The sequence below is a fragment of the Melozone crissalis genome, unplaced genomic scaffold (genome assembly GCF_028551555.1).
Source record: "Melozone crissalis strain CALT ecotype California unplaced genomic scaffold, PUWL_Pcris_2 ptg000017l_1, whole genome shotgun sequence".
Taxonomy (NCBI): Eukaryota; Metazoa; Chordata; class Aves; order Passeriformes; family Passerellidae; genus Melozone; species Melozone crissalis.
In genome coordinates this window covers 1,909,289-1,980,859 of record NW_026535795.1, presented here as the reverse complement: position 1 = coordinate 1,980,859, position 71,571 = coordinate 1,909,289, and the positions used below count along the sequence as shown (strand labels likewise).

The following is a 71,571-nucleotide window of genomic DNA, read 5'->3' as shown; positions in this document are numbered from 1 at the left end:
TGGATGGATGGGTGGATGGATGGGATGGGCTGACCCAGTGGGGCTGATCCACATCCATCCCTCGCCCCAACCCAACATCAGATCCTTGCTCCGAGCCCGGGCCCAGCTTTGGTTTTGCTCCTGAGCTGTGTCCAGGAGGAAACTGAGGCAGCACAAACGTTGTAAAAGCACCTTGGCAGTGCTGAAAGAAATGGGGAGCTGGTGTGGGAAAGGCTGGAATGCACTCTGTGTGCATGGACCTTGCTTGACATTCTTTCCCATCTTCCCAGTGGAAGAATATAAGAAAATAGACAATTAGCAGGGAACCAGTGCCCACCCAGTCAAGCTCTGGAGCAGAGCTATTCAAGCAAAGGTTTTTGGTATTTGAGTGAAATATGGTTCTGTTTTGGCTCTTAATGCTCACCCACCATCAGATTTTTCTCTCCTGCTCCTGAGCAGGATCAGGTGAGAGGAACAGGAATCTGTCTTTATTTAGGGTCCTTACACAGGGTTTTCTCTCTCTCTAAAGCACTGAGCAATGATTTTCAGTGGCGAGGCACCAGAACAATCCAAGGCTGGGTGGTTTGGAGGCTCCAGTGTGGGTTCCTCAGGGATGGGCAGGGCCCAGGGGCAGCAGGGGCTGCACCCACCTGTGCAGTCACTGCTGGGAGGTTGGTGCAGAGTGGGAGCTCCCAGTGGCAGGAGCCATTTCATGTCCCATTTCCTCCTGAAAACCAGGAGCCAGAACAGGAGGGATAATCAAGACCCCCTCTTTGTAATTCAGCATCAAAATCAGAAGGGAGACCAGGAATTCTCACTGTTAGCTTAGAGCAGAAATCCCAATGTTAATGGAGATTAGGAAGTATTGATTTGTCACAGGCCATAAGGTTTCCTGTGTGCCTGACTTTCCTTAATTCCCCTGGGTTTGGCAACATTGACTTAGACCTGTGACGAAGGATAAAACATCACCATCTGCTCAGGCAAACATTTATCACTTAAAAAGACCTATCAAGAGAGTGGGATAGAGAATAAAATCTTCATCATGTTTAAGATGGTGAAAAAAAAAAAATCAGAGTTTTTAAATTCAGGGTTCTTTTAAAGGAAATGCAAGAGTAGCTGAGGAAGAAGATGAATGGGTTACAAACAGATGTTTGTTCCTGGTGAAATGATAGAGGTTGGTAGGCAGCAGTGGATTGAACTTCTGTGTTTTGGCTGTGATGCCTCTGTTGGGGAGTGTTGCTGGAGTCGTGTCCCCATTCAGTCACAGACAGACAGACAGACAGACATGAGCTGTCCCCACCTTTCCCCACAGACACTGTGACTCACAGCTGGTGCCTTCCTCCTGCTAGCACCACCAGCAGCAGTGTGGGGAAAGACCCACAGAGTGACTCACTGCCCAGCCTGGCTCCATCCCAGATATATGGGATATACACCCATATATCACCCCGTGCCTTGGGGTTTGGTGTGGTGTGTGTGAAAATGCACATTTCTGATGGGCTTTGTGACAGCTGCCAGAACAATTATTGCAGATCCAAATGAATGAAGGAACCCTCGGTGTGTGCTGCTGCTGGTGCAGGTGCAGGGCAGTCCCTGACAGCACCCCAATATGCAGCCAGTGCAGTGCAATTTAGGCTGCACCTAATCCAGCCTAATGGCCAAGAGGCGTGAGAAAGGATGGGCTGAGGCTGCTCTGATTGCTGCACCCTTAAATAGCCCGATTTTGTGAGCCCAGCAGAGTTTACCCTTGTGAATCCTGCTTTCACAGGATGTGCAAACATCACTGCTCTGCTCACCTGTGGCTAAACCACAGAATGGCCAAATGCTGTGGGCTGGAAGGGACCTTAAAATCATCTCCTTCCAGCTCCCCTGGGCAGGGACACCTTCCTCTAGACCAGGTCCTGACAATGCTGAATAAAAGCAGTAACTGCTCTGAAACTGCTCAGCTTGCTCAGGAAGCAGTTTGTGTGTAACTCGTGAGTGAGAGGCAGGAATTGTTTGCAGTGATAACCACAATGGACATCACACATCACACTCTTCCTTCTGAGCAAATCTGTGAGGGCTGAGCCAGGCTGGGTTTATTTGTCAGTGAAAGAGCTCAGGTCCTGCTAAACATCTGCTTTCTGAGGCTGTTGCTTTTAATTAAACGAGCATTTCAATCAGAAGATGTATTGCAGTACATTCCTGCAATGGTGATTCCATCCTTTCCCTGCCTCTCACGGGGCACAGCCCCAAAACCTCCAGGCCAATGGGATTTTTATTGGGATCCCTGAGGCTCAGGCATGGGGAAAGCTGCAGGGAGATCCTGGGAAAGGGCAGGACACCCAAAGGAGAGGCTGGTTAATGAAATGTGGCCAAAAAGCCCCGATCTGAGCAGTTCTCAGGAGCCTGGGGTGCAGCTGCAGGGATTCCTGCTACCTCCACTTCCTGTGCCTCCAGAGCACACGGAGGGAAATCCTTGTGAAAATGAGCTGGTTCAAATGAGAGTGAAGAAATCCAATATCATCAGGGCTCGGCAGTGCTGGGTACTGCACAGACCTCATGCTGATTCCATGTGAATAAATGAATTTCAGCTGCAGAAAGAACCATCCCCAGGCCAGGAGGGATGGGCTCCTCCTCAGGGTGGGCTCCTGGCAGCACTGGGGATGCACAGCTCCATCCCAGGGCAAAATTGGCTTGAAAGGGTTAATTTGGATGATCTGGGTACAACACAGCCTCATGGATCTCATGGACATTTGGATCTATGGAAATTCCAGTGGAGCCTGGCAGAGGGGAGGGGGTGGAAAAGGTCTGGGAATGTCTTGTGACTGCTCCAGCTGAAGAAATTTTAATTATTAAAATTAAATGGTATATATTAAATATACTGATAAGAAAGCACCATTTAACCTGGGCAAGTCGTTGGTGTTTGGTTTATTTGGGATAAATAATTATTATTTCATTTATTTTGACAGAAGGAGAATAATATATATTATTTTATATTATAAATATAATATTATAATAATATAATATTATAATTATATTATAAATATAACATATTATCAATTTAATATATTATAAATTTATTTTATTTTTTTATAAATATTATATTATATTATTAATCTATATAATTATAAATATATAATTAAACATATATCTATATTAAAATATCATATAATATTCTAAATATAATATAATAAATATATAATATTTATAATGTTATATTATATTTAATATAATATATTATTATGTTATCTTATATAATATGAATATTAGCGTATCATAGCCTAAGAACAGGGGCAACCCTTCCTCTGCACTTTGGAAGAAAAATAACTTCATTCATAATTTGGGGATTCCAAATGTCCAAAGCTGAAGATTTGGTAAGAGGCAAGTCCAGGGAAAGAAGGAAAAAGAAAAGTGGGAGTGAACACGTGGGAATGCTTCCTTTCAGTAATTTTAGGGAAAATGCTCAGAAAAAAAATGGGAAAATATTGAAATAGAGTTCAAAAATTAAAAAATAAAGGCCCATTTCAGGCTGGGGAGGGATGCTCGGCTGGTGGGGCTCAGCTCAGGGCAGTTTCTCTCCCAGCCTGCATAGGATGCTTCCTTCCCCCGAATGTTTTTTTAATCAGTCGCGTTTCAAACACTGTGAGCTGACAGCAGCCCTTGAACACGCGTGGCCGAGGCTCTGGGAACGGCGAGGGGAAAGGACCCGGAGATTTCCCTGGATTTGGGAATTTTCATAGGTGCACAGAGAAAAGGCTGCCCGCCTTTGGAGCGTGCTGCTGTTTGATTTACTGCCATCCCGCATCCAGGGGTGGGCAAAGAGCAAAGCCACGAGTTCTTGTGGAGTGCGATGGGGAATCATTGACAGACAGGGACACGGGTTCCACTCGCTCGCAAATTCGCTTTCAAACCCAACGAGTTCACGCGAGCCAGGGATTGCAGCAGGGCAGTGCCACATCTGGTGGAGCCCCGCCACATCTGGAGCTGCCGACATCACCTGGCTCTCCACAGCAAAGAGAAAGGCAGCCCTCGCAGGCAGCACCAATATATTTGTTATTTTTCCATGAATTAGTGCAGCCCACTCTTTCGTGGTGATAGGAAAGCTCTTTTAGCCTCCCAGTGAGTGTTTAGGATTCCTGGAATATTTTGTCTCCAGCAGAAGATTTAACCAGCCTGATTATGCATTGGTGGCAGGGACCCATCCTCAGCAATAAATTCATATTCATGGAGGGAAATGAACTGTGGAGCATCTGTGGAGTTCCGAGACCAAAAAACCTTCGGAACAAAGAAATTCCTGCCAAGGAGCGACCCAGTGAATTGTGCTCTGAACACTTGGGTTAGGAAGGATCTCTTCCCATGATTCAGGAACAAATGCCAGGCTGGCTGTGGAAATACTGGAGCCTGTTGTGCAGTCTGGTGTCAGAATGTGCAGTTTTCAGCGTGGTTAAAATTAAAAAGGAAAATTTAAAAAAAGCAATGATATGAAGCAGTGAGCAGGAATTGAATAGAGGTTTTGTTTTAGGGCCTCTGAAAGGAAGCTGTCTCCTCTAGGAGAACACTTCTTCCTCGATAGCATATCATTAGTTGCTTCTTTACATGCTCTGGAAAGATGTTTCTTTGAATCTTTATGTGTGGCAAGAGGCAGAAAAGGGTGGAGGATAAAAGAGAGCTAAAAATAGCGGCAGCATCTGAATGCACAAATGCAGAACTTGTCTGCAAAACGGGTAACAAAGGCAAACATGCCTTAGCACATCAAAATATTGCTTTTTGTTAGTGAGTATTTGTGTTCCCTAACGACATTTCTGTTCGGAAGGAAATTCTGCCTCCTCCTTCTCCTCTGGCAATAACCAGCAGGACAAATTTCATTCACTCCATTCCCCAAAGCGGAATTTGCTCCCTCACAGTCCCACTTAACCCAGCCCTTCTGTGCCGTGGTTTCCTGCCTGTCAATTGAATTCTCAGGATTATTATTAAGTCATTTCTGTGTTTTTAAAGCACTTGGGTATCTCATAAAACTGATTGCAGGAAAGTGCACTTACACTGGTACACCTTAATAAACCCAGATCATGCCAGGCACAATTAAACTCTTTTTTATGTCCCACCATGCAAATCTTCCTGTAGAGCTTGAAGTTTAACTTTCAAAGCTCAGCTGAGTTTATTCAACTGATTACTATCTAATCCACCCACCCATCAACCCACACTCCCTCAAAAAAATGCTCAAATCCTGCCCAGAGTGATGGTTTTATTTTTAAACTTGAATGTCTAAGCATTCCTCACAGATGTGAGAAAACTCGAGGCTTAATCATTACAGCAGCCCCGTGCTGGCATTAGCCAGGACACAGGACACACATTTTCTGCAAAAATTGGAGTTTTCAGCAATAAATGCTGCCCTGGCCCAGCCCAGAGCCACCTGTGGGCACCACGAGGGTGATTTACCTGTGGTGGCACTGGGACAAGGTGCCACCATCCCTCCCGTGCCAGCTCCAGCTGTGGCACACTGGGGACATTCCCAGGCTTGAGGGGAGCTGCAAGCACAGCTGGGACAGCTGTGGATGGACAGACAGACAGACACAGGAGCTCTCTGTGCTGGTGAAGGCTGGGGCAGTTTGGGGGCGCGCTGGGGACAGTTTTGGGGGCAGTTTTTGGGGGTACAAGGTGCCTGGGGCAGCTCAGGGCTCCCGGACACCCCAACAGCTCTGGTGGGGATTTGAGCTCTGGGAGAGCCAAAGATGTGGCGGGGTTTTGGTGTGAGCTCAGAGTGGTTCCCAAGATGAGCTCAGTTCCTTTATGACGAAGGTCAAGATGAGCCCAATTCTTTAGGGCAGCTCAGTGGAAAACCCTCCTGAGGAGGCTCCTTAGACAAAACTGTATTTTCGTGCGTCAGTGCAGCTGTTGGGCCGGCCCATCCATCTCTGGGTCCATAAAAATCTGATCCATTTGGTCTAAAAAGGGCTGATTTTTACAGGCTGGAGGGAGGGCAGCCTCTCCCTGCTGATCAATAAATATCCATTATTTGTACTAGCACTGCTGGGTGCTCAGCAGCTCAGACAGACACTGCTCACAGGGGGTTTTGGGGGGATTAATCCCATCTGCCTACAAACAATTCCCAGACCAGGCCCAACACACCCAATTACAGTGGTGCAGAGCTCACAAAGCCCCTCGAGCTCAGGGTGCCCCTGTCAGGGTGCAGAGCTGGGCTGGGCACCTCTGGGGAGCCAGGGAGAGCCCCTGGTGAACCCTGAAACCGTCGGGGCTGCAGGGGTTAATTAGGGGGGATTAAACCCGATTTATGGAAAATAACAGATGTGAGCCAGCAGCAAGTTTGCAAGCAGCACTATGACCAATCAATATAAAGCTGTGTTTAGCAGCAGATTATGCACCAAACACGGCAGGCAGATTAAAAAAAGCAAAACTCTTCCTACTTGGAATCAGATTTGAAATGCTGGCAGTATGCAAAGCACCCAATTATGAAAGCAGCGTGCTTCCACTGCTGGGGGAACTCCTCCTCCCTGCTCCTACACAAGGTGATTTTTAAAAGCTTGGCTTCTTTTCCTGGTTTTGTTTTCACTCGGAACAAAGTGAGGCACAGGTAACAGAAGTGCCTGAAATAGTTGGTTTGTTGGCAGAGCATCGTTTCAAGTCCCTTTTGCATTTCCATACCAGAGTGATTAATCTAAGCTCGAAAGGATGGGAAAAAATAAACATTAGGATAAGTGGATATGATATCAGGAGCTGGCTGTGCTTGAAATTTCTCTTGATTATTGCTGCTAATGCTCAAGACAGACAGGAACTGCAAATAAATAAATACGTTCTGTTAATATTTGCTGAAATTTTTGAACACATTCCCTTTGGCTCTGCTTGGATCCCGGCTCCCTTTTGCTTTCTGGGAACATATGTGTGATTGAGTTGGAGAACAAATGTTTGGAGAAGAAGTTCAAAGTCTCTCAAACTGGCCCACATTTGTATTTGTGTCAGAGATTTGTGCACTTTAACCCCAGCTCAGGATTCCTGCTCAGGACAGCTCTGGCACCCAGGTAAATCCCTGCCTGCACAGAGCCAGGGGTTTGGATGGGAAAACCTCCTCCCATTGTCCTTTTTGATTTTTTTGTGCATCTTGGGGTTCCAATCCTTCCCCCAAAATCCAGAGAAGTCAATGGAATCAGTCCTTTTTGGATTTTAAAGGACTTTGGAGGAGGCTCCCAGACAGCAAAGTTTTGTGTGACTTTGCTCAACTAAAGGATTCACCAATTTTAAAGTCAGGAACTGCAGAATTGTGCAAAAATTATATTTAAAATTATAAATATTGGCTCTTTTGCCTTTTTGTTTCCTGAACCTACACGGCTCATATTTCCCAGCTGCCCTGCCATGTTGGTGATTTACTGAACCAACTGCCAACTGCGTTTCAAATATCAAATGCTGCAGATTATCATCAGCTGGCAAAAATCTTAATTTTCTTGAAGCAAGTTTTCCAAAACACTTTAGTAAATCCTGTTGAACGAGCAAATCAAAACACTGTAGGAAAACTTGACTTGAAATGGAGGCTTTGCCAAGAACCAAAGAGTTTAATATGAATTTGTGTTTATACTTGAGGATATTCCCTGTGCTGCAGCTGGGAGGTGTGATGTGAAAACCCTGAGTAAGTGTCCATGTAAACAGGCAGCCTGCTGAATGCTCTGGGTTTTGTCCTGATTTATCTGGATTTTATCCTGGATTTGATCCTGATCTATCAGGATTTTATCCTAGATTTTGTCCTGATTTATCTGGATTTTCTCCTGATTTATCACGATTTTATCCTGGATTTTATCCTGATTTATTACGATTTTATCCTGGATTTTATCCTGATTTATTGGGATTTTATCCTGATTTATCAGGATTTTATCCTAGATTTTGTCCTGATTTATCAGGATTTTATCCTGGATTTTATCCCGATTTATCATTATTTTATCCTTGATTTTATCCTGATTTATCACGATTTTATCCTGGATTTTATCCTGATTTATTGGCATTTTATCCTGGATTTTGTCCTGATTTATCACGATTTTATCCTAGATTTTGTCCTGATTTATCATTATTTTATCCTGGATTTTATCCTGATTTATTGGGATTTTATCCTGGATTTTGTCCTGATTTATCAGGATTTTATCCTAGATTTTGTCCTGATTTATCAGGATTTTATCCTGGATCTTATCCTGGATTTTCTCCTGATTTATCATGATTTTATCCTGGATTTTGTGCCACCTTAGCTTTGGGAATCACAGAATCCATCCCAGGTTTTTCCAACTTGGGCACTTCCAGGGATGGGGCAGCCACAGCTTCTCTGGGAGGAATTTCTTCCAGTAATTAAAATAAATGGCAAAATTTGGCTCTGTACAGACTGGCCAGCAGAGCAGCATCACCTCTCTTTACCCACCTTCATCAGACTCAGAGTTTCAGGTGTGTCCCAAAAGGCCAAAACTCCAATTCTGGCTTTTCTGCTGGCAATTCTGCTACAGGAAGCTCCAACTGTGTGACTTAAAAAAAAAACTTTAAGTTATTCACCTATTGGTTAAAAACATCAATGAAATGTTTTCCTCAGGAGCAGAAAAAAAAGCAAAACAAGCAAACAAACAAACAAAAAAACCCCCAGTTTCAGAGCTGTCATGGCCTTGGATTTCTGATTTTCAGCAGCTTCTGGGTCAGGAGAGAAGCTGGGAGAAGCCTGAGAACTGTGCAGCATTCTGGGGCTCCAGATTTAGGATTTAGTGGTTGATTTTGTGGCTTTACGACACCAAGGGGTTGCATTATTTGCAATTTGCAGACTCACAGGGCTGTAAAATACGGCGTGCTTGCGCTTTGGAATTAAAAAGCCATTTTCACCAATAAATCGAAGCAGATTGGAACCCGTACAAAAATCTGCTCCTTTTGCCAGAAGAATTTGAACAGAAACTGGGCAAGGGTTCAAAGGCAGAGCACAGCCCAGGATGTGTTTGGGTTTGCGGGGATGCAGCCAGTTGTCATTTGCTCACTGATCATTAAATCAGCGCTGCTGAGGGGGCAGGATGGGATCAGCATTCCTCCTCTTTCTGTTCATTGTTCTTATCTCCGGACAAGTTGATAAGGGGAAAAATCAAGGCAGGACATGAGTAATTACAAGGTCCAAGTGAGCTCCCTTGCCAGGGCTGGGCCAGATCTGCTCTGCAGGGAAAGGGACACTGGTGAGGGAAAACTGCATTTTTCTCCCTACAAATCATGCTGGCTCATTCCAGCAGAATTCCCATGGAAACTCTGGGCCATCCAGCACTGTTCATAAAGGGAAATGTGGTTCCAGGTTGGCTTTGGGTTCCTGTCGTGCCATCCCAGCTCAGGACAGGGACAATAAATGCAGTAAATCCTGTGCTCCACTGGCTCGGGCATGGAAAACCATCCAGGCTGCATTTTCCATGGAATGGGAGCTAAATTCCCGCCTCAAGGACTGGCTGGGTGCAGAACTGAAAGAGCTGATAGCAGAAATATCACCTGCAAAATCCCTGCTAGGTTCAAACACTGCTTCCCAGAATCCTGAAAACGCTTTAATTATTTTTAAAATTAGCATATATTTATTGACTTGCATTTTTTTTTTCCAGTAAGTTTTAGCAGGATACAGAGAATATTTCACTGGTGCTGGCAGGGCTGGGTCTCCCACCAGAGTTTGTTGGTTGGTTAATTTTTATACAGTAGGGGAAAAACAAAGGAAGGAAAAAAGAAAATAAGTAGGAAAAAAAGTCTCCCAGATATTTTCTGACTCATTTTGTTTCTGTATCAGGGTGGTTGTAAAAACGCTGTTGGATGTGGAGATTAACACCAGTCACCAAGCAACTAAGGTGGGGAAAAGGGATGAGTGCTAGCAGGAAAACAAGGATATGAGTAAAGCAAAGGCAGAGTTCTGGCTGTTCCAGGAAAAAAAAAAATCACTTCAAAACAAACTCCAAAACAAACAACACTTTTCACTCAGAAAATCCAAAACAACACATCAGCATTCGAGTAATTCCTGCCATTGACTGCTTGCCTCTCACCCAGCACATCTTCCAGCAGGAAATATCTGAGCTGCACAAATAAAAGGCATCCAAAAATCTTTGTTTTCCTCTGAAATGCAAGGCAAATCACTTATCTCTTATTAACAAGTTCATCTAGATGCCTTTTTTATTTTTCCTTTTTTTTTTTTTTCTCCTGTTTGTGCATATGTGTGAGTGTGTGTGTGCCTCTGTGTGTGTGTGTGTGTGTGTGTGTGTGTGCTCTTGGCAAAATTGTTTGGAACACAAAGAAAGCAGCTTCCCCTCCCGTTGTTGTGCTGCCTTTGCAGGCATTTCTATTTCTTTGCAGGCAGACAAAGCTGGGTTTCCTCCGTGCCCAAACGTCCCCACATTCCTGTGAACGGAGGCTGCTAAAGACAGGCTGCTCTGTTTGTAACTTGTTATGACAAAAATAGAAAAAAAAAAAAGGAAAAAAAAAAAAGGAAAAAAATAAATAAAAGGAGGCAGCTTGTCAAATTAGGAATTACATGAGGTCAGCAAATTTGGGAACAAGCGCAAGGGGAGGAGGGAGAAGGAGAGAGACCTAATTAGGGCTGGGGGAGGAGGAGGAGGAAGGGTGGCCCCTCTGAAAGCCCAGCGCTGCTTTTGATCTCAGAGGGGCACTGGGACAGGCTCCTCTGACTCTGCTGGCCACGGTGGCCCTCAATGTGCCTAAAAACTGAAAAATGTGGCTAAAAACTGAAAAATGTGCCTAAAAACTAAAAAACGTGCCTAAAACCAGCATCCTGCTGGCCACTGCTGTTCCTGAGCTCTCTGAGATGGGTTTGGCCCCAAAACCCTGTTCCCCTTGGTGCCTTTTGGGGTTTTCCCAAAAAAAATCCATCCCTGTGACCATGTGCCAGAGCCAGGGCCCCAAATCCTGTTCCCCCTTGTGCCTTTTGGGTTTTCCTGCAGTGCTCATCCCTGTGACCATGTGCCAGAGCCAGGGCCCCAAACCCTGTTCCCCCTTGTGCCTTTTGGGTTTTCCTGCAGTGCTCATCCCTGTGATACCCAGAGTGACCTTGTGCCAGAGCCAGGCTCCCAATTCCTGCTCCCCCTGGTGATTTTGGGGTTTTTCTGCAGTGCCCACCCCTGTGACCTTGTGCCAGAGCTCTGAGCCAGCTTGGGGCAGTTCTGGCACCCCAGCACAAAGATTTCGGTGCTTGCACCTCGGATGTCACAGGCACCAGGGCAGAACTGCCAAATTCCCACCCAGGAATGGCTCTGATTCATCCTGGTACTCCCCTGTGTAATTCCAGAAAGCAGAGAGGGCAGGAAACCCAAACTCCTTCACCCTGCTCTGCTCCCAGTGCCTCCCTTTGCTGTTCTTGTGCAGGGCTGACAACAATCCTGCTGACCTGCAGCTCCCTCCACCTGGCCATTTTGTAATGCTTGCAAATTCCTGGATTGTATTTAATTTCCCAATCCCTGTTTATTAGTGTTCCACAGTTCAGTATAAATAATATATAAATATATAAATATATAAATATATAAATATATAAATATATAAATATATAAACATACAAATGTATAAATACATAAATATATTAAATATATAAATATATAAATATACATAGATATAGATATATATAAATATGTAAAAGTATAAATATCGAATAATAAAATATAAAAATATAAAAACTATGTATTTTATATATTTATATAGATATTTTATATCAAAATATGTTTCCTATAAATATAGATATATATTAGTTATATTTTAGTTATAATATATATTTTATATTATATTCCCTAGTTTTTATATTCCTTAAATATAAAATATATTAGTTTAATAATAATTAATATAAATATATCTGTTTTTATATTCCTCAAAAACTAAAAAAAAAAAAAAAAAAAAAAAAGGTTTCTGCAGGTGTCATAGGGAAGTTAAAAGTAAGATTTCTACACAGCCAAAGAGCTTTGAAACAAATGAATAATTGTGTTTTCAAAGAGCATTATGATTCCTGGGTTTTGTCAGTGTTCCAGTCTTCGTTTATCAGTGTTCCACAGTTCAGTGTAAATATATAAATATATATATTTTTAGTTATAATATATTTTTAGTTATAAAAATATACGTATTAGTTTTATATTCCTTAAATATAAAATATATTCATTTAATAATAATTAATATAAATATATCAGGTTTTATAGTCCTTAAGAACTAAAAAAAATAAATATAGGTTTCTGCAGGTGTCAAAGGAAGTTATGCATAGGAAGAAGCAGCCAAAGAGCTTTGGAACAAACCAATAATTGTATTTGCAAAGAGCATTATGATTCCCGGGCCAGCTGGGGGTGAGGGTGAAGGGTGTCCTGCCTTGTGAACACTCGGGAATGGCATTCCCAGTTGTTTGGGCTGGTGCAGCACAATAAACCATAAGGCAGGAGCTGTTGAGGCTCTGCCTGGCTCCCAGGGCTGCACACAGAGCAGGGCTGTTCTTGCTGCTTGCCTTTGCTCACATGCAGATGCAGAATCCAAATCAGCAGCTCCCAGTTAACTATTTATTCAAATCAAATTCAACCAGCTAATTGTTCCCAAGCCTTTGCCCTGCACTATTCATTATTGGGGACGTACAATCGGTCCCCAGGGACCCAGCGTGGATGACAAGGCTCTTTTTTGGGCCTGGATAATTAGAGTGTGAAAGTATAATCAACATAAATACCAAATTTTCCTTATAGACGCAAGCAGCCTCCTGCCATCCCGGTATCTGTGCTAACAGTCCCTCAGTCATGGCACTGGAATGGGGCACAGGGCTGAGGAGGGAGGAAAAATGCTTTATAAATGTCTGTAAATCCTTCCCTGTGCTCTGGCTGATCCCCTGTGCAGCTCCCAGGGACAGGGAGGTGACAGATGCCAGGGCAGAGTCACCTGCAATAAATAACTGTGGCGTCTCTGAGGTGGCACACCTGGAAATGGCACACCTGGAAACGGCACCGTGCCAGCCACATCTTCAATCCTGCAGCTCAAATCTGCCCCGGCTTTGCATTGTCTGCCTGGGGAGTTAAAAGTCCAACATTCTGATTTGTTAATTTTTAACCTGGGTTTGGAAAAATGTTCTGATTTTTTTTTTTTTTAATGGGGATGTAAAATTAGCAAATCCAACCCCCCTCCTGGTTTCTACACTGCAATACAAAAACACCCAGTTAGCCCCACTAGAGCCATGCAGTAAGAACTAAACGAGATAACCTATTTGGGCTTAATCCAGCCTGAACAAAGGCAGCAGTTCAAGCTGAAACTGAAAACCAATATTTAATATCTGAGCTGGTAAAGGCAGCATTTGGTGGAACTTTAACAGAATCGCCAAAGTTTAACAATTGTGGGGGGAAGTTGTGAATTTTAACCTTCTAGTTATTGCAAACAGAAAGGAAACGTTTTCAAACAGCAGCTGAGGAAGCTTACAAATGAAATTACATGAATGTGGCTCATCTGGGAAGGAGGAAGTCCTGCTCACATACATATGTTTTATGCAGCAGAACTGTTTACTTTATTTGTAAACCCTTCCAAACACTGTCCAAAGTTCAGCCTTTGTTCAAGGTAAGAATGTAATTGCACTGCCCTGAGATGCAAGAGAAGCAATAAAGTTAGGATTCACCAGAGGAAGACAATTTGGAATTAAGAAAAAGCAATTTAAACAATCTTAATGCCTCTCCTCCCTCCCCTCCTGCCTAATGACTCTCATCCCCTTCAGAAATCTGTGAGGGGAGCCAAAAAGCACGAGCAGTGTGTTTAAAGGTCGTGTGTGTGTGCTCTGCTCCTCGCTGCACTGAGCCCTGCACAGTCCCACCAGGACACTCTGGCTTTACATTCCCATCCAAGTTTCATTTTTAGGGAAGACACAGCAATGCCCAGGCTTTATACACAGCCTCTGAGATGTGTTTAATTCTGGTAATTAGGCTCTTGTTGGGACTTTCAGCAGCAGAGCCTCTCTGTGGAAGTTCAATGGAGATTTATTTTCAAGCACAGAGCGTACTTAGAGAGAAATAAAATTAGGGAAATAGGAAGGCATATTGAATATAGGCACTCCTTCTGCAAAGATAAATGATTTAGTAATGAATGGATTCTTCAGGCCATAAAAAATCCATTTATTTTCTTTTGAATTTCAACCAGAGGTCTTGCACTTTCCCACTCAGTTATAATCAGTTAAAATGAGAACACAGAGAATGAAACCAGTGTACAGGCAGGGAAGGCAACAACCACAGTGTATAATAATAAATAGAAGTTAAATTAACCAACATCTCCAAAGAGGCAGCATTTGCACAGAAAGGTGCTGGTTTGTTACCACCCAAAGAGGGAGGAAGATGAGATCTAAAACACACAACCCTTACAAATTACCTGCCTGGCAACAACGAGCTGCCAGATTTGAGGCAACTCATTAAAATGGAGGATCCACTTGACCTCATCTGTAACTGTGGGAATGAACCAGAAATATCATTAGTGGGGCAACTCCAGGGGCTGCTCCTCACTAAATCTGCCTTATCAGGGAGCCTGACCTTGCAGCAGAGCAGGGGGAGCAGGGCTGCCTCTGCTCCCCTGGCTGCTGCTGGCCTTCATCCTCCCATGGCCTTCATCCTCTCATGGCCTTCATCCTCTCATGGCCTTCATCCTCTCAAGGGCTTCATCCTCCCTGGGCTTCATCCTCCCATGGCCTTCATCCTCCCATGCATGGCCTTCATCCTCCCATGGCCTCCATCCTCCCTGGGCTTCATCCTCCCATGGCCTTCATCCTCCCTGGGCTTCATCCTCCCATGGCCTTCATCCTCTCATGGGCTTCATCCTCTCAAGGGCTTCATCCTCCCATGGCCTTCATCCTCTCATGGCCTTCATCCTCCCATGGGCTTCATCCTCCCTGGGCTTCATCCTCCCATGGCCTTCATCCTCCCATGGCCTTCATCCTCTCATGGCCTTCATCCTCCCATGACCTTCATCTTCCCATGAGCTTCATCCTCTCATGGCCTTCATCCTCCCATGGGCTTCATCCTCCCATGGCCTTCATCCTCCCATGGCCTTCATCCTCTCAAGGGCTTCATCCTCCCATGGCCTTCATCCTCCCTGGGCTTCATCCTCCCATGGCCTTCATCCTCCCATGGCCTTCATCCTTCCGTCGCCTTCATCTTCCCGTGGCCTTCATCCTCCCATGGGCTTCATCCTCTCATGGCCTTCATCCTCCCATGGCCTTCATCCTTCCATCGCCTTCATCTTCCTGTGGCCTTCATCCTCCCATGGCCTTCATCCTCTCCTGGGTTTCATCCTCCCATGGCCTTCATCTTCCCATGGCCTTCATCCTCTCATGGCCTTCATCCTCTCCTGGGCTTCATCCTCTCCTGGGCTTCATCTTCCCATGGCCTTCATCCTCCCATGGCCTTCATCCTCTCATGGCCTTCATCCTCCCATGGCCTTCATCTTCCCATGGGCTTCATCCTCTCATGGCCTTCATCCTCCCATGGCCTTCATCCTCCCATGGCCTTCATCCTCCCATGGGCTCCATCTCTGCCCCCCTGGCTGATGCTGGGCTTCATTCTCTGGCACAGCCCTGAGGAGCAGCACAGGCTGCCCTGGCCTCGTGCCCCCCTTCATCCCCCATTTCCAGAGGGGATGGGCACTCCAGAGGGGCAGGAGGGGCAGCTTGGCCAGGCTACCACCACAGGATGGGCATTTCTGGCCCCAGGGCCACGTGGCTGCTCAAAGCAAATCCTCAGGCAGCTCTGTTGGGACAGTTCTCTAATCTAAAAGCCAAATTCATCCTGGGCAAGCAAAATGGGCTTTTAGGGCTGAAGCAGTCCTGGCTGTGTGGCTGGGCTGAAAATGTGCTCAGCAGTGCTCAGCTGCTGCTGCAGCAGCATTTCCCCTTCCCCCTTTCATCTCTGTGGTTCTCGGGCTCGGCTTGAACAAGACATCTCTATTTTTTCTGTTTAAATATAAACTGGAAGCAGATCTGGTGGTGCTGCTGTTGAGTCCGCGGGGACCTGTGCTGTAGGAGAGGTCCCACTGAGGTCAGCAGGGCCATTTGCATGATTTACTGAAACAAGGCAGGTCGGAGAAACACTGAATTTCTATCTCACCTGTAGCCTTCATATCTGGGTGTTATTAACGTGGTGAAAGGAGCTGGGTGATTCCAGAGCAGGGAGCTGGGAGCAGTTCTGCAGCAGCTCCATCCCCAGCTCTGCAGAGTTACCCTTAGATTATTACCCTTCTATGAAGAGGTAAAATGCATCTGTGCCCAGGCCCTGTCACACCTCAGCTCCTCCCTGTCTGCTCCCAGTGCTGGATTTGCATTATTTTCATTATTGGGAAGGAATCCCTCCCTGTGAGGGTGGCAGGCGCTGGGATGGAATTCCCAGAGCAGCTGTGGCTGCCCCTGGATCCCTGCAATGCCCAAGGTTGGACATTGGGGCTGGAGCACCTGGGACAGTGCAAGGTGTCCCTGCCATGGCAGGGGTGGGATGGAGGGACTTTAAGGTCCCTCCCAGCCCAAACCAGTCTGGGATTCTGTGAATTGAGGCAGAAGGAACTGGGATTTGATCATCCAGGTATTTTTTAACATGGAAGTGATATATGTAGAGCTCAAGGCTCCATCCTGCCTGGTCCAGCTGTGCTGGGACACACAGCCACCCCAAACCCATCTCAAGGGCTGATCCTTGCTTATTATAATCATCTATAATTTAACCCATGGAATTTCTGCATATATCCTGAAGCCCAGGAATTTTAATCTAACAGTTTACATGTTTCAAGGCAAGGGCTTTTTTTGGTTACCCACTGGAGCTGCTCAGTCCAGGACTGTAAATCTGAGGAAACTGCTAAGGACTGAAACTGCAGCAGGCAGCAGGAATGATGCAAACAGAAGGTCCTGTTCTGACTCAGTCACTAACCAACTTGTACTACATTTTTATTGCGGGTCAAAAGTCGACAGAGTATGCAAATGTAATGAAAAAAAGTTCTTGTTTTGGAAAAAAATACACCATTTTAGTATTTAAAATTACACACTAAGGGCCTTTTATGCTCAGCCTCATTTATCTTGGATTTTTTGCATAATTTGAACTGTAAGTGGTGATATATGTAGAGCTCATTTATTCAAATGATACAGGGTTAGTGTTTTCCCTCTCCTGAATGTGGTGTGCATGTTGGGAGAAGTGCCAGAACCAAGGAGGCAGGAGGAGGAGCACAAAGAGAAGACACTGCAAAAAGACCACAGAGCCACTCGTTCCACTTTTAAAATGGCTCCCAAGCCCTCATGACAAATTAGACATGTGAGTTAAATCCTCTTGCCTTCGTGAGACAAATATATCCCCTGCAGATCCCAATAAATCCACCTGGCACCTGCACTGTCACTCATGCCATGGAAGGCGCACAGAAATTGCTGCTCTCACCTGTATCACTTAACAGCAGGGGCTTTTCTGCAGCCTCAGCCACCAAATCTTCCCTTTGCCCTGGGATCCTTCCAAGTGCCACCTGCCACAGGTGCTGGCCTCAGGGCTTCACCTGTGATGGGCTTTGTGCTCACCAGCACCTCCCAAGCTCTCAGCTTGTCATTCCTGGTCCAGCCTCGTGTGCCCATTTCCTCCTGCACTTCCAGGTCCTGAGCCCAGCTGGGTCTCAGGCTCATCCTTGGGAAGTGATAATTTAACTTGCCCTGCTCCAGGGAAGGGCTGAGGTTAGCAGGATGTATTTTTTCCTTTCTAATAATGCACTTGTTATGGAGAGAACAGAAGTTGAACTTCCACTCCTTAGGAAACAAAGCTGCAGTGCTCCTTTTGTGAGAAGATGGCCTCAAGAATGAGGAATAGGGGGGAAAAGCAAAAAAAAAAAAAAAGGCAGACATCCACATTTTACAACACCAAATGCTAAATTGTAATTTTTTAACAGGCCCTGCTACGCTTATTCCATCTCCATGATGGGCCATGGTGTTTCCCCAAGGGAATCCATGGGAAGCTGCCATTGGAAAGAGTCTGGGAGCTGCTGGGGCAGCCTCCATACACACACAGACACACAGACACATACACAGACACACAGACACACAGACATACAGACACACACCCAGGGCCGCGTTTGAAGGCTCTGTAGCCGGGTCCCAGGCAGGCCTCCATACACACACAGACACACAGACACACACACAGACACACAGACAGACACACAGACACACACACACACACACACACATAAACACACAGACACACACGCAGGGCCGTGTTTGAAGGCTCTGTGGCCAGGTCACAGGCAGGCCTCCATACACACACAAACACACACACACACAGACAGACACACAGACACACACAGACACACACAAACACACACACAGATACACACACACACACACACACAGAGACACGCAGACACACACAGACACACACACACACACACACACACACAGACACACAGATACACACACACACACACATAGACACACACACAGACACACAGACAGACACACCACAGACACACAGACACACACACACACACATAGACACACACACAGACACACACAGACACACACACACACACACACACACATAAACACACAGACACACAAACACACACACAGACACACACACAGACACACACACACACACAGACACACACACACACACACACACACATAAACACACAGACACACACCCAGGGCCGCGTTCGAAGGCTCTGTGGCCCGGTCCCAGGCAGGCCTCCATACACACACAGACACACACACACACACACACACACACACAGACACACAGACACACACACATAGACACACACACACATAGACACACACACACACACCCAGGGCCGCGTTCGAAGGCTCTGTGGCCCAGTCCCAGGCAGGCCTCCATACACACACAGACACACAGACACACACACAGACACACACACACACACACACACACACACACACACAGACACACAGACAGACACACCACAGACACACAGACACACACACACAGACACACACACAGACACACACACACACACACACACACACATAGACACACACACACACACACACAGACACACACACAGACACACACACACAGACACACAGACACACACCCAGGGCCGCGTTCGAAGGCTCTGTGGCCCGGTCCCAGGCAGGCCTCCATACACACACAGACACACAGACACACAGACACACACAAACACACACACAGACACACAGACACACAGACACACACACAGACACACACACAGACACACACACACACAGACACACACACACACAGACACACAGACACACACCCAGGGCCGCGTTCGAAGGCTCTGTGGCCCGGTCCCTGCTGCCACATGCCCCATGAACTCGCAGTGATCCTCTCCCCATGCTAATGCACAGCTGTGGGCTCGGATGCTCCGGAGCTGACTCACTCTGCACGCAGCAGATTCACAGCCCTGCGTGGAGGAGGGGCGCTGCAGAATGCCTCTTTCAGGAATTAAGAGAACTCCTCACCCCCAAAGTATTACTATTCCATTACAGTATTTCTTTCATTGAAAACTTTGGGTTTTAATGACCCCTAATTGATTTTTTTTTGGCTTTGCTTTGTTTCAACATAAAATCTATGTCACTCTGGCACAGCCTGCCAGTCTTTTGTCTGATGTTACAAACAAATCCAGGCAAACATTAAGATTCATAAGGGGGATGGGGGGAAGCACAGCTTCTTAAAGCCACATCAAGTATGTCAGAGACAAAACATTTAATTTAAATGGTAGAAACTAACACAAAACAGCTTCAAACTTAGTAAGCAGAGTTAGCTAAGTAGAAACACATGTTCTTTTGACATTTGTTTTCATGACAATTAGAAGCAACTAGTTTTCAGCTCGCATTCTTGTTCATCCCTTTGAGGCTTTGGCCGGGACATTAATTCAGAATTACTGCAGAACAGGTGCCGAGTGGAACATGCAACAGCCTCGGCCTTGGAGAGCAGAGCGGCCAAGCCTGGCTCAGGCACGTCCCTGGCCAGGGCTGCAGTGAGTCAGGCAAACGAGGAACACAAAACGCTTTCATTTTTCTGTGCTCTGACCTCGCTGTGTGTTTTGTTGGGATGTGTTTGGCATGCTCCGATCACCCTGATCACATGCATGTGTCTCATTCACTGCCCCAGCGTTGAGTTTCTTCCCCGATGGAGGACAAAGCCCTGTGACAGCTTGCAGAGACAGGAACAGGTTTTTGAGTGTCATTAACCTCTTGGGTTTGGTTGCAGCAGTTTTAATGTCAGCCCAGAGCCACTGAGAGGATTAAATTGTCAATAGCCTCCCCTTACCTTTTTATTTTAATTTCTCTCCTTAGCCACTGGGTGAATCCTCATTTTGGCGAAGCCAGTGAAAGGCTCAGACTGATTTCAGCAGGGATGTGGGGAGAGGCAGGGCTGGGGTTCAGGGCTGCAGATGGGTCTGAGTGCCCTGTGATATCAGGGAGGGGATGGGGAGCACAGAACTGCCAGGTTTGTGCTCTAGGATAACCCAAATAAACCCCAAATTATATCCCAGCTCTTCACCAGCAGGGGCTGCCCTGGAATTTGCTGCTGCAGGAGTAAAGGAGCAGTTTGGCCAAGGCCAGGCTGCGTTTGTCACAAATGAGGGTGGAAATAGGTGAGGAGAGCAGGGCAGAGCTGAGGCTTGGCTGGGTTGTGATTCCTGGGTGCCCAAACCAGGTGGGAATGGCCCTGCCAGCAGGAGCATTGGCACCCACAAACATCAGCACCCAGGAGCATCAGCACCCAGAGCATCCTCCCCATGGAATATCCAATTTTCCACTGCCTCCAGAGGCTCCAGCGCAGGATGAGCTGGGTGTCCCAGAGAGGAGAAGGAGCAGGCTGGGTCCAGAGCAGGGACATGTCCCTAATAACATGGCCAGGAATCCCATTAGCTCCTCTGAATGCCATTTTCAGAAGAGCTGCTGCTGCTGCTGCTGTCCAGGGATTTGTCCTGGGAGTGAGATTTTCAAGAAATCCAATGGCCTATTATTGCTGTTGGCCAATTAATAATTATTTTCTGTCTGTTTGTTTAAACTGGTTTACCGTGCCACTGAAAGACAGGAGTCATCTCAAAGGGCTTGCTAATGAGTTAGGAAATGCAGAAGCACCACACCCTGCTCGTGCTTTATTTCAGGCATACAATGGGTTGGGATGTGATGAAGAATGCAGATGGTGTCACATGAGCAGCCCTATATGGATCCAGCCTGTGTTAAATGGATATAGTTGTGACCTTGGATTTCAGGAAAAACCAACAAAAAGCTGGGCTTAACATCCTGATAGCTTAAAAATACCATTTTGGCACCCTTGGAATACAAACAACTGTATATAGAGGGTTTGGTTTTCTCCCACATAACTTTAAAATGCTATAAAGAATGCCACAGACACGAAGTGATGCCACTGATGGGTAATGAGATGGAAAGGGACTTTTCATAGGAGCATGTAATGACAGGACAAGGAGGAATGATCCAAAGTGTCAGACAAATGGTTTAGATTGGATATTAGGAAAATATTCTTCTCTGGCACAGGTGCCCAGAGCAGCTGTGGCTGCCCCTGGATCCCTGGCAGCGCCCAAGGCCAGGCTGGACATTGGGGCTGGAGCAGCCTGGGACAGTGGGAGGTGTCCCTGCCATGGCAGGGGTGGCACTGGGTGAGCTTTAAGGTCCCCTTCCACCCAAACCATTCCATGTTGTGCATTCCCAAGTGCACAGAGCCAGCCTGTGGCTCTTGGGAACAAAACGTTGTCATTGCCATGGAACATAGAAGTGATCCTACCAATTTTTGCCATAGCAGGGTGTCCATTGAAAAATCAAATACTTTTACTTTGATAACCTTTAATTCCAATCAAATGCATGTGGTTGGACCACAGAGCAATCTCCCTCAATTGCAATTTGCTAAACCTGCAGAATGCTTCATAGCAACGGAGTGGATGTGCATGTAAACACTGCCACTATCATGCTGGTAAATTCTGCTTTTATCTGCTGGTCCCAAGGAGTTTATCAGCACTGAAGGATGCCCTCACAGCACCACTGTGCATCTTGTAAATAACTGAGATAATACAAAAGAATAGAAAGAGCTTTATAACCACCCCATGCTTTTTAAACAAGCTGCAATAAATTGTGCATCACAAGGTGCATAAACTCTACACAAATGCTTCTCCTTTGCCTCTTCCTGGTGCATACGATTTCGATTTAATGTCACTTACTCCTGAAGTCTATTAAACCAATTGTCTTAATCTCACTTATTCTGCAGTGCATTTGCTCCGTGCAGCAGCAGCATTAATAAAAATCCCTCTGTAAACACAGCGCAGCTGGGGCGAGCAGCACAGGAACTGAGCAGGGTGACCCAGATGTGCAGCACTGCCGTGCTCTTTTCAGGAGAGATAAACATTTTGTCTGGTCCCTCTCAGGAATGCCTTCCCCGGTGTCCTGCTCTCCCCGCAGCTGCAGTAAATCAGGATCCGTCCGTCCCCATCCCCAGCCCGTGAGGAAGGGGAGATCTCCGCTGCCCTCCCCTTTTCCCTGTGTTCAGCCGGAGGTGATAATCCCCGCGGAATGCAGCATTTAGCACTTGTCAGGTATATGGTAATTGCTGCATTCCCGGGGGATTAAATCCCTGGAATCTAATTACAGCCCAGGGAAACCTCCCTATAAGAGAGGAGCTTTGCTGGGTACGAGCGAAAGTCTGTGGCAGGGGCTGAGGGCAGGCAGGGCCTTCGCCTCTGTCCTGGCCAGCATCAGGAGGTGCTGCTCAGGCTCTGGGCAGCCCTGGATGCAGGTCCTGGATGCAAGTCCTGGGCAGATCTGGACATCCTGGGCAGGGCAGATTCCTATCATGGAATGGTCTCGGTTGGGAGGGACTTGAGAGCTCATCAATCCCACCCCTGCTATGGCAAGGACATCTCCCAGTGTCCCAGGGTGATCCAAGCCCCAGTGTCCAACCTGGCTTCATCCGAAGGCTGCAGAAATAGGAATGGAATATGAAGATAAGGTTGGCTTTGCCCTAAATAGGAATACAGGGCCAGGCTGGTCCCAGGTGGGATGGGACTGGGGATTAGGATCCATGGGATGGGGATTGGGATTGGGGATTGGGGATTGGGATGGGATGGGGATGGGATTGGGATGGAATTGGGATGGGGAGGAAGCAGCAGAGCATTGTGACCACTCCCACATCCTCTGGCCCCATCTGGGGTGAAGCCCCCTCACAAGGGTGTTCCATTGGTCCCAGTGGCTCCAAACTCCTGTATTTCCCCTGAGCTGTCCCTGTCACACCGTTCTGACCTCCAGCAGTGCTCACAAGGCCTCTGTGCTCAGGGAAACTCCTGCTCCTCCTGGATGCCTTCACCCTTCTTGCACCTTTCAGCTTTGGCCTCACTCCTGGGGTGTTTCATCACTTGATTATTATGGACACAACCCCACTGAAGTCAACTGGGATTTTATAATTGGCTCGTAGGCTTTGATTAATCACAAGTTTGTTAAATCAAATTGCATAATGCATCCACCAATACACCCCTATCCACTCACCTGCACAGCTCCACAAAAGCTGCTGTTATGGATAATCTAAGCCAGCCTCAGCTGCCACTCCTCTGTCACCTAAAAGATTTTAGTTCATTTTGATGTGATGTCAGCAGTGCATTTTGCAAAGGGGAACAAGAAAATCCATTGCGGAGGGGGAAAAGAAAATTCAAAAGTAGATACCATGAATGTGCTGATGTTTACATGATGCCAGAAGAGAATGAAGGAGGCAGGAACAGGTTTCTTTATGGGAGCAAAGATCTCACACACACAAAGATGAAGTGTGTTTTGTCAAGATACTGAGTGAGATTTTTGCTGTTTTATTTAGATCAAAAAAAGAACAGATGCACTGCAAGCCTGTCTGCAGAAGCTGTTTTGTTCCATTCAGTTTTCCAGTGAATAATTATATTTATATATATATATAAGCCACCTTGCTGTGTGAAATCAAAGCCCCTGCAATTGTGCGTGAGCCTGTGCTGAGGAAAGGGCCCTGCCTTTATTACCCACCCCAATCTCCTGCAAAGATGGGCTCAAGGAGAGCAGTTTCTCCTCTGCTCAGATCCCCACCTGCAGCCGCTGGGGCTGCAGAACACACGTGCAGAGATGTGGAAATGTCGCTGCATTATTTGTGTCTCACTGCCAGGGCTGTGTTGCCAGACAACCGTGGTAGGAATAGTCAGGGGAGTGACTTCCCCAAGCCTTGGGGTTTAAAACTGCTGCCTCCATCTCATTTGTTGGGGATCTGGGAGACTTTAGGTATTCTCGGCTCATATTTTCAAGCTTTTGTTTTCATTCAGAAAGACCGAGAGGAAAAAAAGAATTAACTTGCAGAAAGTACTTGCAGTTCTCATGGAAACACATAAGAACATTTCTGCCTCCCAGAACTGAATCTTAAAAAAACCCCCAATATTAAAAGGCTTGGTGAAATTCCTGGAGTTGACACACTATGCAAAACATCACTTCTGTTGCCTTTGAAATATTATTTATAAAATAGAGAGATGTACAAACAGTTCTGCAATGAGAATATACAGAAAATATCCAATTCCTCATGTGCTTTCTGGAGATGTTTCTCTTCTGATTTTGGGAAATGTTGAGTGCCACAGTTAAACATTGGTAGCAAGAAAATGCTCATATGTGAAATGGACAGATAGAATAATTCTTTATTCAGTTATTCATAAATTATTGACCCTGGCACACCTGTCAGCTGAGCAGCACAAATAATTTGACATTGCTCCACCTGCTCTTTGCAATTTTATTTGATTTTTCTGCATTTTGCCTGTGTATATTTAGAACAACACTTTGAGATGCAGCAGTGTCCTTTTGTGGTTTCGTTTTAAGTATTTTATCTTTGTATTTTCCTGTGGTCACCCTTTGTTGCAGAGAACACCAATTTTAAACGAGAAGGTGTGTGAAAAGAGAGATGCTCATTCAAAGAGAGGCAGAGAAGCAGGAGTGTGTCACAACCCAATCTCCATTAGCCCACAAGTGACAAATTACCTTGCAGTCCCCCAGAATTTCCTCTGCTATTGCACTGAATTTTTGCCTGTTATTTATGAGCTGTTGCATTCAACTACAGAAGTGGCTGCACTTTCCACAATGAAAAATTCACTGTACAGTTTTGAAAAGCTCATTAAGTGGAACTCAATTTATTTATATTATTTATATTTATTATTATATCCGGGTCTTTGGGTTGGACTGGTGTTAAACAGTGAGAAGTTTTCTGTATTTCTCTACAAAAAGGAAGAGTAACACTTGGTAATTCTGTGAATATCTTCAGTAATTTTCCTCTCAGTAGATGCACAGCTATTAAAAATAGTGGAGATTAAAAACAAATTAAAAACACATCCTGAGAAATGATAATTTTTTTCAGAAAATGTTTGTCCAAACATTTTTTCCCTTAGTTTTATTGACTACTAAATTATTGGCTTTGTGTTTGACTGATTTTATTTTTCATTTCATCTGAGTCATGTAACATTTACCAACAATAGCAGCAGAGCCTGCTGGGGGAAAAGAGCTGCATGTGAATCTAACCCAGAGGAATTCTGATCGAGAACTGTCCCCTATTGATGGAACTGGTCCCTTAATTCGGTGGCCGCAGGAATTGCTGCACCTGCATTGGTGAGGGCAGCTTTGCTGGTGAGGGAATCTGGGAGAGGAAAAAGGAAAACCAGGGTTCAGCCTCTCCTTTGCTGCTGTTTGCAGGACAAAGCTGAAAGCGTTCAGTGGTAGGAGGCATTTCCTCCTTGATCTATTTTTAGAGGAAGAACTTTATTTCCTAGGTTGAGATGTTTTAATACGTATTAGATTTTTTTTTTTTTTAGCTTTTCTTCCCAGAGGATGAGCGTTAACTCAAGCAGAAATGTAATATCTGATTACAGATAGCTGGGAAGTGTGACCCAGAATTGTGAGACCAGAGCACTCTGGAGGAGCCCACCTCAGATGTGCACTGTTTTTATCTTGGGGAAGCACTGGGAATAGGGAGTAAATTCCTGATTAATGTTGGGAACACAGAGATGAAATTACCAACTGCCTGCACGTGGAACGTGAATTCCCCACTAGGAAATGAGCAGCTGCTGTTGAGCTGGGGTGGCTGCGAATTCAGAAGGTAAAATACAGAAAACCTGGTGTAGTCCAAGCCTCATTTACATGGAAAATATGCAGCCAAATGCCTGTCGGGAAACATCTCCAGATTTCAGCAGTTTAGGGCAAATTTGCAATGCAAGCCGTAATTTACCCTGAATTACGGGGCTGGCAGAGGAGCGGCCATCGGGGTTCAAACCTCGATTTCCAGCCCTGATCCTTCACTGGGCAGCTCCAATAATACCCAAATTTCCCTCAGAGAATGCCAGGTGATGGAGCTCTGCACACCCAGGATTAGCAGGGAGAATAACACGGATGAGAGCAAGGAATCACCCCAGGTGCTCCACGAGCTTTGCAGAATGGAGATATTTTGGAGATATTTTACCAGCCCCAAACTGCTGTCACTGTGGCACTGCATTCGTGGGGTTTTATGTTCCTTTTCACCAACTTCTTCATCTCATCAGGGCGAACTCTCAAGGTTTCAGAAAATGAGAACAAAGGAGGCTCTTGGCTATTGCCAAACCATTCCCCACTCTTGCCAAACCGTGAGATTTCTATTTTTTTTAATGCTTGAAAGTGTACTCAAAAATAGTTTTCAATTTAAACTGAGTGGTGGAAACAGGAAGCAAAAGGGAAGAATTCTTTTATTTGTCAAATGTAGTGGAAAACAACACCACATTGCTGGACACTGGTTATCAACTACTATTGTAGTAGATTAATTTGCAGCCATATCACTATTGTAAGGTTAAAACAATTATTTAATAGATTTGTTTTCCCTATAAAGTCTCACAGCCAGCTATTTTTCATTCTTTCTCATCACTCTCCCAGTGCTTTGTTAGGAATACATTACTCTGTTTGCAGACTGTATTTCTGCTGATAAATCTGCTGAGACCTTGGCTCAGCTCTGAGCACGATGCACGAGGAGCTGGATGATATTTCATGTACTGCTTTATATCTAAATTCAGACAATATGACCCTTATGTTCCTAATATTGAAAATGCTTCACAAACGCTCACAGAATACCTGAAATGAAGTTCATGGCAGAAGGAGGAAAACCCTGAAGCTGAAAACAAAAATAAAAAAATGTGTACATTTAACTTTAGGCAGATATTGAGGTTACACTTCTTTTTTTTTTAACAATACCTTAATGATATTATAATTTAACATAAAAAATCTGTAATTTTGACTTCTTTATTCCGTTCTGAGTGGCACGCAGCTTTGTGGCAGAGCAGTGGGCATTCACAGCTGGAATTGAGGGCTGAGGTGTCCCGAGGCTCCTGCAGGTACAGCAGTTAATTAGTCCCCCAGTGTGAAGTTTGCAATCAGGTGTCGAAGCAGTTTCAGTTACAGTGTTGTGGTGAATCATTTCCTTCTGATGCTTGTGGTGATCAATCATGTGGGGCCCTCGTCTAGATTTTCACACCAGCTTCAAGACAAAAGACGTTCACAAAGAAAAACAAAATATTATCCATCTGTGGGTGCCCAGCGTGGATCTCGCCTCGCTTTGCTTGTTTTCAAACCATGGGGTTATCCAAACATTCCTCTTTTTGAAAATTTACATATTAGTCTGAGACAGGCTTCACGAGGAAATGGCCTAGAAAAAATATCAGTCTAAAATACAAATATTACATTTAGTTTACATTTGAAAGGGTGGTTTGGTTTTTCTGTTGTTTTTAGGGTTTTTTATTATTTTTTTAATTGCTGGCCTTTCTGAGCATTACATATCCAGCCCACATAACAGTCAGGAAAATATCCAGCTTTTCCAGAGGCAGCTTTGAAACTGCAGAACACATTATAAAACCCGAAATACTTCCATTTTTGGCCTGAAATAAACGGCAGCGCAGGCCTGTGCTTGTATGACCAGGCATTTTCCCCTGCGTGCACAGCAAGCACGGATGAAGAATTTTCACCTGCAGCTATTTGGGAGAGATTGATTTGGATTCAGGAATGCATCCCTGGTGGAGCCCACACTTAGGGAATGCTTCAAGTTGGTCACGCACTCAAATGTGCTCCTGGGGAGGGAAAGTGGTTTGTGACTCGTGGCCTTTGTCATTGGCACCCAAACCCCCTGGCCTGGGTGCTTTAATATCTAAAATAATATCTAAAATATCTTTAATATCTAAAATATCTTTAATATCTAAAATAATAAATATGTAATAAAACCATGCTGATGAAGATCTTCAGCTCTGCCATGGTTCAGTGGGAATTCAGGATGGTTGGAGGTGGTGAAACTAACAGCATTTGCATAAAAATGCACATGGGGAAATGAGAACATCAGCTAGATCATAATAATATTCCAAACTATTTTCAGTGTGTTCCCTGTTTTTTTAGCTGGCTGATATGTTCAGGGTGGGTTTTGCTAGAAATGTAAATGAAAATATCTTTCCAAAGACACGTTTTCCCCCCTTTTCCTAATGGTAATAGATAATGGAAACAATTTTTAACTTTTCCCCATTGTTCCCTCCATTTTCCAGCCCTGTACCCTGGGGTCTGGGAAGATTATTAACTGTGAGGATTGCCTGCTTTCCATTGCTACTTACAATTATCAAACAGTTAAATGAATAAGGAATAAGGAACGTGACCTTGTCACCCTGACTCATGAGTGACTGTCAAGTGAGGGATCCCAGTAGGTCGAACGCTGAAGTCTTCATTTATTTGTTTTATTTTGCCATGAACTACAAATGGAAATTCACATCTCCTTTGCTTCATTCAGACTTTTTAGGGTTTTTTTTTAAATCTGGCTTAAATCCACATGTTACAGGAGGGGACCCGAGGGAATGTGAAGTCAAGCCTGGTGACTTTGTGGAGGTTTTCCCATGCAGGGGTTCCTGGGTGACACAAAGGGAATTCAGGCAGTGCTGGGGGTGGGAGAGATCAGTGAGAAAATAATTAAAGTTGCAAGCAAAGTTCCAAGCGAGCACTGCTGATGAAAGAGGCAAACCAAGGAAATGTGAAGGTTCCTGCTCTCCTCTCCTTTAATTCCCAACAATAATTGCCCAAAGCAGAGGAGGGGGATGGGAAATTTGCATTTTCAGGGCAGGGGGACATCACTCCTGTAGGAATAGTGATGATGTGGAGACTCTGGGATGTTATTGCCCTGCTACAGGATTTGGGATGGCTGGATCAATACAACATTGGCTGTCCTTGCAAGGCACAACAGGTCAATAAATAAGTTTGTCAGCATTTTTCTAGCTTGCCACGCTGGGAAATAATACACGTTACTAAAGAATTGTCACCTTTGATTTATAAAGGTAATTAAATGTAGGAGTGTTGGATCCTCTTGAATCATTCAGCAAATTAAAAGATACAGGGGAAGAAAATTCTACAAGTGAGCCAGAGGAATACAAATACATCTGAATTCTTCTCAGCTCCTGGGGTGAGCTGCCCTTAACTCCTGTGACTGCTTTTAACACCTGCTTTAGTGCTGCTTACCCCTCCTCTATTGACAAGACAGAGTTTAAGATTCTAGGAATTCATTTCAACTTCAGTCTCGAAACAGCAGATATTTTCCTGAGTGATTTCTTGCTTTTTCTGCAGTTACAATTTCCTATTGCTTTGCATGATGTTACATTAATAATATTTGGGTTTATGTTTTTGTTTGGGTTCATTTCATGTGCAGACTGGCTGAAGTCTTGTATTAACAAATATTTCAGTCCAAGACACATCCTTGGAGCAGACTTTGGGAATGCTACAGACAGTTTTTGTTGTGTTGTAAATGAGCAGCTCCTGCAAACTTAACAGTTCTAGGATTTTATTTTTTTTTAATAATGGAATTTCCTTGAGCACCTTTGGCTTGCAAACAATGAGAGAATCCCTGATAAGAGTTTAATATTTCATGGCATTAGGATTCCTTTGTTTCATATTGATGAAAAATCAGGATTTAGGTTGTCTGCATGTGACTGCCATCCCAAATTGTGCCCTTAGTAACAACTCCCAAGGAAAACAGCTGAGGGGCTTTGGGCCCTTGGGCTTTTTTTGAGGAAAGAAAGGATAAAAAATTCCTTTATCCATTTTGGTGAATAAAAAGGGGTGTGTGTGTGCAAACATCCAAGCTTGGAGCATCTTCCCATTCTCCCTCTCCTTGGCTAGTTGCTGCCAGATCCCTGGATTTGGTTCATTGGCTGTCACATGGCAATGTGACACACATTGCATGGTGTCCTTTCAAGGTTTTATTCCCTGGCTTCAGTGGCTGTGTCCCACATCTGTGTCTTGGGGAAAATCCTGTGTCCTTCCAAGCACTTCTCCATCTGTGAAATGGGTGTGGTGATGCCTTGCTCTGTTCGTCAAGTGGAGGTGTGAACACATCAATGTTTCTCTTGTTCCCGTGGCCATCTCTGACTTTTAATTAAATTATGAACAGCTTTCAGTGAGACTCCTGCTACCTCTGCAGCCTGGGCCTCTGTAAGACACTTGCTCCTACAAAATGTGGTTTTTAAAAGCCCCAAAACTCACATTACCTTGGACCTATTCCTGTGTCAGACATGAAAGTCAAGGACATTAGGGCAGTGCTCCACCGTCTTTGAGCCAGCATCAAAATTGGGATTATTCAAGTCTTTTTCCTCCCCTGAAAAATGGCCAAGTAGAAACAAAGGCTGTTCAAGTGACAAATGTTTCTTACTGAGAGTAATTTGAATCAATGGAAATATTTATAAAATTAAGTATAGGTGAGCTTAGTGAGCCTGCTGACTTTATGTAACTGGTTATTATATTAAATACAAGGTGTACTGTTACTACAAATCCATTAACATTCACTGTGTGCCTGCTTGTTCAAAGCAGTCAATGCAGTTATGAACCCGTAAAAAGGATTAGTGATTTTATTACCTTAGAGAAGGATTCTTCCCCCTTTATTTTGCAAATTCCCGGTTTTATTTCCGAAGCTGAAACAAAGGGAAGGCAGTGCTCCAGCACGGAGATGCACTGCTCCAGGCTGACAGCTGGAGCACTGGATATAGGATGGCAGCTCTTGATTTGTCAGCATGTTGCTATGGGGTGGGAATCTGGGAGAGGAGTAAATGCTGGGCAGATATTCTGCGATCTCCCAGTGCTCCTGCAAGCTCCTCCATCCCTCCTCTCAACTCCCAGGAAGGAAAACAAATCCTCCTGGTGAGGGCAGAAAGCACATCCTGCCCTTCCTCCCGTCCTCCTGCCTTTGGGCACGGGAAAAAAACTGCCACAGAGAGGGACAGCCCTGGGAATGGGGATAAAAACTGGGATAAAAACTGCCAGAGAGAGGGACAGCACTGAGAATGGGGATAAAAACTGGGATAAAAACTGCCACAGAGAGGGACAGCCCTGGGAATGGGGATAAAAACTGGGATAAAAACTGCCAGAGAGAGGGACAGCACTGAGAATGGGGATAAAAACTGGGATAAAAACTGCCACAGAGAGGGACAGCCCTGGGAATGGGGATAAAAACTGGGATAAAAACTGCCAGAGAGAGGGACAGCCCTGGGAATGGGGATAAAAACTGGGATAAAAACTGCCAGAGAGAGGGACAGCCCTGGGAATGGGGATAAAAACTGGGATAAAAACTGCCAGAGAGAGGGACAGCACTGGGAATGGGGATAAAAACTGGGATAAAAACTGCCAGAGAGAGGGACAGCACTGAGAATGGGGATAAAAACTGCCAGAGAGAGGGACAGCACTGAGAATGGGCCTGGGAAAGGGAATGGAGGGATCCAGAGCCTTTCCTGGGGAAAGGGAAAGGGAAAGGGAAAGGGAAAGGGAAAGGGAAAGGGAAAGGGAAAGGGAAGGTTCCGGGAAGGGAAGGTTCCGGGAAGGGAAGGGAAGGGAAGGGAAGGGAAGGGAAGGGAAGGCAAGGGAAGGCAAGGGAAGGGAAGGGAAGGGAAGATCAGCATGCTGGTATGGGTTGGGACACTGAAACTGTGGAGGCAGTTCTGTGTGGATCCAGAGGCAGTTATGGGGAATCCACAGGCAGTCCTGTATGGGATCCAGAACCATTTCTGTGTGGACCCAGAACCATTTCTGTGTGGATCCACAGGCAGTTTTGTGTGGGACCCAGAACCATTTCTGTGTGGAGCCACAGGCAGTTCTGTGTGGGACCCAGAACCATTTCTGTGTGGATCCACAGGCAGTTTTGTGTGGGACCCAGAACCATTTCTGTGTGGAGCCACAGGCAGTTCTGTGTGAGATCCAGAACCATTTCTGTGTGGATCCACCAGCAGTTCTGGGGGATCCACAGCAGGAGATAAATCTGCCTGCACTAGAAATGCACAGGCACGTACTCCTAGCGAGCTCTCCCCATCTCTCCTGAGTGTCTGCACAGGTAAAAGCAAATTAAAATTTGCTCAATTAGCTGCTTCCATGTACAATTATCTCGTTTACATACCCGAATTAGAATAATTACATGCCTAAAGCAGCCATCCAGCTCCACACGCATTTGCAATACTCGAGTTCCTAATTTCTCTTGAAAATCCACCTATTGGACTCTACACCAGCATAATTATGGAGCTTTTCTGTGTGAAACAATCACATTCACTATCACCTTCCAATGTCTGCTGGAGGTGTTTGTCTAAACCCACACACCCCACACCAGAGGACACAGCACCAGCAGGTTACACTTTTTCTGACTGGTTGAGGGCTTTGATTCACCTCTCAGCTGACAGAGATACAAGCCCTGAGCGAAGTGCTGGGCAGGGCAGCAGCAGGAAGTGTGCAGCAGGAAGGGCCTTTCAGGCACAGGGGTTGTAGCGGCACCACAAGTCCTTGATAAAGGCACGGTTGCATCTGTTGGGCAAGGATTTTGTCAGCACCAAAAGCTGTTGTGGGAGACCTGGGAGAGAGGTCGACAATCCCACAGCTCCCCACTGCCTGTGTCCACAGTCTATCCCAAATATTCTGTTTTCCTAACCACAGGAACCAGCTGTCTTTGCCCAGATTGTTACAGAAACTTCATTATTAGAAAACTAGATTATCCTATAGTACTGGGAGAACACTCTCCTATTAAAAAGCCCCATATCAAATTTTTCTCCTATTTCACCTGCAGTGACACCATCTCAGATGGATAAACTGAAAGTGTTTTACATTTGTATTTCATATATGATTGTTTAATTTCTGCTTTTGCTTGCACTGAACAAATCACCTTCCTCTTTGTCTCCTGTCAGTAGTTTAAGCTTAGAGTGTCCTCACTTGGGTTACTGTCTTGTTTGAAAACATCCCTTTTAATTGGACAAAAAAATTCATTATGTTAATTTAAAAAGAAATGCTCTCAGAAACTTCATTATGAAGTAAGAGCTAATTTCTTTTGAGATGGAAAAAAAATTAGTCATACAGGAAATAATGCAACAATGGCAAAAATGAAGCAAAATCTGATTCTTTACTTTGAATAGTATCCTGACCCAAGCAGCCTGCAGGAAGATATTCCTGTGTCCCACACACAATGCTTCCATTGTGCAGAGCACCAATGTCACATTTTGAATTTCCCCGTGTGAGTGGAACTCTGGTTTGTTGATGGGCAGGTTTCAGGGGGCTGCAGAGTCCCTGCAGCACCGTGCCCATCACCCCTGCAGAACAGGAGCTTTCAGAGTCAAAACTCCCCTTAAGCCCCTAAAACGCTGGGCTGGAACCCCAGCTGCTGGGAATGATGGAAATTATGGTGGCTGCATTAAAGGCAGGAGTGTCACATTGATGTGCGCCAGCTGAAGCTCTGCTCTAGCCCCAGCCTTCCCCTTCCCATCCTCATCCTCATCCTCATCCTCATCCTCATCCTCATCCTCATCCTCATGCTCCTCCTGCATCCCAGCAGTGCCAGGACTGGGAGGGAAGGCCCACAGGGGAAGCAGGAGCTCAGCATCTCATACAGGAATGATAATCTGGCAGGTTTGCTGGTATTTTCTGGCTCTCAGCAGTTGCTGTGTGTGACACTGGCAGTGTATTGACCAAAATTCCCCAGTGAGATTGGGAAGTTTTGGCACAAGTGGTACAAAGAGGCTGCACTTCAGGCTCGGTACTGAAAGTTCCTTGAAAGCTTCCTAGATCTGGGAACTGTGGGGGTTTGTGTTCCCCTCCTGTTCCACCCAGCCCAGAGATGGCAAATGTTCCTCACCTGTCTGCCCCAGCCCCCTCCTGCAGGTGTACAACCTTATTTATGCAAGAAGAGGGAAGCAGAAAATATAACTCAAACACAAGAAACGCAAGGATGGGGGTCAGGTTACTTGTCAGTGGTGAAAGGGGAAAGGAGAATGTGTTTGGAAGTAAATGATTTCTTCTTCTGGTGCTGAAGAGCAATTCTCAGCCCCCTGTGAGTGAGAACATGAGGCAGCCCTGTCCCCATTAGCTGGCACTGGGAACAGGGAGCTCTGGCACACCCCGGGCCTTTGTCCACTGTCATGCTAATTCCCGGCTGGAAACAATTCCTGCTCTCTTTCAGCACCTTTCAAATGCACATTTTGTGCCAGAGCAGCTCTGCTGCATTCAGAACCCAGAAGCCTCAGGTTTTTCTTCCTGCATTTCTCATACAAGGAGGAAGTGCTGCTGCCAGTACAATAGGAAGAAACAAATGATGATAACAAAGGCCCGAGCTCAGGGAATTCTTTCTGGTCGCAGATTAGGATGAAGGGAAAAAAAACCGAAACTGTTGCAGCCCTCCAAGAATGGTAATTCCATGTCAGGATTGATCAATATTAGCTTTCTATTTATAGAACACCTTTCATTCTGAGGCTCTGTGGTGTTTATAAATTAATAAACACACGAGCAAGAATCCCACCATCCATTATTAATGTTATCAGCACCTTCAGTTTATGAGAGGTAATTATCATTTTTAACAGCGTGAAAGTCGTGAAAAGAATCACAAAGCCACTTTTTGAATCCTCTTCTCTCTTTATAATTTGGGGAGTTAAATGCTGTAGTAGAACTATAGCCCAGTGAGGACACTCTCTGAGGTAAATACTTTTGCAAAGTATGGCTCAAAAATTAACTGAACTGCCACGCTTTTCTGAGGGGTTACACCTGGGTAATCTCACAGAAAAACCTTTACAAAATGAACACTTCCTTAACTCTGAATTAATGTGCAGTCTCTCTGTTATCTCAAGGCAGATAATTTTGCTTCCTTGCCCATGAGAAATTCTTAAGGATCTGCCTCCACATCACAATTACAAGGAGCAGTAACTGCCACCCTTAAAGGCAGTTTTGGTTTTTGAATGCACTTGGAATATGCCATAGGAAGTAAAGGAATTAATCTAGAAATGCCTTCTTCAGTTAGGAAACATTTTGTGAGACTCCATTTTCATTATTAGAACCTACTTCCATTATTTTGATCCTGTAATAAATACTATTGGTGTGCTTGAAATCCTCTAATAAATACTATTGGTGTGCTTGAAATTTTGATCTGAGATCAAGCCAAAGAGGAGAAAAACTTCTATAATTGAAGGCAGAATAGTAAATGGCCCCAAAAAGGAGAAGTGGAAAAAATGTGACATTTGAATTACACATACAGCACACGTGTCAGAACTGGAAAATGGCTGTAAAATTCTGCTTTATCTACACCAAGAACCCAACATAGTCCAGAGCTGACAAGTCTGTAAAACAAAGTTCTTCAACTTATTTTGTAACAGGCTTGCACTGAGCTCTCTAATGGAGTGAGGAAAATTATATTAACAAATAAAGAATTTAGGCACATCATCCTATCCAAACAATATATTTAGGTTTCAATTTTAGAACCAGTTCAGTGCACACCTACCTCTGTATGTGAGTAGTCAGCACAGGGTTGGGCTTTTAATATTAGACTTGTTTTTAATTGAAGAATGGTGTCAGGTGCTAATTAGCATGAGTGAATGTGCTTTTATTTTGCCGTATCCCAGCCATAGAAAGAAGCAGTTTATAAACTGAGAGTGGGAAGGCTGGAAGCTCAAACTAATCAAGGAAGGGAGAGGATTAACAGGCAGTCTCTAGATCTGACTCTTGATATTCAGAGTAAAAGCCATGTGATACTGGGAAGGACAATTTGGAAAGTTACAACGAAAGTTTAAGGCCTCTGGTGCTGATAACTGAGCGGTTCTGGGCAGAGGCTTCATCATCCAGAGCTGTTTATCTTCCTGAGCAGCCTTTTTCATAGAATTTGTGTTTCACCAATGCATTTCTCTTCCCTCGCTGCCCTGCACAGATGCACGTGAATCTCATTTCTGTTCCCAGCCCCTTCTGAAGAAGGGCTGCATGCTGAAAAGCTCTCCTCTCTACTCCAGCCATATCTCAGAAAAGATTTTATTTCTCCATGCAGATCTTTATTCTTTCTCTATCACTGAGCAGCAACAATGCTTCTGTTACTGTGATAGAGCCTATCAAACAACAACCCTGGGCTTGAATAAATACCAGGAAGATCCCAGAGATCTTTCACGCCAGGAGTTACAAGAAAAGAGAACATTCACATGGTGCTGTGCAGTCATTTTGAAAAGGATCCATTTGCAGAACAAAGTACAGGAACAGAACTGCAGGTTGAGTGAAAAGAGGAAAAAAGTGAGATGTTTTCTTTGAGAAATCTGTGTGCTGTTGAAGAAGCTTCTGTTTACTTGTATTTTCCTACTCTAGTGTGCTGTGATAAGGAAAAAGAAAAGACGTCATGCTCGAAGTCTGTTAAAGTTCATATGCAGCGAAAACAAAACAAAATCAAGGTCAAACAGAAAATGTTTCATATTGGACTGTCAATGTGCCTCGCAGGATTTGAAATCTATGAGTTTACACAGACAGGATGTATAAAACAGGGACAGAACCCCCCTGCGACTCCTTTATCACTACAAAAACAAACTGTTCTACGTTCAACGTGCTGCTCAGGCAGCAGATTTTAGTGGGGCATCCAAACACCTCCAACAGCCCCCAAATAGCACGGAGGGCGTTGGGAGAGAACGGGGTAGCTTGGGCTGGAGGGCACAGGGGGCAGAGCTGGTGCTGCCCAGGGAGTTGGGGCTCAGTGTGGGCACAGGGGGCAGAGCTGGAGCTGCCCAGGGAGTTGGGGCTCGGCATGGGCACAGGGAGCAGAGCAGGAGCTGCCCAGGGAGCTGGGGCTCAGTGTGGGCACAGGGAGCAGAGCAGGAGCTGCCCAGGGAGCTGGGGCTCAGTGTGGGCACAGGGAGCAGAGCAGGAGCTGCCCAGGGAGCTGGGGCTCAGTGTGGGCACAGGGAGCAGAGCTGGAGCTGCCCAGGGAGTTGGGGCTCAGTGCGGGCACAGGGAGCAGAGCTGGAGCTGCCCAGGGAGTTGGGGCTCAGTGCGGGCACAGGGGACACAGCTGGAGCTGCCCAGGGAGTTGGGGCTCAGTGTGGGGACAGAGCTGGTGCTGCCCAGGGAGCTGGGGCTCAGTGTGGGCACAGGGAGCAGAGTAGGAGCTGCCCAGGGAGTTGGGGCTCAGCGTGGGCATAGGGAGCAGAGCTGGAGCTGCCCAGGGAGTTGGGGCTCAGCATGGGCACAGGGAGCAGAGCTGGAGCTGCCCAGGGAGCTGGGGCTCGGCATGGGCACAGGGAGCAGAGCAGGAGCTGCCCAGGGAGCTGGGGCTCAGTGTGGGCACAGGGAGCAGAGCAGGAGCTGCCCAGGGAGCTGGGGCTCAGTGCGGGCACAGGGGGCAGAGCTGGTGCTGCCCAGGGAGCTGGGGCTCAGTGCGGGCACAGGGGGCAGAGCTGGTGCTGCCCAGGGAGCTGGGGCTCGGCATGGGCACAGGGAGCAGAGTAGGAGCTGCCCAGGGAGTTGGGGCTCAGTGTGGGGACAGAGCTGGTGCTGCCCAGGGAGCTGGGGCTCAGTGTGGGCACAGGGAGCAGAGTAGGAGCTGCCCAGGGAGTTGGGGCTCAGCGTGGGCACAGGGAGCAGAGCTGGAGCTGCCCAGGGAGCTGGGGCTCAGCATGGGCACAGGGAGCAGAGCAGGAGCTGCCCAGGGAGCTGGGGCTCAGTGCGGGCACAGGGGGCAGAGCTGGTGCTGCCCAGGGAGCTGGGGCTCAGTGTGGGCACAGGGAGCAGAGTAGGAGCTGCCCAGGGAGTTGGGGCTCAGCGTGGGCACAGGGAGCAGAGCTGGAGCTGCCCAGGGAGCTGGGGCTCAGCATGGGCACAGGGAGCAGAGCAGGAGCTGCCCAGGGAGCTGGGGCTCAGTGCGGGCACAGGGGGCAGAGCTGGTGCTGCCCAGGGAGCTGGGGCTCAGTGTGGGCACAGGGGGCAGAGCTGGTGCTGCCCAGGGAGTTGGGGCTCGGCGTGGGCACAGGGAGCAGAGTAGGAGCTGCCCAGGGAGCTGGGGCTCAGTGTGGGCACAGGGAGCAGAGCTGGTGCTGCCCAGGGAGTTGGGGCTCAGTGTGGGCACAGGGGGCAGAGCTGGTGCTGCCCAGGGAGCTGGGGCTCAGTGTGGGCACAGGGAGCAGAGCTGGTGCTGCCCAGGGAGTTGGGGCTCAGTGTGGGCACAGGGGGCAGAGCTGGTGCTGCCCAGGGAGCTGGGGCTCGGCATGGGCACAGGGAGCAGAGTAGGAGCTGCCCAGGGAGTTGGGGCTCAGTGCGGGCACAGGGAGCAGAGCTGGAGCTGCCCAGGGAGCTGGGGCTCAGTGCGGGCACAGGGGACACAGCTGGAGCTGCCCAGGGAGGCTGGAGATCAGGCTGGGGACACAGACCTAACCCCGCGCCAGGCGCATTCCCGGGGCAGGCGAGCCCCGCCGCGCTCATCGCCCCGTGCTGATGCGATGTCGCAGGAGCCGGTTTGTCCCCTCGTGGCCCATCCGTGCCCCGGGGCAGCCGAGCTGAGCCGAGCGTGCCGGCGCAGCCCCTGCTCGGCGTTTCCTGTAAACACGCGCTGCCGCAGCCGCCCCGACTGCGCGATCCCGGCGCGGGATCTGCTCTCACATCGTGCCGAAAGAGGCGATTTGTGCGAAAAACGCGACAGCAAACCGAGCCGCAAAACGCCGATAAAGCTTCTCATGAGCGATCCCATGTTCTGGCCTCGCTCTCTCGTCCAAGTGTTGCACAAACAATTTATTTTGTAAGCGAAGGAGGAACACGATCCTGATTTTGCAAATAGATGTTGTTGTGCGGAAATGGAGGGTGTCGAATTTTATATTCCAGCTCCTGGCCCAACAGCCCAAACAGTTCTAAAAAGGACTTGTGGAGCCATTAGGTCAAACTCTGATTGTGGTTGCAAACTTATCTCCTTAAAAGCGTACAACGTTGTATTTACTTTATTTATCTATTCATGCCAGCAAACAGAGAATTTCATGTAATAACTTGACTGCTAGAGCAGGGGCTTAAAGAACCCCCCAAAAAGGCCAAATTTGGGGAGCCCTGGGAGAAGACTTGCCCAAGATCACTCAGGATGTCTGGGGCAGAGCTGGGACTGAGCCCAGCTCCTCTAAACCCCATTTGTGCCTTAATCACACGACAGGCCAGGTTTAATAGCTGCCTGAATATGAATGTAAAATGAGAGAGTCCCTGTGCAGGAGAATGAAACTGGCCTGATCTGCTGCCAGGGACAGCCCAGCGTTCTGCTGCTCAGGTCACTTGTTTGAGACAAACACCGCAGCAAGATTTTAAATTTAGGTGAAGGCTTCCTGCTGCCTGCCCAGCTCTGTTTTCATTCTCCCTGACAGCGAGGGTTTCCCTCTGAGTGCTCTGAGAAGAGCAGGACTTGAGCCAGATCACAAAACTTCCAGCCTGGATTTTTGCATAATGTAATTGTACATAATGTAATTTAAAAGGACTCAGACATTTAAGTACGTTAGGAGGTTGGGGACTGCCATGAAACTTTTCTGCTTTCAGCAGTGCTATTTTATTTCTTTCTGTTGTTCTGGAGGAGATTATCACAATTTTGGGCATGCTGCCTGGTTCTAAAGTCTACTTTGGGGCTAGGTGTAATATTGCAAGACTGTGGAGTAACATATAGTGCAGAGCAGTAAACACAGGTCTGTCAGGGCGTTTGGTGAAGAAGGTTTTGCCTCATACATAAAATATCGACTGGGGAAGCCTCTCCAGAAAGGCAGCAAATGTCCTCAACACAGGACAAAACTGAGGGAGAAGAAAATCTAGGATTTATTTTTCCAAGTTGGCCCTTGCCTCATATCAAACATTTCCAGCTCCATGAGCACAAATCACAGAGGTCACCGTGGCTAATCTGTAAAAATAAATTGGATGTTTTCATTTCACTCCTGTAATGCGATATTATATGATGCATTTTGAGCAAAAGAAGGAAAAGTTTTAAGATATTCTGAGCCTCTCCTTTTTTCCTGAAGCAGTCTTTTTATTTTTCTTACGTTTTCCACAGAGGTCCCATACCTCAGTGGATAAAAACCATGCGGCTCCTGTGTTCTCTGGTAAGTCATGTTTACAGTTAGCCAGAGCCCTGGCTCGGGGGAGCAGCCCTTGTAATCAAGGGGGTCAATAAATTTCACATGGAAAAGTAAAATCTTTAAAAATGAAAGAGGAAGGGAGCAAATGATGGCTTTTGGTGTGTCCTGAGAACATGAAATACCACAACACTTGACTCAGGGAGGCCTTAAGAACACCGAGTTAAGAGCTTGAATTTGTTTTCAACTCTTCAATACAAGGTCTTTCAAAACGCTAACATCAGAGCACAACAAAAAGAATACATTTTTAACAGACTGTTAAGAGTCACTTGGGGTGGCAGAACCTGGTCCCTCCCACACCCATTTCCAGCAAAATTCTGCTTTGTTCTGCTGGCCTCGCTGCCGTTGGGAGATAATCAATACTTAAACTGCTCCTGTGCTCCAGACTGGGAGTGTTGGCGGGATCAGGTTTGGTCACATAGTGCAAGGTGGTGTGCAGCGAGTTCCGAAGAAACGCAGAGCTCTTGCAAGACAAAGGAATATTTTGCATGCACGGATAAACACCCGGCTCCGATACATCCCACTGCAAAAAAAAAAAAAATCACATTAAACTAGCAGGGATTGAGCAATAAGCTCTCCTTTGTCAGCTCAAAACTCCATCCAGAGCTGTGGAAAGGCCGGGATTCAACACTTGGAAATCTGTGAAGCAGCACAAGGTAAATCCCTTTTCCTCATGGCTCACATGGAAGGACAGAGATTTTTAAACTTCAGGAAATTAGTGAGGCTCTATCAACCCAAATGACCTTCTGAAGGGGCAGGACTTAATTATCTGTATTTTAAAATTTTGGTCTTATCAGGTTTGACCACTTCACGAAGATAAATCTGCTCCAAGTCAGCGTGAGGCACCATTCAAATTTGCCAATAAAGATATTTCACCTTCCAGAATTACCTGGTAAGTAATTACCTTGTATATATTACACATTCTGTAATGGTTTTGGATAATCTTTATTTGCCACATAAGTGACTTGAATTTCAGCCTGGCTAGGGTTGCTCATTTTAGACTGGGGGAACATTTTGAGAAAAACTTTAAAAAAAGCACATTAAAAAAAACCCCACCCAAAACACATGATTTTAGCTGCAATTATTTTAGAAATGTCCTCCATTGAGGCAGGATGATTTTTATATTGAAGGGAACGAGCCCCCGGGTGCGATGTAAATGTAGTGATGTGAACTGAAGTGACTTTAGCAGGTCTCGGTGTGTCTTTGGGGGAAAAAGCAGAGACCGCATGGAAACTCACCTCCTCCTTATCCCATTTACTTGAGGGAGGTGCTAACCTCAGAGTCTAGCGGAGATTAAGCACTTTGCTAACAGCATTACAGATTGCATTTAACTCCTAAAAACCTCCTCAGTGCCAAGTGGGACACTCGGAAATGCATTTTAATTCTTTGCCTGCCGCACTGCATTCCTCTATAGTGTCCATCCCTCTGGAGCAGAGCAGCTGGGTGTTTAAAAAAATGAAAAATAGATGAACCCTGGGTTCTTTTGGGGCAATTTACACAGTAAAGCTGTGTATTCGGGGAGCCCTGATGGGTGCCAGGCCCCTCACTGAGCACGCGGGGCTGCAGCCATAGGACAAAAAGGGTCGTGCTCATCACGTCCCCAGTGACCCACGCAAGGATCAATGCTGATGAGGTATATTGGCTATAATTACGTTTGTGCCTGGGTGACACCGGCTCTGTGTTTCGTGTTTGGGTGGGCGCGGCTGTGTTTTGGATCGCGTCCATCACTCCTTGTCCTGTCTGAGGGGACGGGGCGTGGCCAGCGCCGGGCGTGGCCCAGGGGGCGGGGCCAGCGTTGATTGAAACGCGCCGGGCGCGTGGCCAGCGTAGGCCCCGCCCCGAGGTGGGCGTGTCCGGAGGGAGGGGCGTGGCCCGGGGCTGCCCGAGCAACAGCTGCCGCGGAGCCGTTTACAAACAGTGCCCCGAGCGCGGCGCGGCCGCTGCCCCGCGGCGCCTCGGCTCAGGTGAGGCAGGGCTGGGGGGCACCTGCCGGGGGCTCCGGGCCCCTTCCTCCTCCTCCTCACCTTCCCCGCCCCCCCGGGGGCACCTGCGGCGGGCGCAGCCCCGTCCCTCGGGCGGCCTCTGCCGTGAGGGGCCGGTTGTGCGAGCGAGCGCGGGGGGGCCGCTGCCGCCGGCATGTCTGAAGGGTTCGGGGCGCAGCCCCCCCCCCCCGCCTTGGCCCGGTTGGAAGCGGGGCTCGGAGCCCCCCTTGTCCCCGCGCTGTCCCGGGGGACGGCAGGAGGCGGCAGGAAGGGCGGCGCGGGCCCGGGGGGGCGGAGGAAGGTCCAGGTGTGTGTGGCCCCGCAGGTAGCGGCCCCTCCCGCCGCCCCCTCCCCACGCGGGGCGGGCGCAGCGGCGGCGCGGCCGGAGCCCTTCCCCAGCGCCCTCCCACCCAAAGTTCGCGCTGGCCCCGCGCTGCCGCCGCCGCCGCGCCGCCGCCCCCTCCCCTGGCGCCCCCGGCCGGGCCGCGCTGCCGTCCGTCCCGCACCTGGGGGGTCGCGGGGCCCCCCCGAGGCGCCGCGCCGGGCCCGGGGGCCGCGCTCGGCCGGGGCGGGGGTGCGCGGCGACACGAGAGTATTTCTTTGTGAGTCAAAGATGTTCCTGGAAGAAGGATTTGTAGTAAGTGGCTCATGGGGCGGAGGGGGGGGGTTGTTAATGAAAAGTTTATTGATCCGTTTTGCCAGGTTTTGTTTCATTTACCTTTGTCTTTCAAAGACCAAAGCCTTCCCGATCATTTCTTTAGCATCGTGGTTCTTTTCTTTTTTTTTTTTTTCTTTTCTTTTTTTTTTTTTTAAAGGGGAATAGGAAGTTTAGAAAATAAATAAATAAGGCTCAACTGACTTCTTAAGCAACAAAAGAGGTTGCCAGGCGAGGACAATAAAATTCTAGAATATCCAGAGATTGGATTTCATTCCTGTTCCGTGATGCCCCCTGGACTTTCTGTTTTGGGGTGTGAGGCTTTTTTTGTTTGTTTGTTTGTCTCCCACACAGAAAACCTGCACCCAAAGTAAGGTCTGTATGTTCTCTAATGAGCCATCCCATAAAATGTGCTGTGTGACTCCCAGTAAGTATTTGAATTGAAGTGTAATAGTTTTGAAGTGGTGGGGAACAAAAATCTTTCTGTTGGGTTATTGATCTGCTGATGAAAGGCGTTTGAATGTGAAAAGGGTTTAGTTTAGGGGGGTTGTGTGTTTAAAGGTTTTTTCTTTTAAGGCAACATTTTTTTTTTTCATTTTTGAAATGACCTTGAGAGGTTTAAAACTACATCAGTTTCTACCAGTGGGTTTGAGGGGGAGGCAGGAGCAGAAGAATCTAGTGAAAATCGAAAATAGAAATAGGAACTGAAGTATAACTGCAGTGAAATATTTTCTTATAGAAGTATGTGAAAAGGGAAGTTTTTGTAAGAATGTGTGAAAAAGAGGAGAGGGAAATAACGCAGTTTCAGATGCAGGGAGGGGGGGAGAGAAGGGAGCATATCATTCTTCACATTTTATTAGGCCGTGAAATGCAGGAGTGATATGATCTGGAAGACACAGAAATAAAACGCCTAACTACAAGTTGAATAGCAGGCATTGACTTGCTGACCAACGCTTCCATGCTCGCTGGGGGCTGGTGCTGGGGCTGCAAAGGTAGCAGAGCACAGGGCTGTGACAATGGCTTGCAAATGCTTTAACGCCATGTTTTATTGCTCTTAGGAGCTCTTCTTAACTGGAGGTTTGGGAATACGGCTGAGACTTTAATTTGGGATGTCCACACTGAGGTTTCAGCCTTTCCTGGGATAATAGAAAAGGACAGTTGCAAATAAGTAGGATAAACTGCATTCTTTGGCAGAGGGGGAGGGAAGAGGAGGAGGGTGGAGGAGGGTTTTTTTTTTTTCTTCCCCTTTACTAGTTCTGTAACTGAGTCAATATTTTAAGATCTGTAGCAGGAATGTGGCTTTGTGATCACCGATCGTTCTGCAACGTGTTTTTTTTAGTGAGCAATCTCGTCATGCTGAGCATAATACTTGGATTTTCGATTTCTATAGGCTCTTTCCTGAAATCAGCATCTGAGTTTTGCCTTTTAAGTTTTTCAGGGCGGTGAATATGAAAAACAAATAACTTTAGAACCACGGCTATTACAGTGATTATTGATTGGCTTGGCCCTCAGCCAAGCAACTCTTCTGCATGCAGCAGAGTTGCTGATTTAAATTCTGTGGATTGTTTTTCATAAGTTAGCCTTTTTTAATCTTTAAACAGCATATATGGCAGTTGAGGAACAGTAGATCAGTTTTTAGTTAAGGTTGTTCAATTATGTCTTCATCGCTTTGGAGTTGGTTGAATGACTTGACATGAGATTAAGCACAACAAAAGAAAAGGCAGGGGAACAACAGCTGCCTTCCAGTACCAGAGCTCCAGATTCTGAGCACTTCAGCGTTTTACCTTTTACTGTTCCGTGGTGTCAGGTTTAAATGTGAATATTTCTATTCCCTTTGCGAGAAGCTCAGGCTTGCTGATAACACATCAGCCGCTCAAAGCCTGGATGTTCGTGTTTTGGGGGTTGTTTGTCTGCTGCATTTTGCAGAAAATGATCTGAGGATCTGATACTGAGCAGTGAATTGATCTCATTAACTTTTAAGACAAAAGTAGCAAACAGTCCCCACTAGTTTGTACTTGTTTAGTTACTGTGTGGTAAGAACTTTAAGGTGTGTCCTTAATGGCAACTGACGATTCTTGCTGCGAAGCCTTGTTTATTTTAGGTAGATGTTTTATACAGAATTTCCAGTGGGACAAATTACTCCACTGACTGCACTTATTCTTTCTGAAGGCTGACTGTGAGCATAAGAGAATAATTTTGCCATGCTGCAATCAGGCTATATTTAAAAATTGAAGCCATTAAGTTTTGCTGTGTATTTTAAGGCTTTTCCTACTTCCTTTGTTTAAACATTCTCAAACAGTGCATATCATAGATGAGTTTAAAACATTCATACGGCACTGTTGGGGCCGAATTTAAAATTAAAATGAATACCGACGTCCTTGTTGATCAAAATAGAAAAAGCATTTCTTTAAATAAGTGGATGTTTTCTGGTTTTGAGTGTGGTAAGGAGGCTATATTGGTGTCTTGTACACAAAGTTTCATATTAAGTAGTCTTTAGAGAATGGCTTCCAGGCTTTGCATTAGAGGATTTCTTTCTTTTCCTCTTTAAGTGAATAATGTTTTTTGGTTTTGCTTTGTTTTGGTGGAGGGGTGGGGAGAGCGTGATTTAGGGTAGGGGCTGGAAAAGAGAGGAAGATAATAAACTTCAGCACCTTTTTATCAGACTGTCTTACACAAAAGGCTACTTGATTCTGGTTTCCCCTTTCATTAGATCACACTCCAAAAATTCATTTTTGAGCACTTATTCTAACCTTCAGAAATACCTCCTCTTACCACTATATTTTCATTTAGAACTATGCTGATAGATTAATACCATGTTTTATACAAAGTGCAAAGTTATTACTGTAATCAGGGGGAAATTATTTTAAAAGGGAACTGTGCCTTTCACTTAGACTTTCAATCCTGTGATTACAGTAAACTTTTAGTTACAAAAAAAATCTGAGAGTTTGCAATTAAGGAGCTCTGGGGAAACGTTAAGTAAATTTTAACTTCCCTTTGTTCTTTGGGACTTTTTGTTGTCCCAGCTCTTTCTAACCTGAATCTTGATTTGGAATGCATTGTCCTAGGCAAAGATTCCATCCAGTGTATATGTAAATACACTCCCTCTTTCCTGTGTTATGAAATGCTGGCATATGGAAAGAGCAGCCCCCCTTTCCCCAAGGTAAAATGGGCTGAGCTTTCTTTTCTTTGCAAGAAGCTGAAAGAAGAGTTTGACCTTTGAACTCAGCCTCACACTTCCACGCTGCTTTCGGGATGATTAAATAACCCAGGATATTTGCCCGTGTCTTATGCTTATTTATCTCACTTTAAATGTTGTAATACTTCACTGTTGAGGTATTGTCTTTAAATATAGCAGGACGAGCCTTGGGGTTGCAGCGGGGCTGCCATGTGCCAGCTCAGCTCTCGCTGGGGACACTCTGCATTGCCAGCCCCCTCAGAGCCTTCCCACATCTCATATCGCCATGATTCCCAGATTGCTTTTAACTTTTAACCGACTTGGGGCATTTCTCATCACCCCCTGCCTTTCTAAGGTGACTTTAGGAAAAAAAAAAAAAGCTTTTTCTTCCTGGTGCATGAATGTGCTGAGGGGATTCTGCTGACTACTCTATGCGTGCTTTGAGAGATGTGACTCATTCCACAAGAGATTTGCAACTGAATACAAAAGTAAGGAAAAGGATATGACCAAGCTATGTAAGATTCTCAACACATGTTGTGTTTTAGGATTAAAAAAGCCTTTTTCAGTCTAAATTTACCTAGGTTTTTATGTGCTTCCAAACAGAAAGTTGCTTTCTCTAAATAATTTGCTTTTAGAAATCAACTTTTTTTTTTTCCTTCAGCGAAATTGCCAAATAATCTCCTTTTGTTGCTGATGAAGCTTGTTTGTGCCAAACGTGGGTGTATGTCAATGAGAAAAATACATAAAAACTTCTACTGTTATAATCATATGACTTTGGTCAGAGCATAGTTTATAGCTTATCATAAATCTAGAACTCTTGATTCTTCCTCCTTTTTTTTTTTTTTTTTAAGCGGTGTGATAAGAGCAGACTTTGCAGTTTCAAAGTAGAGCAGTCTACATGCTGGGAAAAATGAGTTTGAAATTAAAAATATAGGTGACAAACGTGTTTGGAAACACAATGAGATGGAATTGCTTATCAGGCTGCCTCGAGGATTTCAAAAGAAAGCACAAGAGGAAATGTGGGTAGAATATGCAGGGAGATCTATGTAGATCAGGGTGACTTCAAGACTGGAGCAGAAAACCATCCAAGCAGAAGTGAATAATTGACTGGATGGTGCTTTTCTATGAGCTGCAGATTTTATGTAACTAAAAGTATCAAAGTCTGAGTTTGTTTATGCGCAATAGGTACACTTGCATTTCTCACTGTAATAAAGGGAGTGCAGTGTGCTCTGATTGAGCTGCATCAGGGAAACTGAGGCCTTTGTGTGGTGCCTGCGCTTTGTTGCGATAGCAGGGAACTGGCTGGGTGCAGTCCTGGGGGCTCTCTCAGCCTCTCTCCTTTGCTACTCAGGAAAAGCAAATCGGATTTGCTCAGATTTACACCAAGCACTGATGTTTGGTGCAGCGTAAGGAAAATGGATGTGAAGGTGGCCCAGAGGAGCCCCACTTTCTGTTCACCGTCCCTGTTTGTTTCTAACTTGTTTTTTTGTTCTTATGCTGGTAAGATTGGGGTCTGAAATTGCCTGTTAGAAAGCTCAGATTCCTGCAGATGCTTTACAGCCAGCTTGGCCCTGTGCAGCCCAGGCTGTTGGGTGCATCACCCATCCCTGCAGCCCCCTGGTGAGGGGGAATGTAAGGCTGGGTGGTTAAAAAGTCTCCATCAGTCCCTGGGAGATCTCCCACCTGCATGGGAGAAGGCAGGCAGCTTTTGGAAGTGTTTGTTTCTATCACTTTTCTATTTTAGTACCTTCAGATGTTGTTCCAGGGGTGACTGAACCACAATTAAATGTCTTTTCCTGGACTCTGTACCTTCCTCCATCTTTCAAGATTGCCTTTTGCAAGCACCTAATTGTGGTTGTGTTTGAGAGTGACAACTTCCAAGTGCCCTGCAGAGGACAGGGATCAGATGCTGCTCTGTTCCTTCCAAGGGGCACCAGTGAGCTGTGCTGGGTGAGAGCTGGGTTCAGACTTGAGGCCAGGTTAGAGCACATTAATGGCATTAACAAAGGGACTCCTTGGGAGTGACCACTTCTCTCAAATTCAGGAGAGTAGTAAAATAATCTCTTTTCCTGTTATTTCACCTATGCTGCCCAAAGGGATGCTACTTGCCTGTGATTGCTACAGAGGAACTCCTGGCTCTTGAGTAATAAGGAATTATGTCTAATTTGGTTAGCTGAATTTACCACTTCTTTGTACTTGTGGCTGTTGGAGAGACCTTACACCCCTCTGCCAAGAAGTAAAAAGTCAAATTTGCTTTTAAGGTCTCTGAAAGTACCTTCTTTTAAATGAAAACCAAGACTAAACATACAAGGCAGTGTGTGTAAGGTGAGACTGACTCAACAATAAAAATGTATCACTCATTCCACAGAGAGCCTTTACCTGCTGTGGAGAGAACAATAAACTGTTTTGTAAGGTAAGGGGTCATTGCCAGTTTAAGTGCGTGTAACTTCTTGATTTAATGAAGTTGCATCATCCTGCAGCAGTGGTGAAATGTGTCCCAGACTTATTTTAAATAGGATTATTCTTGTATCTTTCAGCTCTTCTACAACAGGTATTGGTCACTTCTGTTGTCTGAAGTACACTTTGGTTTTGTGGCTCCTGAGAAATTCTCTCCTAATCAGAGGGAAAAAGGAAGAAAATCTGGCAGTTTGAGCAGTCCTTCTGAACTTTAAAAGTCAATACTTACTTGTAGTGCTTCCTCCTTTAATGCCAAGAATTAGTCTCTTTTATATTTGATCTTGCTCAGTGGAGGAAAAACATGTGCAGAATGCTGCAAGCATATACGTTGCCTGCTCTAAAAGGGGTAATTCCATCCTTTGATAGAAGAGGCATTCAGCTCTGAGGAGACACACTCAGCTCATCCATCCTCTGCCAGAGCCCTGCTACACATACAGCCTTCAAGAAAAAGGGACTCCAGGAAAAGGTTTTTTAGAGAAAGAGGATATCCTTTGTTTTTATTAGTATAGATGTCTGAGATGGGGGGAGGGAGTTTTCCTAATATTGTTCATTATTAACTATGAGTTATTTTCCACTGGTGATAAAAATCCTGTTTGCGAGGCTTCAGGGGGAGAATGAGTCGCATGTGTGTCTGTTTTATCTGACTGCAAAAGGGCTTTCAACTCAAAACCTTTCTGAAGTGCGTGTGCAGAAATGCTTGGATAATAACAGTCTCCAGTTCTGTGTGTGTCTCACTCTGGTTGTGTTTTTGTGAATTGTTTTAGGATCATTGTGTTGGAAATGTGTGGTGGTGTTAGAAGGAACTATAACTGAGCGTCTCTCTTAGAGGGGATAAAAAGGATAAGCCATGAAAGAGTTTAAGTTTAGGATAACTTTGAAATCATCAGGCCTGAAGGATGAAGACTAAGGAGGGGGACTTAAATTTGCAGATGGAGGGAGTGGAAATTCCAGTTTAGGGTCATCTTTTATGTTCTCTTTTCAACCTGAACATCTTCGTTTTGATCTTTCCTGCAACTGAAACAAACAACTCTCTTCCTCCCCTTCCTCCCCCTGAATCTCCATTTCCTTTACAAGTGCTCGTGTTAGTTCTTTATCAGGCTGAACTGTTAACAAAGTATAAAAAACAGTTTTGTGCTTGCACAGTTGGTATAAAAGGCTCGGTGTGACGAGAAGCAGCGCTGGGATCACTCACGTGCTCCTCTGCTACCACAGAATACTCTGGGAAGTTTGTGAAATGAGCTGCTGTTAAAGATGGGAGTAGCTCTTGCCCTCCCTAGAAAGCAGCAGAATGCCCAGTAATGAGGAATAATTCTCGGCTTCTGTGCTGCTCTGCCAAGTCAGGTTTTATCTGGGCTGACTTAAATAACTTCCCAGTGTTGTCACTGGAGTTGTGGGCAATGGGCAGTGGGCAATTGTATTCTGTTAGAAATAAGGTCATGGCCTGTGGAGCAAAAACTGCATCATCTTCCCTAAAATCAGGGACTGTCCCAGTGTCAGATGGGGTAGCAGAGGTGTTTGTGCCTGAGGAGGAAAGCCCCTCCTGCCCCAGTGTGACACACACTTCTGCTGAAGCGCACGGAGGAACTTCTGGGGCTGCCGTGAACCCCTGCTACCTGCAGAGACCAACCCCAGGTGGCACCGTGGACTTTGGGAGCCTGACTCACCCTTTGGGACACTTGGTGAGTGAGGAGCTCACAGTGACACTTGGCTTTGCTTTCTGACCAAGTGTGGGAGCTCAGGGGTGCCAGGGGACACCAGCAACAGAGCCACTGGTGGCTCCTCAGAACCCACACTCAGCCAGGACACTGGAGGGACATCCCAAAATCTGGAGCTCATAAATGTTGTTAGGAACTATTTGAGGGTGCTGTTTGTGCTTAACTTTGTAGGTGTGGTGCAGCTGCCTTAGCTTTATGCCATGATGTATATGTATATTAAAAAACATATAAAATAAGTTGAAGTTCAGCCTCAGCTCAGGTTTTAGTTGAGGATTTGAAGGTGTTTTTATTTATGCGTGAGCTGCTGTGCCTGTGATCAGTGTTACCCTGAACACACCTGTGCCCAGATAAAACAGATCACATACATAAAGTAGTTTTTATTTGTGGTCCTAGTGAGGTGTTGTTAAAAGTGATATTAACTGGTTTGTTGTATCTGTGGTCCTTAGGTAGGACTTGAACAACTACAGTAAATCTTTGAAATTGGAATAAAAAAAGGTGTTAAATTTGTAATTTCCAATAAGCAATCAGCAGTGTAAAATCTATTTACCAGCAATCTGTTCTGGGGCATAAACACCAAGAGGAAAGAACAGTTCATGTAAAATGACTCTTAATATCCTGAAACTTCTTGAAACATGAGGAAAACTGTAGGTTTTTTTTTTAGGTGGAAATGAGAGTTGCATGTAAGTTTCTCAAGTTCAATAGACCCAGTAAAAATTAAGGTGGTTGATTTGCAGCAGCTGGAAGAAGCTGGTCAGCTAAGCAGTGATAATTTTGCTGCTGGCCTTGAGTTTGAGAATCGGGGTTTGTTGAGGTAGTTGTGTCTGAGTTTTTATCTGCCAGAGAAGAAAAGTAACTTCAGTGTCCTGGATTTGGCTTTAACTCTTCAAGTTTTCTCACTTCTCTTTTTCAGAAAGTGTTGCAGCAACTACTTTAACTTCTGTAATTGTTCCAGCTCGCTTTTAACAGTTTAACAATACTTTTGCAGCACTGAATTAGCAAAGAATAGTTGTTTATCCTGAGACTTGCCATGCAACTTTTATTCCCAGTGCCTCTGTAATGTGTTTCAAATGGGAAATTCAATGGTTAGACTGTGCTATTATCTGAAAGGTGTGTCTAGAGTGCTTGTTACATATTCATGGAAATTTTGAAATGCAGGAAGTAGAAATGCAATAAAATTACTCCTGATAGGTCATTTCCCAAAGAAATCTTCAAGACTATGTAATATTTTGTCTTGGGTTGTGTAATTTAATAAAAATAAATTAAATTTCTCTACAGGCACTTAATGAAACTTTTCTCTGTTTTAATAATCCATTTATATGCAGCAGGGTTTTGGTGTGGTTCTTAGGTTGTGTGGCAAGTGCAATGAAAACAAGATGTTCTCATCTGTCCGCTGGAATCTTTATGGGTGTTTTGTGGTGTTTATAAATACAATGGGTATCGCTGTGAACCTGCTGAAACACTCAGCCAGGGATGACTCACTTGTGAGCTGGAGTGTGCTAAATGCTCAGGCTCAAACTTCTCCAGTGGTTTCATTCTTTCTTCTCGGCTGAACTCCAGTTCTGGTTGCACGGAGGGCAGTCGGTGGCACCCTGGACCTGGGGTGGATTGGTGACCCAGGAATGGTGCAGGGGAGCTGTGCAGGCTCCTCCTGCCCTGCACTGCCCTCACAGCAGCCTGGGGAGCCTGTGGGCCCTGGGCTGGCCAGGAGGGACAGGCGGTGTTTGCAGATGGGCAGGGAGCTCACAAGTGCAGCTTCTTGCCTTGCTCTGGGAGGGGGATAAGTCATTTTTTTATTTTCAGCCTTGAGTTCATCTGTAGCAAGTTTATCGCTTTTCAGCTGTTGGAAGGAAGGATTTCCTGTTTTGTTCTGTTCCTTTACTCAGTATCTCTGATACTGGTGTGTCCTTTTGTCTTCTGAAAGTGAAAGAAGGCACGAGAAGTGCAGGTACTGTGTTTTATTTGCTGAGCTCCTGCACAGACCTCCAGCCACAGTCACAGTGTTGCAGGTTGTCCACTTTTCCAAGGAAGCACCAGAATTGAGGCAACTCTGGACAGTTTTCCTGCTGCCTCCAGGGCTTTGAATAACAGGAATGTAATTAATCAGCGTTTTTGGTCCTCAAATCCAAGGCATATTATCTTCAGTAGGAAGAAAGGTTTATTACTAATGGATAAAATCCTGGTGGGGATATTTGGGTTGTAGTTCTGGCATGTGTTGGCTTGTCTGAACAGCAAGAGCATAAAATCCTGCCTGCTTGTAAAAGGCATGGATCTAATCAGAGTGAAGTGTGTAATCACCAGATACAGAATAAGACTAGAGCTTTCTAACTCGCCTCCTGACTCCAGTGCTTGTGTTCTTTCTTCTTCTCAGTTTAAATACATTCTTATCTAGTTGTATCTGTGCTTCCCTTCAGAAATGCCACCTGCAGTTTTTCCCAGCCTGTAGCTGCTCTCTCCTGTGTATCCACGAGCTGCAGAGAGGCATTTCAGATTCCTGAAACAGGAATGTCTTGCTCTGTTTGCAGTGCTGCCTAGAGGATGAGCTGTGCCTGGTTCTTGGGACTGTTCGGAGCCTCTGTGAAAAGCAGTGAGAGCACTGAGCAGCCAGCACAGCTGCAGAGTGCCCTGGTGAAGTCTCCAGAGGGCTTCAAAGCCATTGATAGCCACCAGAATTGGCTCCAAGCTCCTGTGGAGCTCCTCTCGTGACTCAGGTGTTGGTTGTACACTCTGTGTGGTTGTGAGGACAGGTTTTGTGTGCCAACAGCTGAGATGGGATTAAAGCAGCCCTGTTTCCAAAGAAGATTTATCAGAGAAGATGTTATTAATTGATTGATTGAGGTGGATTTTTCACCCATCCGTGACCAACCTGGGCCATTCCCTAGATGTGATCTTTGCCTGTTGCTTAAGTTCTAAAAAATCCTGGAGCTGTGGCTGTCGGTGTTGGTTTTATCCTGGCCTGGGTTTGCCCCATGTTAGAAGGTGCTCTCTTGTCCCCCGCCTCAGCCCAGAATGCCACAAAGAACAGGGCACTAAGGGTGCATTTTGCTATTTCTCATCTGTTTCCTTTCTCCAGTGACTTCATTCTTGTTGTTCTATTGTGTGTTTGCTGTAGTGCCACAAAGTGGGAGTGTAACAAACCTTAATTGGCTTTTTCTGTTTGTAGACACGAGCAAGGAAGTAGTGGCTGCTGAGAGGCAGCAGTTCAGCTTGTGGGACTGACTGCAGGCACTGCCCTTTGGATCTGCCTTCGTGCCCCACAAATGCCTCTGGCCTCTCTCCAGCAGGATTTCTACACTTCTTCCTGCAGGGCACTTCCCTATGGCTCTGAAAGCAAAAGCACTCCACTCTTAAGTTTGTTCCACTTTTTAAATCTTGCCTGGATTGTTTTTTTGAAATTTGAAACTTAAGTTATTTTCAGGCAGATGCTCACTGAGCTTTGCTGTAGCATGTTGGGTAAAAAATACCTTTTAAAACTCCAGTAGAAATAGAACAAAAAGGCAAGTTGGAACATGAAGTATAAAACATGCTAACCAGCAGCCTTTGATATGTGTTCTCCTGATGTTTTACAAAAGGGAAAAAGTTTTTTGAATACTTGAGCTTCAAACTTTGGTTCTGGCTCCTTCACCTGCCTATAGGGAGCGAGGGAAGGTCTGGGCTGAGTGGGAGGGGAGGAAGGCAAAGGCTGCAGGAGAAGCAGAAGTGTCACCCCACACTGAAGGGAACCTGCCTGTTCCAGGAGATTTTTGATTCATTCTGCAGAGAGGAAGTGTTAATCATGGCAGTGATGAAACTGAAAATGGGGGTAAAGGGCGTAGTTAGAGAAGAGACTTTGGCTGCAGAAAATGCAGGTTCTGTCGCCATCAGCAGTGATCTGGTCCCTCTTACACTCCACCTTACCCTGCAAGGTCCTGCATTTGTGTCTAATTTGGGGTAAGCCTTTGGCCCAGGCCAGAAACAACTTGGGATTTAAAAACCCTCTACAATTCTTGATATTAATTGTGCTGATTGTGTCAACCTGGGTTAGAGGGCTGGGCAGCGAAGAGACTTTAAACTTTGGAGAAACAGAAAAAAATGAAAAACAAGCAGCTGGCAACAATAATTTTCTCCTGTTACTGGCATTCTGGTGTGGTGGTGTTTTATTTTCTATTTTTACCCATGTTCATTAGGCCCCAGGATCTTGTGGTCTGCCTGATGGGAAAGGAGGTGCTGACTTTTCACATTAAAAGCAAGGAGTGTTCTCAGGGCAGGGCTGCAGGAAGTGGATGAAGTGTTGGAGATGTTGGATCCATGACTCCTGCCAGTGTGTGCTGAGGTTTCCTTCCCCAGCTGCTTCTCTTGCCTGGGCTGATTTCTGCTGAAATGTTTTGAGATTTAATGGCTCAAGACGGCTTTTTCAGTCCAACCAGCTCTGATCAGAAATAGCTGAGAATAAACTGATAATCATCTTTATTGTGGAAAGCTGGCAGCCTGAACTATTGCAGGGCTGTGGTTGAATTATTGTCCCTTCTTTGGGTCAAATAAAACAAAATGCTTCCTTTTTTCCATATGAAAGCAAGGCAGAGGTGGAAATTGAGGTGAATTTTAAACCCCAGCTGTGTCCATGCTGTTTTCTGCTCTAAGAGTTAGAGAGCATAATGTATTTTGGGGTATATTAGTTCAAGTCATGTGGTCACTGGCCAGCTGGGTCTTAGGAAATAATTTGCCAAAGTTTGAGTCAGATTTTGAATGAATTCTTTTCATTAGTTATTACTTTATTTGGAAATGTCTCAGAACGATTCTTCTGCCATTTATATTAGTCTTGTATTAGTTTGCTAGACTTTTCCTTTACCCAGAAATTTCATCAGCTGGAGTCCTGAACGCCACAAAACTGTAATTTGTCAGCCCAAAGTTGTGGCCCATGAGTTGCTGCTACCAGGCGTTACAACTCTGACTTAAAGATTAAATTGGAATTGTGATTAACTGTATTATAACCCTATTTAATCTTGCAGAATCCTAAACCTTCCTTTGTGAGTATAATCAATAAATAATTTTTTGTTTTGTGACACTTTAGAAGTAGAAGAATTTTGTTTTCATAATGTAATAATTGGCCTCTTGGATGAGTTAAGTACTAGATTTAAGTACTGTTCAAGAAACATTATTATTAGTTCATACAAAATGTTGAGATGTTCTTACTGTACCAGCCCAGAATTGTCACAGGCATTGTAAATGTGGCTGATAGGGAAAGCTTTGAGTGGTGGGACTGGTGAATGGTTCTTCATACAAAGATTTTGCTGACGCTCCCTGTGTACCAGGACTATAAAAGCTGATGCCAAGCTATCTGGTCTTAAAAAAAAAAAAAAAAAAAAAAAAAGAAAAAAAGCCTTTTGCTTAACAGCCTTTAGAGGACAAACAAGTGAAGTTCTGCTGTGGTTTTACAGGTTCAAGGAAAGGTTACTTGGGCTGCTGCATTGTTATGAGTTCAGGAGAGCACTGAAATATGGTTTCAGCAGCTTTGTATAACTGGGTAAGTGCAGGTTTAGAAAGGACAGACCAAGTTTTGCAAAGAAATAACAGTTGTAAACAGAGGGATGTTCAAGACCAAACTATTTCAACTTGGCAGGTAGAAAAGTTGGCTCTTAAAAATACACTTTATTCTAAAGCACTGGATGCTTCTCAGCCCTCATATTTTCATTATTTGGGAGACAGTACTTCTCTTTTGAAAGGTCTGACTAATTATTTTCTCTCTTTCCCAGGTGCTGGAGTTTCTTTGTGGCACTGAACTTGGCCTTGAGTGTATTTTACCCAATGCAACTATTTGAAAAGTTTGTGCAACAAACCTAAGTGCAACTGACTGTATCTGTAGACTTGAAAAATCTGAAGAAACAATCCAAAAGAAACCTCATCCCGTCACTGAGCGAATCTTTGGATTCTTTTGCTGGGATGTGTGAAAGCACATAAAGCTGAAGAAGAAACAATTTCTGCTGGTGGAAAGAAAAAAAACCTAAAAATCATTTTCCTGGCAGAGGTTTTCCAGCTGAGCAGACTTTGGAGCACATGTTGGAGAACTCTACAAGTGTCCTTACTGTGATCAGGGAGCCCCCCCAGAGAAGTGCAGGCTGCCATTAGGAGATGTGAAGGAGCAGAAGGGAGGAAAGGAAAGATGCCCACGCAGCCTCTCCTGGCCTACATGGACGGACCCGAGGGAATAGCCAGCGCCGTGGGAGCCCAGATGGAGACCAGCGACGCCTCCATGACCATCAAAGGAAGCAGCACCATCTCCTACAAGAGCCTGCAGGAGAAGTTCCTGCTGCAGGCCGAGGGCTGCACGCCCCTGGACTGCATGTTCTGCGATGAGACCTTCAAGCACCCCGAGGAGCTGGGCAAGCACGTGCTGACCGAGCACAGGCCCACGCTGTGCGAGCCCGCCGTGCTCAGGGTGGAGGCTGAGTATCTCAGCCCTCTGGACAAGTGTCAGGTGAGAACCAGCTCACCTTCACCCAGCAACGAGCAGGACAGCGAGGAGCTGAGCTGCAAAGTCTGTGGGCAGACGTTTGATAAAGCTTTCGACATTGAGGCGCACATGAAAAAGCATAAAGATTCTTTCACCTATTGGTGTAATGTTTGTGGGCGAAGATTTAAAGAGCCCTGGTTCCTCAAAAATCATATGAGAACGCACACTGGAAAACCTGGTTCTAGAAACAAGCATCAGCAAGGTTCTGAAGGCCCCATAACAATAAATGAGGTGGTGCAGGAGCACGTAACTGAAAACGTAACGTCACCTTACAAAATTTGTATGGTTTGTGGTTTCCTATTTCACAATAAAGAGACTCTAATTGAGCACAGCAAAGTGCATACCAAAGAATCAGTTCCCAACGGTGAAAGCCCCCAAGTGACTGCTGAAGTCAATGCAGAAGAAACGTCTCAAAACCAGGAATTTTTCCAATTCTTGAATTTAAGACCAAATTCAGTTCCAGAAAAGGACAAACTGCAGAAGCTTGCGAAGTGGATCGCTGAGCTGGATCCTTTCACCACATATCAAGCATGGCAGCTGGCTACCAAAGGTAAAATTGCAGTTGGTCATGGGCAGATTAAAGAGCCAGGGCAAGAAGGAAGTACAGACAACGATGAGTCATCTTCAGATAAAGAAGAACTCTGTGAAATTTGGAATGCAAATAAAGGTAGCCAGGCTGAAACTACAGGGAAGTCAAAGGTAAATAAAAACAGCAGTTTCACAGGGAATGGTAACCTAACCCAGGACAAACTGAAACATCCCTCTGGTGAAGTGCCTTCTATGGAGATGGATTCGAAATCATCCCAGAACAAAGAGAAGCCAACCCACTGCTCTGAGTGTGGGAAAGCCTTCAGGACATACCACCAGCTGGTCCTTCACTCCAGAGTGCACAAGAGGGACCGGCGGGGCGATGGGGAGAGTTCCACTGCTGCCAGGACCTGCTGTGCCGACATCATTGGGAACCTGGAGGAGAACGGGGCGGCAGAGAGGATGGAGGGGGGATCTGAGGACGGCTCTGAAGATGGGCTTCCAGAAACAATTAATTTAGGTGAGTAGCACAGGGAGCACTTCAGTTTGAAGTGGCTGTTGCTGAGAGTTGTTTAGGAACTCCTTAGAGCCAAAGAATGCGTCGTGCTTTTCCGTTATCTCTGCAGAACGTGATAGGAAATGTTCAAAAACTAGACAGGGAATGTTATGGTAGGGGAAAGGGAACAGGAAAATGAGAGTGTAAGGAAGGTTTGGATGCTGCCATTTTGAGGTCTTTGAAGTTGTGTTGGGGCTTCTTGCAGTTACTGTAGTCATTGAAGTCGATTTCATAGCATTGAAATCGTTTAACAATTGGAAAAAGTCACTGTTTGCTCACCCCTTATCTCTAACTTCACTGGATGCTTTGGGGTGTTCCATATCCCTTCTCACCCAGCACATGTGTTTTACAAAGAGTATTTTATGAGAAATAATTGCAGTTTCACTTTCCTCCCCACTTTATCTTCTAAAGGCAAAAAATGTTCAGTGCTCAAACTTCTGAGGTTCTGAGAAGTAAAGAATAATTTAAAACTTTTTTCTAACTGCAAGTTCAGTGTTTGTTCTGAACAGTAATTAGAAAGCCTAGATGTCAGAACCAGCATGTTTGACTCATTTGTGTAAGGCCACAGGCTGTTAATATGTGGACCTGTATGTAAGAGAGGTGTATATTTAACTCCTCTGCCTGGGAGGATTGCTGACAGCGTGGATGGACTCCATCTGTACATTACCCAGGATTAATTCTGCGTGTCAGTGTCTTAGAAAAGCAAGTGATACTGAATGATTCCTTAATTGAAAAAGATTGCATGTCAGGGACAAAAGGCCTGGCAGAAGTCTGCAGCTGATCTGCAGTTCTGTGTGTGACATGCTCCCAGCCGGCTGTAAGGAACAGACACTTGCATAATCCCAGGGCAAGCCACGGCGTACAGAATGTCCTGGCACCCACACAGGCCTGACTTGGCCATTTCTGGTAATGTGCAGCCCTTTATTTTGCCTGCAGGAACAAAGGAATGAAGCGATTACCTCATGTGAAGTTGCTTAGTTTGTTTCTCAGCGCCTTATCCTAAAGCAGAGCAGATTTTGGTGTGAGCTGCTGAGTCACACCTCTGGAGACACAGCTGTTTGTTTAACTCACAGGCTGAGCCGTGCAGCACTTCCAGGAGAGACGCTTTCCAGCAGGCAGGAACCTCAAAGAACTCTTTCAAGTCTATTATAGATCCGACTTCTTAGTCACACCGAAGGTCTCCTTCCTCCCAGGGTTTGCAGTCAGCTGGGTTTCAATGGGAGCTGCAGCGCAGTGGCTGTGCCTGCTGCTGGTGGTGTTTGGTAAATTCTCTGCCATTCCGCTGTCCCTGCCGCCCTCCTGTGGCACCTCCTGCCTCTGCACTGCAGTGCAACTGCTTGGGCATCCCTGGATTTGTTCCTGGAATACCCGGGGCACCCCTGGGACACCCTGCCACTTCCTCACTCCTTAGTAATACAGTGAAATACTCCTCATCAAATCTAAGGAGCTTGTAGGAAATACTCCTCATCAAATCTAAGGAGTGTCTCTACAGATATTCCATTGATTAGCACATAATCATTACCATTATTAGAATTAATTTAAAACAAAAGGCATATTTGTCTTCCCTCCCCATCACTCTGTTTGACTGTCGTGCACAGAGCAGGTTTTTAGTCTGAATCATCCCACTTGCACCAATTCAAACATCTCCTTTAACAAAATAATACGGTTATAACCTGTGTGAGTATTTGAGATGGGCCATTCTCCATCAAGGTTCTGTAGGTCAATAAAAAGACCTTTTCTTCTTCTTTGAATCTTGTTTTGCATCTTGTTTGTTCTGTGGGCTCCTTGGTCACTGTCACAAACCACAGTGTTGTGGACAGAAATCTCTTTAACTCTTGTTCTCTTGTTACTCAGAGTGCAGCAAAACACAGCAAGAGTTACTTGCAGAGTGTAGAATTTGACTGCAGTTCAGAGTGTTATGTTTATCATTAAAAAATTACTGGTTTTAACAAGACTGCAAATTTGCATTTGCTCTTCATAATATGCCTGTATTTTCTCCCAAAGATAAAAATGAAGACAGTTTGGAAAGAACAAAAGTTAAAACCCTTGGGACCTCCAGAGAATGCAGCTACTGTGGAAAGTATTTTCGCTCCAATTATTACCTCAATATTCATCTCAGAACTCATACAGGTAAATGGGGGCCAGACCTTTGAGGGGGAGGGAAATCTGCTGAATCCACTTGGATAGAATGTTTGATTTTGCTTTTGAAATACAGAAACTGCCTTCAAAATTGCTGATGATAAGAACACAGATTTCTCTAATTCTAAACAAAATTAAATAATTGCAATTAAAATTTATTTGATTTTTACATAATTATAAATGGTTTTAAATAATGCTAATTGCATTAAATATTGTTAAAAGCATATATTTTAAAGTTTTTATTTTTCCTACATTTAGTGGTATAGCAAAAGTTTAGGGTTTGGTTTTAATTTAAAAAGCAGCCAATTTCTCAGGTGTGAAGTTGGTTGTCTGCCAGCTGCTGCTACCTGGGGAAAAGCTGAGTCTCTTTTTCAACTCAGCTCCGTGTTTTGCACAGGCAGACAAACCCTCCCTGCTGCTGCCTGTGTGTTCTTGGGGGGCAGCTCTGTTTGCAGCTGAGCTGCCCTGCTGGTGTTGGGAATAGGGCACTTGTGGGGTGATCAAGGATGTTGGGGTTGACCCAGAGTTCCACTCCTCGCTTATCTCTGCCAAGCACGTTGTCAGCTCCCATCTCCATCCGCAGCCAGCGTGTGGAAACATCCCAGCACAGCCAGAAGATGTCACTGTAGTTAGTAAAAGCATTAAGATACTGTTGTTTAAATGTTTTACATGAGTTTGGCACTTAGGAGTGTGTGGAAGGGGAGAAAAAATCGGTTTTAGTGTTTGAGTCTACAATGTTCCCTTGTGTTTGTGATCAGGACTTCAAATCTCAGAGTGATTTACTGATGAATTTGTGTTGCAGGTGAAAAGCCGTACAAATGTGAATTCTGTGAGTATGCAGCAGCCCAGAAAACTTCCCTGAGGTATCATTTAGAGAGACACCACAAGGACAGGCATGGTGACAGTGCAGCTGATGGGAAGGGTGACAGCAAAGGTTCCCTGCGGGGTCAGGAGACGGCGCTGTCGCTGGCTGCTGATGCTGCTCCAGAAACCAAAAATCTGAAGAGGCTTTTTGATGGTGCCAAAGATGCTGAGAGCTGCCCACCTGCCAAGCAGCAAAAGGAAGTTCTGTCCTTGAGCAATGCAATGGGCAGCACAGTCTTTTTAAAAGTAAAGAACAATTCCAGGGAATTGAACAAAGGTTCTATTTGTAGCAGTTTGAATCAAGTACCTGAGAACGTGCCCACTCCTTACCCGGAGAAACTAAAGGCTGAGAAGGAAACCAAGGAAGCCCAGCCTAAAAGAGAGAGAAAGGCTTCTGTGGCCTCAGAGGAAGATGATGTCCAGTACATCTGTGCTTTTATTGGTGGGAAAAATGTGAACAATATGCAAGAATGCACCGAGAACTACAGACGCAGACCTGTCGTGGACTGTCACGAGCAGCCCTTGGACTTGACCAGCAAGACTTCCCAGGAGTGTTCAGTGATTGCAAGCAGAGGCCTGCTGGCCCCCAGCACCTGCCCCTTCTGTACCTACAGGACATTTTACCCCGAGGTCCTCATGATGCACCAGAGGCTGATGCACAAGTACAACCCTGACACTGTCAACAAGAACGGCTACAGGAGCAAGGCCGTGGCCAAGGCGCGGCGCACAGGCTGCCCCCCGGCCCTGCTGGGCAAGGACGTGCCTCCTCTGCCTCTCCATCCCAACAAAAACAAGGCTTCCACAAATCCACAGCAAAAGCCACTGCAGCCAGGGAAAGCCAAGCAGTGTGCCCCTCCTCAGAACAAAGCCCCTCTCTTCTCCGCCAGCGAGTCGAGCAGCACAGCCCCGAGTAACCTCAAGTTTCACAAACAGCAAAGCAACCTTGGAGCTCAGGCAAACAACTACAGACAACCTCAGCAAGAAGAAGTGCACTCCAGCTTCAGGATCTCTCCAGTACTGGACAGAGTAAAGAAATCTGACTATAAAATCAAAGTTCTGGGTGCCCCAGTGACTCAGTCTGGTCTGGTCAGCAGCAGCATGAATGGGGTTCTGGAATCTCACCTCAGTGAACCTGGCTGGGCTTGCCAGCGAGGCAGAGACTATCTCTGCAGTAAATCTGGGAGCAATGCAAGTCTGGACTATGGAGAAAGCTCTTCCAAACGGATGAAACCCTCTGTGGCAGCTGTGGAGCACCTGGACTCTCCTCTGGCTAATTACAGGAGATACGAAATGAGCAGATTTCACGTTGCAAACAGATATGCAAATCTGCTACCTCAGGAATACCCTCGCACCAAACCCACATCCTCTGTTCTGCCAAGCAAACAAGGGCTCCTCAGTGCAGATGATGCTGATCCTCCCAATGGATTGACTGCTCTCAAACCCTACGAGCCATACAGCTCTGGGTCACTTTATGGTTCTTGTGGGCCTAGCAATGGCCAGGTCAGCAGCTCGACAGGAGAAGGTACAGTCCCTCCTCCCTCCTCTCACACCCCTGCCCAGGGAGGGGAATGGGATGTAAATGAGTGTGTGCCCACCTTGGAACACTGAAAATACAGCTGTACTTAGCATTTCACCAGGCTCAGTCAGTGCTTTTAAACTTAACATCCAGGTTCAGCAAACTCCTGGCTTGGGGAATTAGTGTGGAAGGGCTGAATTTTAAAGAAGGGTCTGTAGTTCCTCAGGTTCCCCCTTTCCCTCTGCCATGGGTTTCTGATGGCAAACATGTATTGTTTGCTCATCAGACCACTCCAGACATGTTGACTAATCCAGGATATGGAATGAGACTCTCTGCTTAATGTGCCAGAAGTCTTGGACCATCTGGAATATTAATAAAACTTTTTACCAAAAAAAAAAAGAACTGCTATGGACAATTGTTCCCTTCAAGAGCAGAAAGGGATGTATTGCAGATCATAAAACCGATGTAAATTTTGGACTTCTGCTCTTCAATGGGTTTTTTTTTTTATGTTTAACTTCTAGTAGGAACAGAATACTTTGTTAAATCAAGACAACAGATTTCTGCTATTCTAATTATGGTGCAGCAATGCTCTGTGGAAACTTCTGGGCCTAGCAGAGATAAATGATTTGTGATGTATTGGGAGAACTGTGGTACTTCACAAAATACATGCTTCTTGTGTTTTGTCCTTGGTCAACATTTTCGAAAAGTCAGCAGGAGGCCGAGATTAAAAGGTGCTGGGTGATATTTAAGCAGTTGTCTGACTATTTGTAGAAGGTGGTATTTATGACTTGAAGCTGAGCTCAGCATGGACTTAGCTACAAATACAGGACTTTGAATTTTGAGACGAAGATCCCATTATAAAAATGAATAGCCTGTGTGGGCTGTGTAGTCTGAAAGTCTGTGAAGTTCCTGAACTCTGAATGCTCCCATTCTCTGGAAGCAGTAAAGTTGCTCCTCTGCAGTAGTCTGGGATGGTGACAAGCAGGGGTGTGTTCCCTCAGGTCAGCAAACTGCAAATACTGAACCCACTTTTAGTTATGAGGCAAAAAAGTATTTGCTCACTCTGTTCTGGTTTTTGTTTGCTTGTTTTAAGGTTGTGGGCTTCAAAAATATATCACCTATAAATAATTTCTGTTTATATATAAATATGCAGCTTTCTTGGTGGGTTATGGGAAAGGTGAGGGAAGGTGTCACAGCTGTGTGCCCAGGCTGGGCAGGGAGTGGAGAAGGAAAAGCAGCAGAGCTGGGTCCCTGAGGGGTGAGGAAATGGGGTTGATTCCTGCTTTGGCGCTGGGCTTTGGCTGTGCAGGTCTGTGAGGAATGCTCACTGGGCACTGGGCTGCCCAGGAGGAGCACAGGAGTTGTGGCAGGGATCAGTGAGAGTGTGGCGGTGCCCCAGCGTGGGCCAGGGCAGCTGCTGCAGGAGCAGCTCTGTTTGTAACAGGGACTCCTCTGCAATCCACCTGGCTCTTCCTTTGGAAGCTCCACCTGTGCCAGGGAGGGCTCCAGGCTGGGCTTTGCCTCCTCTGCCCTGGTGCCAGCCGGGAGACGCTGCCCTGCAGCCCAGAACTTTGCACTGGGTTTGTTCTTTAGAGCCCCCAGAACGGTGGCTGCAGCTAATTTGACAGCATTGTTGTCATGGAAATGAGCATTTCATTGTTCATTACCCGGTGCTGGCTCCGGGTGAGAAAAGCAACTTTTTATGGCTGTTAGTGGATTGGAAAGGCTCTGAAACAAGCCCCTCTCTAGTGGGTTTTCATAGCAACTTCCATAAAAGCCCTGGGCTAGAAGATGTGGGTTTGTAAGGGTAATTTCTTGATTTTTCAACCAATTTGCTCAGAAGTACCCAACCCAAACCCTGATAGTTACTGAGAAGGGTTCAGGGTAACAGCCAAGCCACCTCTCAGTGTCTGAATTTTATCGTGGGTGTAGAGCAGAGATAAAAATTTCTTTAAATTCTTTTTATTTTTCGTTAAAAATATGAAACCCAACAGTTTCTGTAGACCTCAGCTGTGTGATACCATCTGCAGAGCTGTGCAGGTGCAGACCTGCAGCTTTCTGCCCTCTCCTCCTGCTGAACCCTGCTGATTTCATAATCCACGATGTCAAAACCTTTTTGTGAGGGCCCGTGTGCCTTGTGGCAACATCCCCGTGGTGCCCCCACCGTGTTCTGTCGCATGTTAAATGCTGGATCAAGTTGTCAGGAGAATATGTTCCACTTGGCAAACTTGATTAAAGCATGATGCCTTCCCTTATTGCTTGTAAGCTTTGCCATCCCGTGTTGCCCTGAAGAGACAGAAACATTCTGAAACCACTCAGTTTGTGTTATTCTCAAATTAGTTGCCTTTGCAATGGCAACATGTTATCAGGGATAACCTGTTGGCTGATTGATTTGGCAGAGGCTGCAAATTAAAGACAATTGCTCGCGACACACTCCAATGGCTCCGTGGATTCTGTTGAAATATTAATTTGGCTGTGCCATTTTAATTTAATTAAAGATCAGGAGGGGTTTTTTCAGTGCTGCACTGGAAGCTCTCATGGAATATGGATGGCAGTTGGGTTTTTTGGGTCCTGTGGGAGAAATGATTCTGGACTTTTTGCCTTCATTTTATGAAGTGTTTTTGACTGCTTGCCTAAGCTAGTAAGATTTAATATGGAACAGGCATTGATTTCACATCTATAAATGTGAATTAATGGTCTCAGATAAACACAAAACTACCTGTAGACTAGACTGAAAATTGCTTAACAAAGGTCTGCAAGTAAATTGTATTAACACTCTTTAAGGTGTCACGAGTTCCATGTAATCCTCCATGGCAGCAATGAAGTACCCCAGTTTGCCTCTCAAATACTCACTGAAAAATTCAGTTTTCAAACAATGAAATGATTTTCAAACAATGCCAATGATTTAGGCATTAAGGGTGCAGCACTTAGACCTCCTTAGGTAGAACATCTGCTGTGGGATGAGTTAAGCGAAGACATCACTTGGATAAAATTCAGCCCAAAGTTGTTAAATTATCTTTTCATTCTCCTTGTATTTATTCTGTATCCTGAATTTCCTATAATAGGAATATCTAGATTTTTAAGTCTGATTGTGAGGTGATTTGTCAAGGAATTTTGGATTCTGGATGATGCTGTGGACCTGAGAGGAGCAGGAAATAATGCTAACTCCCTTAAATGTTTTTTTTTTTTTCCAGGAAAGAGATCAGTTTCATACCAACCCTTACCCAGCAACCTGCTGCAGAAGAGAAGTTTTGAGCCCTTTGTGGGGAACTCACCCTTCAGACCCAGTGACAAGAAGAACTGAATCACTCCAGAACGGTACACAAACCTCCTGAACTAATTGTTCCTTAAACATTGCATGGGGTGCTGATGGCATCAAAGGTTCCTGCACAGCATGAGGAGAGCTCGTGAAAGTTTGAGCCTGAAAAGATAAAAATTTCCCCTTTATAAAATCACCAGATGCTGGGGGAGCAGCTCTGATTGTTTGGAGCAGTGGTAATGGCTTCTTTGATAGGTACAGGATGCTCCTTTTTGAAGAGAAACAGGAGATAAATGCATGAATTAGTTCCAATTCCAGTGGGAGGTGCTCAGTGAAAGCCAGGCCGTGGAAGCTCCGTCAGCCCTTGAGGGTGGAGCAGCAGCAGTGAGGGAGGTGCCTGTGGGGGTGACAGGGTTGTGGTGCTGGGGGTGTTGGCTGGGCCCCCCAAAGGTGCAGCCCCTGCCCACTGTGCCCTGCTGGGCACTCAGGGCTCCTCAGAGCCCAGCTCTGGCTCCAGAGGGGAGGGAGACCTTGCTGAGCCTGGGCAGCTCCTCCCTGTGATCCAGAGCTGTCCCTGGTGGATTTCCCTGTGATCCAGAGCTACCCCAGGTGGATTCCCTGTGATCCAGAGCTGTCCCAGGTGGATTCCCTGTGATCCAGAGCTGTCCCAGGTGGATTTCCCTGTGATCCAGAGCTATCCCAGGTGGATTCCCTGTGATCCAGAGCTACCCCAGGTGGATTTCCCTGTGATCCAGAGCTGTCCCTGGTGGATTTCCCTGTGATCCAGAGCTGTCCCAGGTGGATTCCCTGTGATCCAGAGCTGTCCCTGGTGGATTCCCTGTGATCCAGAGCTGTCCCAGGTGGATTCCCTGTGATCCAGAGCTGTCCCAGGTGGATTTCCCTGTGATCCAGAGCTGTCCCTGGTGGATTCCCTGTGATCCAGAGCTGTCCCAGGTGGATTTCCTGTGATCCAGAGCTGTCCCAGGTGGATTTCCCTGTGATCCAGAGCTGTCCCAGGTGGATTTCCCTGCTTGGCAGAGGGAGGGAGGTCAGGTGGAAGCTGAGCCTGGTGCTGTGAGTTCATCTCAGGGCTGCAGCTGGATCTGAGACTCCACACCCTTCACTGCTCTGCAGGACTGGAAATAAATAAATAAATCTGTTGGCCTTTTTCTAACCCAGAGCTACAGATAATTTCCTTTTTAAGGGGAACACTTCAGGAATATTTCTGGAATGCTGTAGCGCCTGGGTCAGCACACGTGATTTTATTGAAAGATTTTGGGAGCAGGGCTATCTAACATTCAGTTGACAGCTTTTAAAACACTTTCATTTATTGGTATTCTTCTAATCTTACTGCTCTTACTGTCCTACTAGACGTAGGTGTGTCTGGTTCTGTTGTTAACTTGATTTCATGCCTGAGATTCTTCCTGGGGCTGAGCATCTTCCAGAGTAGACTGTATTTGCCAGATAAAAGCTGGCAATCCAGACTTCCATGGCAGTATCAATTCTTTAGCAAGGATGTGGAAGAATTCCCTTTGTTATAAAGACACTCCTCCCAGCAAAAACTGTGCTGTATTTTAGAGCTGTATACCAGAAATTTATATTTATTTCTCTTTTTTCCCCCCTCCAGGTCTAAGGATACAAGTGCATATTCCATGGAGTTATACCTGCAGTTCATCCCCTGAGGAAGAGAAAATGGTGAAAGCTACTGAACTAAGCTGTGATTGTACTGTATATAGAAACACTACAGTTTTATAATATTGGTTCTTTTAACATTTTGTACCAAATAGCCATACAAAAGTAGTCTAAACAGTTGGGTTATGAAGGTGTGTGGAGAATGTATATCTTGACCTTGACTTTTGAGTATTTTTCATTAGAATTAATTGACCAAATATTAGGTAGGAGTTCTATTTTTACATACTTGAGCGCTGCTGAAGAGTTTCTCTTGGAAAGAATATATATCGTTGCACCTCAGGTAAACTGTAAATATTGAAGTTGAAAATCCTGTTGGCGTAATGCTCCTTTTTCATAAAAGTGAAAGTTTCTCATCTGTTGGTTTTTTTTTTCCTGTTGAACTATGTTAGTTTTTTAAAAGTTCCAAATAAACTGTCTGAAAGTGTCCTGTTTATAAATGTTGTGGACATGAAAGCAACGGTGCTGACATTGATCTGCCTTGGCTGGGCGAGGACCAGGCCGTGCTGGAGGGCTCTGCTGCCCTGGGGCTCTTTGCAGCACGATTGAAATGCAAGCATGAGGCAATACTTGACATTTTGGATTTCCTGAAATGTGGCTGGATGATTCTCTTGGCACTGGTTGCTGTTCTTCAGAGAAGCCTCTTAAAAACACCTCTGCCACCATGCAAACAGAAAATCCCTGGGACTCGCTGGAGAAACAATGATAATCTCCATGTTGCAAATGTTCGGTTCTGTACTAAGCTCCACACAGTCACATTTCAAGAAAGAAAACTCCTTTGCACCTTTGTCCAAAGCTGTAAAGTCTCAGTAAGAGCCTTGAAATCTGAATTTGGGTTCTGCAGACTGCAAAAGGGATGTGGCTGTGATGGAGCCTACTTGACTGTGCTTGGAAGCTTCTTGATGTCAAGTTTTAGCATCTACTGGGTGTTTAAAATGAGTGAGAAATAACCTGTAAATGGGAGAATATCTCCTTTTATTTTTTTGTGAAGACAACAAGAGTTTTTTCTAATGCACATGCAGTTTAATTTTTGTAAAGGGAAGATGGCCAGTTACCAGCCAGTAAAGCAGAACTGTTGCATTTTTAACTTGCCTTCCTTGTTTCTTCTCATGAAGTTGTAGTTAAGAGTTAATTCCTTCTGTACCTGGCTTTGACTTCCATATATTTTAGTAAAACAAAACAATTAAATATTTTGCACTGTTTGTTTTTCTCTCTTCCCTCTTAAAGCAAATGTAAAATAGCAAAACCTAGAAACTCTTGTTTTTTCATTATGCAACTTGAGATGTTCCAGTTGTCTTGGTTCCTGTAAATGGGACTGGTTTTTAATGTCTCTGTAAACTGGCAACGGAATGAAGTGCTGTGTATCAGGAAATTGTACACTATTGACCTGTTTTCCTGTTCATAAGCTGAGCCATATGTACATAATCTAGATTTTTGTTTTCCTAGTTTTGCACTTTTATAGCCTATTTTTGAAGATGAATTCACTTGGAAAAGGGTTAATCTATTTTTGTGTGTGATCTCTCCCTGTCCCGGCGGTGCTGTGCCACAGGGGCAGTGCTGCTTTTTAACGTGTTGCAGCAAACAGACCTAAGGCTTGTTTGTTTTTAATCTCCTTCTTGCTGGTACAGTTTCCCTCAAGGCTTTTGTTGGGGTTGGAATGGAAAAATGGACCTGAAGACTCCATTCCATGGCAGCATCACCACACTTTGCCCATCAGTATTAACTATTGGGATACTACTGGTTTTGTATGTTCCTTTGGAAATAGCAGTGCGTATATAGAGGTACAAATTGTTGATTTTTTTCCTTTTTTCTTTTTTAAATGTATTTATTTCATTCCATTTTGTTCTATTTTAATTGTTGGAACCGGAAGTCGGCAAGCAGCAGGCACACATTACTCATTTAATTTATGATGTATTTCACTTTAGTTGAGTATATTATTACATGTGGATGTAAATATAGACTTGGTGTTTTGCAAAACTGGTTTCTGTGTCTTGCTTTTAAGGCTTAAAAGGAGTTGCCTGGAATTTCATGTTCACTTGACCTTTCACCATTCTCGCATTGCTGGGGGAGAGGGAGAAGCTGCCAATAACCAAATCCAAATTCATGTTCAGTTTCATGAAAATACTGAGTCACTCCCCAGAAAATCTGTCTTGAAATAAGGAAGAAACTTTTGCTTTCTTCTCTTGCAGTTCTTTTCCTTCAGGAAAGGAAACTGAGTTATTAAATGCGTTTTTTTTTGATAATAACATTGAGAGGAGCATTAATTGTGTTTTTTATTGTGAGACTTCATAATTTGTATTAAATTATTATGAAGTTTTTTAAACCAAATGTGTTCTGCAAAATTTTCTAGGTCTGTTTTGTTCTTGGAACTCTCCTGAGGTGCCAGACCTCACCAAGCGCCTCTGACCGCACCTCAAACTGAAATGATCAGCTTGGAAGGCACCTGGGGAGACTGCTCCAAGGCAGCTCATCCCTGGGAGAGAGGGATTTCACCAGTGAGAGCCCCAGTGTGAGCCAGCCCCATTTGGGGGCACTAACGAGGGGGCACTAACGAGGGCACAGCTCCTGCACGTCCAGGCTGGGCTGGGCTCTTGGTTTAACAAAAGCAATGCTGCTTTTGGGGTGAAGCCTTCCAAATGTGGGAGCTGATGGCCAAAAGGATGTGGAAATGCAACGGTGAGTCCTGCCTGGGCTGTGGGGTGCACTTGGGGTCTGGAGCACCACTGGGGTGGGTCCCAGGGGCTGGGTGGCACTGCAGGGTGAGTGTGAGCCCTGCGGCATCACCAACACTTGTTTCAGGGCTCTTTCTCTCTGCTTTTAGCAAGTTGTCCCTTTAGATCCATCTCTGGCTGCTCTGTGTCCTGAAATTGCAAGGAAGCAGCTCGTTCTCACTTAGGAGGAAGAGCTAATATTAAACCAGCAAACAGTTTCTTCTCCCCCTTTGTGAAAAAGGAAAATATGCAAGTGCTTTCCCGAGCAGATTTCTCTGTTCATTTGCACACACTTGAGAAAAGTGCATTTAATTAGGATTAGCAAGTCTCTAAATTGCAGATGGTTCTCAGGGGAAAAAAATAGTTATGAGTGCATTCATGACATTAAAATCAGTACATTTAATTCAATTTCATCTTAATATTAATTCATAACATCTAAAGTAGTAGTTCCTACTGAAGATATTCATATGATCCAGGATTAGTGGGGCAAATGAGATCTGGCAGTTCCAAGCAGGCTGCAGCATGATTACCACGTGTAATTATGCAGATTGGGTAATCACGTGCTAATTGCAAGGATGCCCACTTTGACACGTGGGATCTGGAACGGGGGTCAGGTGTGTGATCAGCTTTGTTTGGTTTGGAGCTCTTTGTTGGTGGGCACAGAGTCCAGGAATGGGTCAGGGGTGAAATGCAGCAAAAATGAGGAGTTGGGGAGCGGCTGGAGCAGAATTCCATGAGGAGGCTGCAGGGATGAGCGTCACAACCACGGAATGCTCTGGTCAGGCTGCTGCTGCTGCCCCAGGCTCTCCTTCCTGAGGGATCCAAAGGGGAAGGTGAGGTGTCCTCACTGTGGGATCAGCTCTGTCTGGGCTGTCCCAGCAGCTTTTTATCCTCCCATCTGAGTGAAATCAAAGCGCCCCAACCCACCCCAGCCCTTTCTGCAGGACAGGAGATCTGGATTTTGGGAATCATATTCCCTCTCCAGAAGTTTCCCCCTTTGCTTCCCTCCATTTACACCTTTTCCCAGCGCTCAGAGCTCCATCCTGCAGCCTCCAGGAGCTCCCCTGGGCTGTTTTAACCCTCCCAAATATCCCTGAGCCTCCGGGGATGCAGAGAGGCTCCCTGCGCTCGGTGTGTGCTGCATCCCGAGAGAATCCCAGCGCTGGGGGGTCCAGGGGCTGGGAAGGGCTCTGAGAGCAGCATTCCCGGTGCCAGGGCTTTGGGAACAGCATTTCTGGTGCCAGGGCTCTGGAGCTCCATTCCCATGCCAGGGCTCTGGGAACACCATTCCCATTCCCGTGCCAGGGCTCCAGATCTCCATTCCCATGCCAGGGCTCCAGAGCCCCATTCCCATGCCAGGGCTCCGGAGCCCCATTCCCATTCCAGGGTTCCAGATCTCCATTCCCATTCCAGGGTTCCGGATCTCCATTCCCATTCCAGGGTTCCAGATCTCCATTCCCATTCCAGGGCTCCGGAGCCCCATTTCCATGCCAGGGCTCTGTATCTCCATTCCCA

The 71,571-nt window shown here is 45.6% G+C and overlaps 1 protein-coding gene across 1 annotated transcript; it reads left to right on the top strand.

The window, feature by feature from the left end:
- Nucleotides 1-42,211: 42,211 nt before the first annotated feature.
- Nucleotides 42,212-68,136, top strand: ZNF217 (zinc finger protein 217). Its single transcript, XM_054274559.1, has 6 exons — nucleotides 42,212-42,287; nucleotides 56,037-57,842; nucleotides 59,883-60,008; nucleotides 60,820-62,403; nucleotides 65,592-65,715; nucleotides 67,284-68,136. Exons 2-5 carry the CDS (start codon nucleotides 56,444-56,446, stop codon nucleotides 65,699-65,701), a joined length of 3,219 nt encoding a protein of 1,072 aa, XP_054130534.1. The 5' UTR covers nucleotides 42,212-42,287; nucleotides 56,037-56,443; the 3' UTR covers nucleotides 65,702-65,715; nucleotides 67,284-68,136.
- The last annotated feature ends 3,435 nt before the right edge of the window (nucleotides 68,137-71,571 follow it).

Coding starts and splice junctions, on each gene's coding strand:
- ZNF217 (XM_054274559.1), top strand. CDS start 56,444: ATGCCCACGCAGCCTCTCCTGGCCTACATGGACGGACCCGAGGGAATA. Junction 57,843..59,882: donor TCCAGAAACAATTAATTTAG/GTGAGTAGCACA, acceptor TTTCTCCCAAAG/ATAAAAATGAAGACAGTTTG. Junction 60,009..60,819: donor TCATCTCAGAACTCATACAG/GTAAATGGGGGC, acceptor TTTGTGTTGCAG/GTGAAAAGCCGTACAAATGT.